This window comes from Mauremys mutica, chromosome 3 (assembly GCF_020497125.1).
Source record: "Mauremys mutica isolate MM-2020 ecotype Southern chromosome 3, ASM2049712v1, whole genome shotgun sequence".
Taxonomy (NCBI): domain Eukaryota; kingdom Metazoa; phylum Chordata; order Testudines; family Geoemydidae; genus Mauremys; species Mauremys mutica.
Genome location: NC_059074.1, coordinates 7,308,705 through 7,379,723, shown reverse-complemented (window position 1 = coordinate 7,379,723; position 71,019 = coordinate 7,308,705). Strand labels below are relative to the sequence as shown.

Genomic DNA, 71,019 nt, shown 5'->3' with positions numbered 1-71,019 from the left:
TGAGAAGTTATTAGCAGGCGATTAACTAACACAGGGCTACTGCTGGGATGAGTCTGGATTTGGATAACTAACATTTTCCGAGGGGTAGCCATGTTAGTCTGTATCAGCAAAAACAACAAGGAGTCCTCGTGGCACCTTAGAGACTAACACATTTATTTGGGCATAAGCTTTTGTGGGCTAAAACCTACTTTATCTCGGGTGACCAGACAGCAAGTGTGAAAAATCAGGACGGGGGTGGGTGGCAATAGGAGCTTATATAAGAAAAAGACCCAGCCACTCCCAGTCTTTATTCAGGCCTAATTTGATGGTGTTAAGTTTGCAAATTAATTCCAGTTCTGCAGTTTCTCATTGGAGTCTGTTTTTGAAGTTCTTTTGTTGAAGAATTGCCACTTTTAAGTCTGTTATTGAATGTCCAGGGAGATTGACGTGTGCTCCTACTGGTTTTTGAATGTTACAATTCTTGATGTCTGATTTGTGTCCATTTATTCTTTTGCGTAGAGACTGTCCGGTTTGGCCAATGTACATGGCAGAGGGGCATTGCTGGCACATGAAGGCATATATCACATTGGTAGATGTGCAGGTGAACGAGCCCCTGCTGATATGGCTGATGTGGTTGGGTCCTATGATGGTGTCTCTTGAATAGATATGTGGACAGAGTTGGCAATGAGGTTTGTTGCAGGGATTGGTTCCTGGGTTAGTGTTTCTGTGGTGTGGTGTGTAGTTGCTGGTGAGTATTTGCTTCAGGTTGGGGGCTGTCTGTAAGCAAGGACTGGCCTATCTCCCAAGGTCTGTGAGAGAGAGGGATCATGCTTCAGGATAAAGAACAGGAATACTTGTGGCTCCTTAGAGACTAACAAATTTATTTGAGCATAAGCTTTCGTGGACTACAGCCCACTTCATCGGATCATCCTTCAGGATAGATAGAGCTTTGATGATGTGCTGGAGAGGTTTTAGTTGGGGGCTGAAGGTGACGGCTAGTGACATTCTGTTACTTTCTTTGACTTAGTAGGTGACTTCTGGGTACCCTTCTGGTTCTGTCAGTCTGTTTCTTCACTTCCCCAGGTGGGTATTGTATTTTTAAGAACGCTTGATAGAGATCCTGTAGGTGTTTGTCTCTGTCTGAGGGATCGGAGCAAATGCTGTTGTATCTTAGAGCTTGGCTGTAGACAATGGATTGTGTGATGTGTCCTGAATGAAAGCTGGAGGCATGTATGTAAGTATAGCGGTCAGTAGGTTTCCGGTATAGGGTGGTGTTTGTGACCATCGCTTATTTGCACTGTAGAGTCCAGGAAGTGGCTCTCTTGTGTGGACTGGTCCAGGCTGAGGTTGATGGTGGGGCAGAAATTGTTGAAATCCTGATGAAATTCCTCAAGGGCCTCTTCCCATGGGTCCAGATGATGAAGATGTCATCAATGTAGCACAAGTAGAGTAGGGGCGCTAGGGGACGAGAGCTGAGGAATTGCTGTTGTAAGTCAGCCATAAAAATGTTGGCATACTGTGGGGCCTTGCGGGTACTCATAGCAGTTCCGCTGACTTGAAGGTATAAATCATCCCCAAATCTGAAATAGTTGTGGGTGAGGACAAAGTCACAAAGCTCAGCCACCAGGTTTGCTGTGACATTATCAGGGACACTATTCCTGACGGCTTGTAGTCCATCTTTGTGTGGAATGTTGTTGTGTGGCAACTCTGACACCACATTCTTCAGGCCATTACCCTCTATAGCACTTCAAGTGTAGACAAGACCTCAGAGGCAAGTCCTCTCCTCAGCATCCCAGCCAAGCACCTCCACAGGGTACCTTGGCCGGGGTAAGAGCAATATTGAAATCTCGTTGTGGCTGCTATTACAGGCTGGGAAAAAAGTCTCCGCATATGTCCTGGCCTTGCTCCCACCCTCGCCCTGGCTCATCCCTGCTGAGGAGAGCTCTGTGCCATGCAGGTAACCCCTCTTTCACACACACTCTGTGCAGTGGGACCACACCAGCGACAAGATTGCTCTCTGCACCTACAAATGCTCAGGAGTGAGAGTCGGAAACCGTGTGTTCAATTCCTGGTTCTGTCACAGACTTCCCATGTGACTTTGCCCAAGGTCACTTAGTTGCCCTGTGCCTCAGTTTCCCCCGCTGTAAAATGGGGATGACTATGTTGACCTACCTCCCCGGTGGCTGGGGCATGTAAATTTGCTTGTGTTTGTGAGGCACTCGCTTTCCATAGCAACAGGGGCCATGGGAGTGGATGAATGGCATTTTTTTTTATTTGTGGTATCACCCCCTTTCCAAGCCCGTAAGAAGGACAGTCCCTGCTTCAGGAAGCTCCCAATCACAGAATGAGTCCAAGTTCTGTTACAAATAAAAGGCTAAAAAAGTCGTAAAATGGGTTAAATTACTGCACTGAAAATCATGCAACTAAAATCCTTATTTCTGTTCTCATTTCCTTTTCCTTTCATCTTTATTTACCAGCTGATCTAGTTACAGATGGGAACGTGACATTTTGCACCTCTGTCCACTGGCCAAACACCACTGACCCCGCCTCCTCTTGCCCAAACTTGTTTCATCCTCTTAGTATTGAGTGTCTGGAAATCTCCCAGGATACAAGATCCTGAATACCAGAAATCTCATTGCAACCTATGATATTTGTATGTTAGGTAATGTGCATCAAGGAATCTGTCAGGGAGCTGGGAATTCACAAAGAATGTATATGCCTTTCGCAAAGAGAAACGAAGGGAAAGTGTGTGTGGTGGGGAACAAGTCATTGAACCTTGACGGGGGCCATAGTTCACAGATTTCACATTAAATCTGACTTGCGACGTAACACAGGCCTTCGAATTTCACCCAATAAATTGCCTGCAGTGAAGGGAACTTTGCTGCTACGTAAGTAAGCCCAATTGTGCCCACCTTACGTCTGTGCACGAGAGAGGGATTTGAGGGGTGTAATGAGAGGGAGTGTGACAGGAGAGTTACTACAGAAGTGAAGGGTCGGTGATTTCTTTGCGTATTGTATCACCTGGTGATAGTGCTTATGAACAGAGATTGCTGCGGAACTTTATGTAGCTGGTGATTTCCTTGACTGCATTGACAGGAGCTTGGTCAACACACACTCTCAGTTACCAGAGGTTTGTGTCTTTGTGGGCATAAATACCCAGACGGGCAGACTCTGAGCTCACACACTAGTCCGAGATCCACGAGCAGCCTTGCTCCTGCAGGTCTGAACGTAATTTCCAGTATTTCAATTTCCTTTTGCATAGTTTGGCTGCCATGGTAACATTTTCTACTGCTTTCCTTCTTTGCCAGAATTAGTTTCTTGTAGAGAGGACTTAAAAAAAAAAAGCCACACTAGAAAATAAAACATGTTTAGTATAAATCATTCTTTGCAATTGAAAATCAAGAATGCATTAAGCTTTGCAAATCCAGTGGTGGTTAAGGGACTTCCCCAAGTTCACACAAGAAGTCAGTGGCAGAGCTGGGATTAGACTGGAGCCCTGGCTGCTAGACCACACTTTATCAAGCCAGGAATAGGCACTGTGGCCCCACTCCTCCACTTTGACCCTAGTTTCCCCTGCCTTTTCCACAGCCTCTCTGTTCTCTTATTCCTGAGGTCTCCCTTGACAAATGCAGCAGCGTGGATGTGGCGGGAGCATTCGGCTTGTATAGATTTAAATAGGAAGCTGGTGTCCAGCATAACTACAGCCCACGCTATCACGTGACAGGGCAGGGAGATGGGCAGTGAAGGGAGAGGCTCAAGACGTACAGTGGCTGCTTCTCTTGATATAATGCAGAGTCTCTTCCACATGGGTGTGTGGAGGGGAGGCTGAGCGTCTGGGGCAGTGTGTATCAGCAACTGGGATGGAGGGACGTGGTGCAGTGTGGAGAGGATGAGGATGGTCCTGGGTGTCGTGGCTTCACTCTCAGCATCGGCCTGGTGATCAGAGGCTGCAGGTCAGGATTTAGGACCATGATCAGAGCTACATGGGAGCCTGTGATCGGAATCACAGGGAGGGCTGAAAATCAGAATCCAGAGGCTTTTGCAGAACCGTGGGGGAACCAGGACTGGCCCAGGATAGGCAATGCATTGGCCAGGACTGAGCTGTGTGGCAGGTCAGAACCGAGGTACATTGGAGAGCTCAGGGCTGATTTAGCAGAGGGGGCTGATTGCAGGGCAGTGGCAGAGCTGTGTGGGCACCACACCAGAATAGCAGGATGTGCTGCAGATCAGGAGTGAAACGCTTACATGCAGCCACATCCTCACTACACCTCATTCCAGCCATGACAATAGTCACTCATTTTCTCGAGCACTAAATCCACTCGGCACATTATTTCTTCCAAGTAAGGGAATGAAATCCTCCCCACCAGTGTATATTACGCCCTGGATCTCTTTTAAAGTTAGTTTATGACAAAAGAATCCAAACGGCTTGTGAAAAGCCTTGATTTCTCACCTCTTTTAAAATTGGGCAGGGGCTTGCTTCATTCCAATGCCCTTACCCATCAATCACAGTGCAACCAATTCGAGTGGCTCAGGCTTTACTCTTATTATGTGCATTAGTCTTTCCCCAATGATCCAGCTAAAGGAAATAAGCAGCAGGCTGCCTCCAGTAGCTAGTCAAATCGGTTTCGATTAGGCCCTGGGCTCTTAGCCTCAGAAATAATTGCTGATGATACCCAAGACGTTTTGTTGTTTTTCGCCGTGCACATTACTTTTGCTGGCTGCCTGCAAAGCCAGTTTGTTTGGACTCCAGAGGCAAGCAGCTACTGCTGTGACCTTTCTTAATTGCACCAGGGTTTCTTAGAGTTTCAGCTCTCTCTTCCAGGAAGCTAAAATACAAGCTCGTCGCTATCGCTGGTAGCAGCCGTTCATAGCCTGGGTCAATGGATCTGACAGCAAAAGTAGGCCACGGAGCTGAGCACAGGACTAATTAGAGCTGGGCGAGGAATGGATATTTTTTCCAGGGTGCCGAGTGAGCCAGCGGAACCACCGCGTATTAGAGAAATGCTTTAGGTTTCGGAGGGGCAGCCGTGTTAGTCTGTATCGGCAAAAACAACGAGGAGTCCTTGTGGCACCTTAGAGACTAACCCATTTATTTGGGCATAAGCTTTCGTGGGCTAAAACCCACTTAATCAGATGCATGGAGTGAAAAAACCAGTAAGCAGAATATATATTACAGCACATGAAAAGATGGGAGTTGCCTTACCAAGTGGGGGGTCGGTGCTAATGAGCCAATTCAATTAAGGTGGAAGTGGCTTATTCTCAACAGTTGACAAGAAGGGGTAAATACCACGGGAGGGAAAATTACTTTTTGTAGTGACCCATCCACGCCCAGTCTTTATTCAGGCCTCGATGTGATGGTGTCCAGTTTGCAAATGAATTCCAGTTCTACAGTGTCTCGTTGGAGTCTGGTTTTTGAAGTTTTTTGTTGCAGATGAAGCGATGTTTTTGGCCAAAAAACATTGGGTGAAAAACGTTGCCCAAAGCTAGGAATAACGGCCCATTTGACCCTTTATTATTCAGCCACTTGGCGATGCTCCTTCACATGCCTCCTGTTCACAAATTGTCATTGTCTGGACACTCGCTTGTGAGACTAAGGCTATGTCTACACTACTGCCTAGAGCTTCCCCCGCCAACACAACTTATGCCACTCGCGGGAGTGGGTTTTTTATGCTGACGGGCGCGCTCTCTCCTGTCGGCATCGAGCGTCTTCACCAGATGCCCTGCAGTGGCGCAGCTGTATCGGTACAGCTGCAGCCCTGTATGTGTAGACATGGACTTATCCGGGAAATACAGTGCCGGTTTCTCTTCTGAAAGAGGCGATAATTGTATGCAGTCAAGGGGGAAATATAATGCAAATGTTAGAACAAAGGGTTAAGAGCATGATCAGTGTAGCTGTGTGGCCTTGGGTGAGTCACTTTCCCCGCTCCGTGCCTCAGTTTCCCCATCTCTAATCGTAGCATATAATATTTACCTAGTGAGGCTTAATTAATGTCTGTAACAACACTTGGCACATATATTATCCAAGTGCTTTATTATTTCGGTCCATGTAAAATTAGCATGTGCTTGATCAAGTGCCTTTCTTCTCCAAAGAGCCCAACGTGCTATTTAGACTGTATGCAGATGAGTCTGAGGCCTGCCTGGCCCACACTTAAAAATTGGATCAACTGACCTATGTTGCTCTTAGTGTCATAGTTAGGCCAACCTAATCCCAAGGACACAAACCCCAAATTGGCTGTGAGTTCTCTATTGAGATTTCACCAACCAATTCTCCAGTGTAAATGCCTCTGGCACTATGGCAGCTTTAACACGGAGTCACAGACAGTCTCCTTGGCACTTTGATCCATCTCGCGACCCCGGTGAGCGTATCTGTGTGGTAGATGGATCACAGCAATAGTCAGGTTACTCCCAGTCCCAAAAGATCAGTCACTCGCCCCAGGTCAATTGCACCTTAGATCTCACGTCAAAGACAACACTTGTAGCCAATCCTACAAAAAATTATATAAAGACACATAAAATCGGAAAAGGACACAAGAGAGTTGTTTACAACAGTTTATATGTTACCTGCTTTGTACACAAATGAGTTACAATCTTAAGTTTCAAAATAAGCAAGTTCTATATGGGGTAAGCACTGGGGATCTCTGGCTTAGAGAATTCTTTCCTGGGTGCTGGCTGGTGAGTCTTGCCCACATGCTCAGGGTTTAGCTGATCGCCATATTTGGGGTCGGGAAGGAATTTTCCTCCAGGGCAGATTGGCAGAGGCCCTGGAGGTTTTTCGCCTTCCTCTGCAGCATGGGGCACGGGTCACTTGCTGGAAGATTCTCTGCAGCTTGAGGTCTTCAAACCACAATTTGAGGACTTCAGTAACTCAGACATAGGTTAGGGGTTTGATACAGGAGTGGATGGGTGGGATTCTGTGGCCTGCGTTGTGCAGGAGGTCAGACTAGATGATCATAATGGTCCCTTCTGACCTTAAAGTCCATGAGTCTTATGCCTACTAAACCTGGCCCCCCAGAGTCCAAGCATCTCAGAGATGTTCAGTTCCTTCTGTGTGGGGTTTTGGGCCCCCTCCTGCCATGTGCTCTGAGCGGCAAAACTCAGCTGATGGGAGGAATCCACTTGCATGACTTATCTTCCTGCGCGGGGTGCGGGGAGAGCGGAGCAAAGTGTTTTGTCCCTTTTAGTGGCTCATAATAGTCGGTGTGGGGTCGATGGCCCTTTCCTGTGGGGCAGGACTGAACACCTGCTGCTGCAGATCGGCACTTCACACGAGTTAGCGTCTCTCTCCTACCTGGTGATTTCCAGTCACAGAGGCTCACAGTACAACCGCTCCAATATTGCCGGACAATCTGGGGTGGAGATGCTGTAAGCGAGATTAAAGCAGGCAGCCACTGACATGCATTCAATCACGTCTAAGCACATTCTTACAATCCTAATACCTATCCTAGCACACAGGCAAGCCCGACTGATTCCTGCTAGGTACTTGCCAGAGTGCCACTGAGAGAGGGGCACCTTGGCGTGAGCTGGCACCTGGTGCCGGCATCACAGCGGCGACTAGATCCTCTGGTCTGTTTGAATGGCACCTTACACAAAAAAGCGCCCGGGATGGGGTTTTCAGACCCCTCGCTAGGCCTGGAGCAGCACTGGGCCTGGAAGGCCCGCTCGGGCCCGCTCTCAGCAGACCAATGCTCTTGGTGAGGGGAAAGACCAATATAAAGGGAGCTCCAGCAGCCCCGGTGGGGGGAGGGCAGTGGAGAAAAGAGAAAAGCCTTTTCCTGGAGAAGCAGCAGAAGAAGCAACTGCAGCCAAGGGGGTCTGGTTGTGATTCTCTCCCCCATGCCCTTGGCACTGCCCAGGAGGGAGGTAGAACCAGGGCAAAGCCACCAGAAGGTTGCAGGCAGCCCTACCCCACCACAGAACCCCAGCTTCGGGCCTCAGGAAGGCAGGGTGAGGAGTTACCAGCAGATGCCGGTCCAGCAGGGATCTTATCCAGAGAGCCTGGGCCATATTGAACTGAAAGCCAGACTGAGGTGGGAGGACCAGACCGCTAGGCCTGCTGGCCAACCAAACCACCCAGCACAGAGCCTGGCAGGTGTATCTGGGTGCTACCATACTACACAGAAGAATAGATCCCATCTCACCGCTGAATTGCAGCCACCTCTTAGGTGGAACTTGGCAGCTGTTTCTAGGCAGCTGGTTAGGACAGGAAGTGAAGAGTAACCTCTCCAAATGGAAATTGAAGGGTCAATAATTCCGGAAGCAGAATGTAACAAGGAAATATCGTATTGCTTCTAAGTCCAGCTAGGACACCGTCAACCTTTAGCCTGACCTCCTGCATAACATGGGCCACTGGCCTTCCCTGAATGAATTCCTGTTCGAATTAGAGCAGATCTTTTAGAGGAAGCTTTCCTGTGATGGTGAATCCTCGGTAAGCTGCTCCAAGGGTTAACTACCCTCGCTAGTTACAGTTTGCACCTTATTTCTCATGTGAATGTCCCTAGCTTCAGTGTGCAGCCATTGTATCTTCTTATACCTGTCTCTGCTAGATTGAAGCACTCTCTGTTCTTAAATTTCTTTTCCTTGTGTAGGTTTTTATAGACTGGGATCAAGTCACCCTGTGACGGGGCGGATTGGCCCCATGCTGGTACGGCAGGGGTTAATCCTTCCCTCCTAGCAGAAGAAGCCCCGCCCCTGAAGATCTGCTGGGCATGCTCCACCTGGAAGTCAGGTATAAAAGCCTGCGGAGCTGCTCAGTCAGGGCTGACTGCTGGGGAAGAAGGATGCTCAGTGGAGGCTCCAGCCCCTGACTGCAGAAACCAGAGAGTCTGAGGCCCAGACCAGAGACCGGTTGCCCACAGCGAGTTGACGTCCCAACAAGTACCTGCACCAAGGAGCTTGGAGAACCTGAGGATGAACAGACTCTGGCTTCAAGACACATGGTAGGAAGTGGCCCGAGGGTGGAGAGAGTGGCACCTTGCACCTGAAGAAGGTCAGTGTGTTGTGGAAGGATCCCTGCTGACTGGCTGGTGACCATGCTCACTGTCAGGGGTGGCTACAGGCCCCAGCACGGCAAGCGTGTGCTTGGGGCGGCAAGCCACTGGAGGTGCTTTGCCAGTCGCTGCGAGGGCGGCAGGCAGGCTGCTTTCGGCGGCTTGCCTGTGGAGGGTCTGCTGCCTGCGGGTGGTCCGCTGAAGCCGCGGGACCAGCGGACCCTCTGCAGGCAAGCCGCCGAAGGCAGCCTGCCTGCTGTGCTTGGGGTGGCAAAATGCCTAGAGCCGCTGCTGCTCACTGCTGACAGGGCCCTGGGCCGGGGCCGGTGGAGTGGGAGAGGTTGGGTCCCCTACCACCTCTGCCACCACCCAGCCCTAGGTGGTGGCCTACTTCTTTGACTCTGGTCACTAGGCCACATAGCTCTGACCCCTAGGGCAATTGTATGGACTCTGGCTGCTAGGCCGCATTACCCCACTAGGGAAGGGGAAGTAGGTGGACTCTGGCCATTGGGATGCACTGCCCTTGGGGCTCTTTGTATAGACTCTGGCTGCTAGGTCGCCTTACCCCACTAGGGAAGAGGAAGTAGATGGACTCTGCTAACCACAGAGGGGTTTAGAACACGGACTTGGGTGTAGAGAGGCTGAGTTACCTCCCGCCCCCTTGACTTAAGGGGCCGTTGAGGTACTAGCCCCGCCACACTCCCCTTAACCTTCTCTTTGATAAGCTCAGTAGATAGAGCTCCTTGACACGTTCACTGTGGGCGTGTCTGCACCACCACTGGCGAGCTCCGATAGCACGAGGGTGCTAAAGCTGGACGTGTAAGCCGTGGCAGCGTGACTAGCAGGATAAGCTAACACCCCGCGCACGATCCCATCTGAAACCCTAGCCAGGTACTCCAGGGAGCTCCCCCATCCCACCTCGGCACCTGAGCTACCCGTCTCTCTTTAGTGCATTGACCCGCACTCGCGTTGATCGAGCATGTCTACCCGAGCCGGAAGTTCTGCCTCCTGCTCCAGTGTTGAGGTACCCAATAATGTACTGCAGCATTTCAGATCCTTTAATCGTTGTTGTGACTTTTCGACCCTTCTCCAATGGTTCAACATCCTTTCTGAACTGCGGCCCCCAGAGCTGGGCACAGGATTCCAGCAGCGGCTGCATCAGTGCCAAATACAGAGGTCAAATAACCTCTCTCTGCTCCTACGTGAGATTGCCCTGTTTATACCATGATAGACCCAGGCCAGTTGGGAACAGCAGAGTAGTAGAAGGCAGATATACTGGCCACTGGATTAATAGTTTTCTGTTCCCTGAGTGACCAGAGCAGGGGCTGCTCCAGGCTAATGAGAACACCTGACTCCAATTAACCTGCTAAGAGTCAGGTGAGGCTGTTAAGCACCTGACTCTAATTAAGGCCCCTCTGATGCTATAAAAGGGCTCACTCCAGTCAGGCTAAAGGGAGCCAGGAGAGAGGAAGTGTGTGTGAGGAACTGGGAGCAAGAGGCGTGCAAGAAGCTGAGAGTGAGTAGGCACTGCTGGAGGACTGAGAAGTACAAGCATTATCATACATCAGGAGGAAGGTCTGGTGGAGAGGACAAAGAAGGTGTTGGGAGGAGGCCATGGGGAAGTAGCCCAGGGAGTTGTAGCTGTGGCGCAGCTGTACCAGGAGGCACTATAGACAGCTGCAGTCCACAGGGCCCTGGGCTGGAACCCGGAGTAGAGGGTGGGCCTGGGTTCCCCCCAAACCTCCCAACTCCTGATCAGACACAGGAGGAACTGACCTGGACTGTGGCTTCTACCAGCAGGGAAGTCTCTGGGCTGTTTCCCGACCCACAAGGTGAATCTCTGAGGAGAGCAAATCCTCCAATAAGCGCAGGACCCACCAAGGTAGAGGAGGAACTTTGTCACAATACATCCCAGGATCGCATGAGCCCTTTTGGCCACAGCGTGGCACTTGGGAGCTCCTGTTCAGCTGATTAGCCACCATGACCCCCCAGGGCTCTTTCAGTCACTGCTTCGCAGGACATAGCCCCCACCCTGCAAGCATGGCCTCCGTTCTTTGTCCTGGGATGTGCACGGTTACACTTGGTCGGATCGCAGGGCACGTTGGCAGCTTTAGCAGTTAGAGAAATCATCTTCTGGGCCCTGGCCCTACACAGGGGTGGCGGAAGCTTCCTAACGGGGGGTGGGGGAAAGGCACTGGCTTGTGAACTGTGGCCCCACCCCCTGCATTGCCCCTTCCGAGGCCCTGCCTTTGCACTGACCCGTCCCCCCTGAGGGTCCAACCCACCGTTCCCCCCCCCCAAGGCCCTGCTCCCACACTGCCTCTTCTCCCCAAGACCCCACCCCCTGTCCCTGTCGTAGTCATAGACTTTAAGGTCAGAAGGGGCTGTTATGCTTGTCAGTCATCCTTGGGGCTGATAAAAAGGGTAGGGGGGCCATGGCCCCCTGCTTCCGTTCCAGCCCCCCTGGTCCCACAGCTGGAGCCACATTACCACAGGAGGCTGAGATACTGTTCCCCTTTGCAGCACGGGGGCCTTGCTTTGCAGCCTGACCCGATTTGACCGAGGAGTCACTGAGAGCAGCTAAACAGGAAGCTGCCTGGTGCCACTTTTTTCCAGTCACTTTTTCTGAGGCCTCGTCTGCAGTAAACTGTTAGGTTGACCCAGCTGTGTCACGCTGGGGTGTGAAAAATCCCCCCGCCCCCGAGCGATGTAGTTCGGGTGACCTAGCCCCCGGGGTTGGCAGAACTAGCTAGAGGGAAGAACTCTTCAGTCCAGCTAGCTGCCACCTCTCGGGGAGGTAGCTGACCCAGCCCGGTGGGAGAACCCTCCCGTCAGCGTAAGAAGTGTCTACAGCGAAGCAGCCCTGCTGCAGCAGTGCCTCTGTAGTGTTTCAAGCATAGACAAGCTGTGTCTGTGTCTGCCTGTTGCTCTCGCTCTCTCAAACACACATGCAGCACCAAATCCCTGATTGCGTCATTATCTTCCTGCCTGTAGCACGTGCCCCTAGGAGGGTTTAATGTGGCTTAGAGGGGGAGGAAGGCCACAGTGGAGTTTAGGAGCCCAGCAAGGATTGCTTTGCTGCCAGTGGGAATTAGTTTTAGTTTTAAGTTGAGGGGGGAGGGATAGCTCAGTGGTTTGAGCATTGGCCTGCTAAACCCAGGGTTGGGAGTTCAATCCTTGAGGGGGGGCCTCTTAGGGATCTAGGGCAAAAATCAGTACTTGGTCCTGCTAGTGAAGGCAGGGGGCTGGACTTGATGACCTTTCAAGGTCCCTTCCAGTTCTAGGAGATGGGTATATCTCCTATTATTATAACATGTGTGAAGTGAAGAAAAGAGGCAACCCAAGACGCCCGCTGATCTGTTGCAGCCGTCAGAGATTCTGGCGGGGTACAGCTGAATGTTTCCTAAAGCAAGGAATGATACACATGGGTATGAAAAGGCAAACTCAAACCTGGCTTGCAGGGTCGCGCCGCTCGGCTCGGCTCAGAGGGGTAAAACAAAGCTGACCATCAGCAGGATTCCCTTGCTGAGCAAGCAGTACCTGGAAACATAATGGCACAAACAATTAAGCAAGCAGTTTGCAAACACCTAGAGGTTAATAAAGTGGCAAGTAATAGTCCACATGGATTTGTCAAAAACAAATTGTGTCAAACCTACCTGATAGCTTTCTTTGACAGGGGAACAAGCCATGTGGATGGGGAGGGGGAAGCGGTAGACGTGGTGTATCTTAACTTTAGTGAGGCTTTTGATACTGTCTCGCATGATCTTCTCATTAACAAACTAGGGAAATGCAACCTAGATGGAGCTACTATAAGGTGGGTGCATAACTGATTGGAAAATCATTCCCAGAGAGTAGTTATCAGTGCTTCACAGTCATGCTGGAAGGGCATAACGAGTGGGATCCCACAGGAATTGGTTCTTGGTCTAGTTCTGTTGAATATCTTCATCAGTGATTAGATAATGGCATAATGATTAGATAATGGCATAGAGAGTGCACTTATAAAGTTTGTGGACAATGCCAAGCCAGGAGGGGTTGCGAGTGCTTTGGAGGATAGGATTAAAATTCAAAATGATCTGGACAAACTGGAGAAATGGTCTGAAGTAAATAGGATGAAATTCAATAAGGACAAATGCAAAGTACTCCACTTAGGAAGGAACAATCAGCTGCACACCTACAGAATGGGAAATGACTGCCTAGAAAGTAGTACCGCGGAAAGGGATCTGGGGGTCATAGTGAATCACAAGCTAAATATGAGAGAACAGCGTAACACTGTTGCAGAAAAAGCAAACATCATTCTGGGATGTATTAGCAGGAGTGTTGTAAGTAAGACACAAGAAGTAATTTGTCTGCTCTGCTCCACGCTGATTAGGCCTCAACTGGAGTATTGTGTCCAGTTCTGGGTGCCACATTTCAGGAAAGATGTGGACAAATTGGAGAGAGTCCAGAGGAGAGCACCATGACCTATAAGGCAAGATTGAAGAAATTGGGTTTGTTTAGTCTGGAGAAGAGAAGACTGAGAGGCAATATAACAGTTTTCAAGTACATAAAAGGTTGTTACAAGAAGGAGGGAGAAAAATTGTTCGTCTTAACCCCTTAGGATCGGACAAGAAGCAATGGGCTTAAATTGCAGCAAGGGCAGTTTAGGCTGGATGTTAGGAAAAACTTCCTAACTGTCAGGGTGGCTAGGCAGTGGAATGAATTGCCCAGGGAGGTTGTGGAATCTCTGACATTGGGCTTTGGCAGGCTGCCATTGGGGCCTGAGGATTTGGTGCTTCCTTGAGTGCAAGCACCGGGTTTAGCCCTGCACCAGGCATGTGGAGCGTGCTGGGTGTTTATATGCAAGGAGATGTGCTGTGCATGCAGGGGAGAGCGAGGGGATCTGATCCTGTAATTAATAGGCGTGCTGCCGCACAGACACCAAGTTATACCTGGCTTGTAGCAGGAATGAGGCCTGAGAGGGGAGCGCCCAGAGTGATGCGACTGGGTGGAAACCATTCTCCGCCCCATGTTAACTGCACACTCATGAGTTGAGATTCACTCACACTCAGGGCAAAGGACAGTGCCTGTCACTTCCTCTTACTCTCCCCCGCGTGCTTGTTCACCACAGCTGCTGGAGTGCAAGCACCATGCATCCCCGGCTGCCCACCCGACCAGGGCTTGCAGACTCGCTGCCTTGAGAGAGCATCGGGAAGCCAAGTGCCATGCAGACTGACAGAGGGGGAGGAGATGGCTTCTGGACCAGCGGTGACTTACAGACTGAGGGGAGATTTCCCAGCACAATTGGCAGTGTGCGCTCCAGGTCCTTGCACCAGATTCTCTCGTGGCAGCAGAATCTCGCACGGGCATTTGCTTCAGGTGACTGTCTGCTTGGCACACCGGCAAGCCCGGGCATTACACTAACCTAATGGGGAGGAAGGCTAAAAGGCTGAGCGAGGGTGAGTGTGCACCAGGGCTGGCAGCATTTCAACAGATGAGAGCAAGAAGTGTCGGCTCCTAGGAAACAGAAATGGGCCAGATTTGCCAGCTCAATGAGTTCCAGAGAGGGTGCGGGGGAATGTGTGTTGGGGCCAAGTTTGCAGTCTCCAGAGGCCTAGCAAGACAACAGGCATGGGACAAAATTCTCACTCGGGTGCCTCTAGTGAAGCACCTATATCCGATTTGCAGAGGTGTTGAGCACCTGCAGCTCCCCTTGAAGCCAGGGGGAGTTCAGGGCACTGATTTGCTCCATGTTCAAACTCTAATAGGCCACACGTTCGAGTGCGCAGCACTCAGCAGGTCCCAGTGTGACACTTACGGCCAGATTTTCCAGAGAGCTCAGCCCGTGGGACTCTGAGCCCGTGTTCCCTCTAAGGTGAGCGGCTGCACAAGACCCCATCGAGGGCCGTGCACCTGATTAGGAGAGCCGTGCAGCCAGAGGTGGGCCTGGACACGAGAGATGTATAGGGTGAGGTGGGTGGGGGTAGTGGGGTAAGGTGGGGGGGCAGGGAGGTTGGGGCGTGCAGGGCTGCGGCGGAGAGATGTCTCTCCCCAGGGAAACTGAATGGGTGAGCACAGCCCAGAGGCTGACTCCACTGAAAAAGAACTGGCAGCAGGACAGGATGGGCTTTCCAGCCACGGAGCGTATTTTCCTCATTGGAACATAGCTCCCCCTGGCCCCAGTGAATAAAGGGAAAGAAGAGACTCCCACCCCACTGACTTCCTCATACCATCTCCTTCTCACACACATGGCTGATTTGTTGGGGGGTTTACGTTCCTCTTTAGGAAGCCCGGGTCACATTTCCCCCTGTGGCTGCCTCCAAGGAGCTACTGGTGCCTGGGGCTGACTAACCTTTGCAGGCTATGCCCAGGAAGGGTGAAATAGATTTTCAGAGGGCTACCCGGGAGCGAGCACCTCCTTTCCCGTGAGTGTGACTGTCTGCCCTGTTCCTGCAGGGCCGGTAAGGAGCTGCTCTTCCTTTCCTGCTTCCACATGGAGCCTAACTCGCTTCAGAATTGTTGAGGCTAATGTGGAGCTGATTTGGACTTTAGGGTGAAACTCCTGAACCCTGTATAAAGCCTGAATGAGCTGACTGTGTGTGGGATGTGGGGGATACAATGTAACCCTGGCCTGTATATTAGCTGTCAGGCTGCAGAGCAGCCACTCCACAGATGGACCAGCTGTAGCCCGCCCATCACATGCGTTAACGTTAAATGGCCCTACTCCAAGTTTGCCCTGAGTCTATCTCAGCTACCTGCACCTCCTAGGCACCTTTGGTGATATTGTGGGTGCCCCATAGCAGCGTATGATTTTTTTTTTCCATCATAGAGAGATTTGCACAGTTCCCACCCCCAATGCATTTCACACCCTTAAGGGGTAATTATCAGGCTATGCGTGTGGATGTGTAGAGAGGTGGTTACCCGCTCCTGCCCTGCGGGGCTTGAAACAGCCCAGGAGAGGGCTGGGGCTGGGAGCAAAGCCCCAGCTGATTGGGGGAAGTGGCTGCAGCTGGGGCCACCCCCCAAACAGACTAACTGGGCCTTACAAGAAGGCCAGGGCAGCCAGAAGCTCAGGAGTCTCTGCTTGTAGAGAGAAGGGCCTGGCTGCTAGGGAGCCGAGCCAGGTACTGGGAGTGGAGCAGGGCTGGGGGAAGGCTAGAGGAGCTGGGGAGCTCTGGCCTAGGAAAGCCCCAGGCTGTGGGCCTAGCTGAGGCCTAAGACCAGTACCGGGGCTGCAGAGGGGCAGCCCAGCTATAGAGAGAGGCAGCAGGTCCAACCCAGCCTTGCCTGTGGTGCGTGGCGTATACTGCCGTCTGCCCCAGGGAGTGGGGCTAGATGGTGACTGGCAGTAGCCTTACACTGAGGAGAGGTGGGGTTAGTGGGTGGGGGCTCCCCTGGGTGGGGAGACACAGGGTTCGTCTGTGTGGGGGTACTGCCAGGGGGGCAGCAACCCAGAGAAAGGGGCACTGGGGTCCTGGGAGGGACACAGGGGCCAGTGGTAAGGCAGATCACCAGCCTGCAGGGGGCGCTCCAGGACACGGGAAGAGCTAATTCTCATGGACAACCAGCAGGAGGCACTGCAGGGGTGAGTCCACTCCCTTACAGGATGGTCCATGGATCTTAGAGGAGGGGACAAAATCCTGCCCCCCCAGGACGCAGAGTGACTTTGTTGCACCACCACCAAGTAGTCACTCTTCCACATGGAGACAACCACAAAATCTGCAGTGCATGCATCTGTTGTCCCCTTTTGACCTGAGCAACTTGTCAAAGTTTAGGGTTCTGGGGATGTTCCAGTTGGAAGTAGAAATTGTTGGAGCCTCTCCCTAGCCCCGGGGCTGCAGTGGGGAGAGACGCCTCTCCTCCAGCCCCAGGGTTTTTTGTTTCTGCAGGTGGCACACATCCGCACATTACCTTAATATTGGTGCCGCACATAACCAAATTCATTCCGCCCATGGATAGAGAAAATTAGAGGGAACATTGGGCTGAGCTGTGAGCCATGTGCATATTGGAATGACTCACCTGCCTGAGAAATTCAGGTGTGTGTGTGTGGGTGGGGGGGTTTCATCAAGGAGAAACAAACAGAACTTTCACACCGTAGCCTGGTCAGTCATGAAACTGGTTTTCAAAGCTTCTCTGATGCACACCGTGCCCTCCTGTACTCTGCTGACTGCCCTGGTGTCTGGCTGCGCGTAATCAGCGACCAGGCGATTTGCCTCAACCTCCCACCCTGCCATAAACATCTCCCCCTTACTCTCACAGATATTGTGGAGCACACAGCAAGCAGTAATAGCAATGGGAATATTGGTTTCACTGAGGTCTATCCAAGTCAGTAAACTGCCCCGGTGCACTTTTAAACGTCCAAATGCACATTCTACCACCGTTCTGCACTTGCTCAGCCTATGGTTGAACAGCTCCTGACCACTGTCCAGGCTGCCTGTGTATGGCTTCATGAGCCATGGCATCAAGGGGTAGGCTGGGTCCCCAAGGATAACGACAGGCATTTCAACATCCCCAACAGTTATTTTCTGGTCTGGGAGGAAAGTCCTGTGCTGCAGCTTTTGAAACAGACCAGAGTTCCTGAAGATGCGCGCGTCATGTACCTTTCCTGGCCATCCCACATTGATGTTGGTGAAACATCCCTTGTGAGCCGCCAGTGCTTGCAGCACCATTGAAAAGTACCCCTTCCGGTTTACGTACAGGCTGCCCTGGTGCTTCGGTGCCAAGATAGGGATATGGGTTCCGTCTATTGCCCCACCACAGTTAGGGAATCCCATTGCAGCAAAGCCATCCACTATGACCTGCACATTTCCCAGAGCCACTACCCTTGATATCAGCAGCTCTTTGATTGCATTGGATACTTGGATCACAGCAGTCCCCACAGTAGATTTGCCCACTCCAAACTGATGCCCGACTGATTGGTAGCTGTCTGGCGTTGCAAGCTTCCAGAGGGCTATTGCCACTCGCTTGTGAACTGTGAGGGCTGCTCTCATCTTAGTATTCTTGTGCTTCAGGGCAGGGGAAAGCAAGTCACAAAGTTCCATGAAAGTGCCCTTACGCATGCGAAAGTTTCACAGCCACTGGGAATCATCCCAGACCTGCAACACTACATGGTCCTACCAGTCTGTGCTTGTTTCCCGGGCCCGAATTGGCATTCCACGGCATGAACCTGCCCCATTAACACCATGATGTCCACATTGCTGGGGCCCATGCTTTGAGAGAAGTCTGTGTCCATGTCCTCATCACTCTCGTCCCTGCGCTGCTGTCGCCCCCTTGCCTGGTTTCGCTTTTGCAGGTTCTGGTTCCGCTTTTGCAGGTTCTGGTTCTGCATATACTGCAGGATAATGCGCGTGGTGTTTACAGTGCTCATAATTGCAGCGTGATCTGAGCGGGCTCCATCCTTGCCATGCTATGGCATCTGTGCTGGAAAAAGGCATGAAATGATTGTCTGCTGTTGCTCTGATGGAGGGAGGGGTGACTGATGACATGGCTTACAGGGTTGTCACACAGAATGGCCCCCTCAAGGATTAAACTCACAACCCTGGGTTTAGCAGGCCAATGCTCAAACCACTAAGCTATCCCTCCCCCCACTATTCAGGGAGGTGGGGAGCAAATGAATACAAAACAAATCCGGTCTCTTTATCCACTCCATCTCTCTTATACGTCTTAGGCTGGCAGCAGACGGTGCAGTACGACTGCTAGCCATCGTCATCTCTTGGATGCTCACCAGAAGACTGCTGGCCATCGTCATCTCCCATTATGTCCAGGCGCCCCTGACCAACCTCATCGAGGCCGACCAGGAGCACACATGTCTGCCCAGGTGCCCCCGACCGACCTCACTGAGTTCGGCTAAAAGAGCACCAAAGAGATGATGACGACGATGGCTACCAGTCGTAATGCACCATCTGCTGCCAAAAGGCAATGAGCTGCTGCTGTGTAGCAATGCAGTACCACATCTGCCAGCACCCAGGAGACATATGGTGACAGTGCGCTGAGCGGGCTCCATGCTTGCCGTGGTATGTCATCTGCACAGGTAACCCAGGAAAAAAGGTGAGAAACGATTTATTGCTGTTGCTTTCACGGGGAGGGGGCTGATGACATTTACCCAGAACCACCCGCAACAATGTTTTTGCCCCATCAGGCATTGGGAGCTCAACCCAGAATTCCAATGGGCGGCAGAGACTGCAGGAACTGTGGGATAGCTACTCACAGTACAATGCTCCAAAAGTCGACGCTAGCCTCGGTACTGTGGACGCACTCCGCCGAGTTAATGGTCTTAAGTGGGGACACACACAATCGACTGTATAAAATCAATTTCTAAAAAATTGACTTCTATAAATTCAACCTAATTTCGTAGTGTAGACATACCCATAGTGTGCTGTGAGACTTTTGTGGTTTTATGTCTGATTTTGTAAGCAAGAAGTTTTTAAGTGTGGTGAAACTTGGGGTACGCAAAACAAATCAGACCCTTGAAACGGGGACAGTGGTCTGGAAAGACTGAGAGCTACCGGTCTATAAGTATCTACCTGGGGAACAAATATTTAATAATGGGCTCTTCAGTCTCGCAGAGAAAGGGCTAACAGGATCCAGTGGCTGGAAGTTGAAACTAGACAAATTCAGACTGGAAACAAGGCACAACATTTTAATGGGTGAGAGTCATTAACCATTGGAACAATTTACAAAGGGTCTTGGATTCTCCAGCACTGGCAATTTTTAAATCAAGACTGGATGTTTTCCTAAAATATCTGCTCTCGGAATGATTTTGGGGAGGTTCTCTGGCCTGTGTTATACAGGGAGTTAGACTAGATGATCACAATGATCACTTCTGGCCTTGGAATCCATGATACACCTGAGCTTTAGAGCGGTTTAAGTGCATCTACACTGGGGTTAGCACCCGATTAACTAGATCTATTGTAAATTGATTTAGGGTTTAGCCACATGGGAAAGTTGTGCTGGTATAAGGTGTGGGCTTGGCTGCATTACAGTGGCACAGCTATGGGGCTGTAGTGCTGTAGCATAGATGGAAGGGGTTTTTCCATTGCTCTAGGTAATCCACCTCCCCGAACAGCAGTAGCTAGGTCGATAGAAGAATTCTTCAGGTGACCTACCTGTATCTATACCTGGGGTTAGGCTGGCATAGTTATGGTGCTCGGCGGTGTGAAATTTTCATTTCCCTGAGCAATGTAGCTATGTCAGTCTAAATGTTAAGTGCACACCAGATCTATGGTGTGAATTATACCAGTATAACCCTGCCATGAGGGCCTTCTTCATCCAGTAGAAGAGTGTAGCTTATGTTGCCTGGGAAGAGGTTTAAGCAAAACTGGAAAAAGCTACTCTTGAGTGTCTACATAGTTCTTATGCCTGTGTATCTAAAGTGGTGTAGCTGGTAAAGCTTTCTCATGTAGACAAGGCCGTACTTACACCGGTGAAACTTTTCTAATGTAGACCAGCCCTTAGATTGAAATGTTTTATTAAAGCTAATGATACAGTACACAGGTTAAGAAAAAAGTGTCTGTACATCTGGGTAAAAGTGCTTTGATTATCCACATATACAAAGTTTGTTTTAAGTCATAAGATACATGCATCCGATGAAGTGGGTATTCACCCACGAAAGCTCATGCTCCAAAACGTCTGTTAGTCTATAAGGTGCCACAAGAGCCTTTGCTGCTTTTACAGATCCAGACTAACACGGCTACCCCTCTGACACAAGATACATATAGTGCATAGTCAGCACTAACCCAAATTTAGGTGAATAAATTTAACAATACAGTTTAGATATTAGCATCCAAGTATTTGGGTACATCACTCATGAAAAGTTGTGCAGAGAGTTGGTTGTGGAAAGCAAAATATATCGATGAGTGAAGATTGTCCCTCAGTAGTTGAGAATTTAGGGTAGGGTGTTGTCATGGGTGGGGGGACTCACCAGTGTGGCGCCTCCTGCTGGTCATCCAGAGAATTAGTGTTTCCAGCTCCGGAGCTCCCTCTGCAGGCTGGTGTCCTGCTTGCCGCTGGGCCCGAGTCTCTCCTGGACCCTGGTGCCCCTTTCAGGATGGGGTGCTGCCCCCTGGCAGTACCCCATCACAGATCTGGGTCTCCCCTCCCCAGGGAACCCCAACCCTCTATCCCCACCTCGCCTCAGTCTGTGGCCACTGCCAGTCATCACCAAGCCCCCGCTCCCTGAGGCAGACTGCAGTGTGAGTGCCACTCCTCACGGGCAAGGGGGGTTTGGACCTGCTGCCTCTGTAACCCCAGTACCTTTCTTTGGCCTTTAACAAGGCCTGCAGCCTGGGGAGTTTCTAGGCCAGAGCTCCCCAGCTCCTCTGGCCTTCCCCCAGCCCTGCTCCAGTCTCCGTACCCTGCTTAGCTCCTAGAAGCCAGGCCCGTCCCTCTCCACATCTAGAGAGAGAGTGTCTCTGTGTGCTCCTGGCCCACTGCCCTCTTGTAAGGGCCAGCTGGGCCCTGATTGGGGTGTGGCTGCATCTGTGGCTGGGTCCCCAATCAGCTGAGGCTTGCTGCTTTTTCACAGCCTCAGCCCTCTCCCAATCCATCAGGGAAGTATTTCAGTTATTTTCTGATTTTGCTTCTCCTCGGCACTCCAGCTCATCTCTCCTGGTGTTGACGATGTCTGGTGATGTGTTCTAGGTAGATGTCCCTCGACCAATTGATGGCATCCGACACCCCGAGTTGCTGCATCAGCCAAGTGTAACATTGACCAATTCCAGATTCCCCCAACACTCGCTTGTTCTACAGTGATCAAAGCCCCTGACATAGATAAGATCTTGTTCTCCAGAATTGCAGCTCTCGTTAAAATAAGTCTTCAGCTGTTGTGATCGAGAATAAAAACCTTGAAGATGTGAACTGAGTGTAACCAATGCTGAGACATTTACACGAGTTTACACAGAGAGCTGGAACAGCGGCTCTGAGAGGTGTGAACTGCCCCTTTCCTCTCAGTGAGATGTTAATGCAGGTGCCCAGTCTCATTCTGGTGCCATTTGAGCTGCCTCTCCTTGGAATCCAGCTGGAACAGGTGCAGAGAAGGGCTGCTAGGATGATCAGGGGACTGGAGAACCTATATTACGCAGGATAAGACTACCTTTGAGACGGGAGGTGTGAGTCTCTCCGTACCCATGCTAGCTTTGCCTGAACTCCTGCCTAGGGAATAGCAGTATGTTCACAGTGGGGTGGTGGGGTGGGCTAGCTACCAGCGTACGTTGCCAGAGGTCAGGTGGGATTGTACCTGGGGTGGCTATCCAGAGCGGCTGCCCATGCTGCCATGGACAATGCTGGTCTTTTTAGGCTCAAGCCTGAGGGGAGCTAGCATGGATATATCTACACCCATTGGGAATCATGCCTCCCAGCTCAAATGCAGACGTCCCCTCAAATAGCTTGGCTTGTTTAGCCTAGAAAGATGAAGGCTGAGGAGGGATCTGCTGGCTCTCTCTCAATATGTTACAGGGGTAAATACCAGGGAGGGTGACGAACAAGTAAAGCAAAAGGACAGTGGTGGCACAGGAACGAATGGGGATCAATTGGCTATGAACAAAGTCAGGCTGGAAATGAGAAGCTGGTTTCCAGCCATGAGAGGGGGGAGGTTCTGGAAAAGCCTCCCAATAGCGGTCACGGGGGCAAGCAACCTAACCGGGTTTAAGATGGAGCTTCATGAGGGGGTGTATCAGCAGGGGGGCCTGGGAGAGTAGGGGGCTGGACTCACTGACCCAGAGGGTCCCTTCCAGTCGTATGTTTCTTTTTTCTCCCCCACACAAGAAGGGTGGAAGGCCAAGCAGCCCAACAGAGCCCATGGACATAGTCACACCCCACTCAAGGAGCCCCCCGTGGACCCCAGAGAGCTGCCCGGTTCCATTTGGCATCTCATGGTGGCAGCTCACATGGGCGGTGTTTTATTTTGTGGATGGAGTTTATCCAAGCACCACCACCTTCCTTGCATTCCCCTCCTCTGCTGAAGCTCTGTCCCTATTGTTAGCCAATACAGATAAGTTAGGCATAGTATTAATACAAGTGTCGGGCAGTTATGTTAACTAAGTGTGTTATACTCGCCCCACAATTCTATCCACCCACGTCAAGCATCCCATAACAACTTGCACTTGCTGAAGTAAGCTTTGGCTCCAGTAGATAGGAAGAGTGCCGGGATCAGGACATCTGAGTGCTTTACCATAGCAACCAGCAGGGAGTTACTCTCACAAGCTAACACTGGAATGTCCCAAAGGAAAAGGCCAAGAGCTATGTATTTTCTATCCTAGTACAAAACTAGGAGGTGCCTTCGTGCCCTTTGGTACCTGGAATGCAGGTGTTCAGAACAAGGTGTGATAGACCCAGGCCAGTTGGGAACAGCAGAGTAGTAGAAGGCAGATATACTGACCACTGGATAGGCAGTTTTCTGTTCCCTGAATGACCAGAGCAGGGGCTGCTCCAGGCTAATGAGAACACCTGACTCCAATGAACCTGCTAAGGGTCAGGTGAGGCCATTAAGCACCTGACTCTAATTAAGGCCCCTCTGATGCTATAAAAGGGCTCACTCCAGTCAGGGCAGAGGGGGTCTGGGGGCCAGAGGAGAGGAAGTGTGTGCGTGCAAGGAACTGGGAGCAAGAGGCGTGCAAGAAGCTGAGAGTGAGTAGGCACTGCTGGAGGACTGAGGAGTACAAGCATTACCAGACACCAGGAGAAAGGTCCTGTGGTGAGGACAAAGAAGGTGTTGGGAGGAGGCCAGGGGGAAGTAGCCCAGGGAGTTGTAGCTGTCGCGCAACTGTACCAGGAGGCACTCTAGACAGCTGCAATCCACAGGGCCCTGGGCTGGAACCCGGAGTAGAGGGCGGGCCTGGGTTCCCCCCAAACCTCCCAACTCCTGATCAGACACAGGAGGAGTTGACCTGGACTGTGGCTTCTACCAGCGGGGAAGGTCTCTGGGCTGTTTCCTGACCCACAGGGTGAATCTGTGAGGCGAGCAAATCCTCCAATAAGCACAGGACCCACCAAGGTAGAGGAGGAACTTTGTCACAAAGGAAAGAAGAGGTACACCATGGCACCAGGAAAAACAAGGTAGGAAGCTGATTGGTTGAATTGAGTTCGAACTGATGTACACAGGACCTTTTGCTTGTAAACAGGTAACGTATAAAAAGAATGACAGAAGTGAGAGCTCTTAGGTCCTCTCGTCCATTTTGCCAGAGGGTAACTGTAGGATCATCCCCTACAGGAGATATTTCAGTGCTTTGTTCAGCCTATTTGAGAAATCCAAGGGGTGGAGTTGCAGAGAAATGGAAATGCTTCATATTTTTCAATAGCACCATCCATCCGACGTTCTCATAAATGAAATAAATGCTCTCCTGTGTCTTACTGAAGTGCTGACAGTGTGCTTGGGGTGGGACAAGATGGAAATAAAGACAGTCCCTCTCCAAGGAGTCAGAGTGTAGAAGGCAGACTTGGAGAAGACAGTCTGCCCGCTAGAGATCTGGATCCAAATCCAAACTTCACCAAGTCTAATCACCTCCAGACTTTGGGAAAGTTCAGAGTTGGACCTGAATTCTGATCCAAATTTCATATCTAAGCTATCTATGTGACTCCCATCATCTGCATATTTTAGCTGCAAGAAGTGATTCTTCACTTTCTTTCTCCATATTGAAAAGTGCAGAGGAAATTTTAGCTCAAGTTGGGCCCAGACACTAGGGATAATGCCTGTACTCCTATGAAAAGTGCTGTGGGATCTTTAGCTATCATCCATGGATACAACTTCAGTTTTGTAAATCATCTAGATGGCATCTCCATCAGCACAGAGTGCCACTCACCATGTTCCAGCACTGTGAGTTCCTTTCCAGCCTGCTGGGTCATTCGCTCATCCCTGTCTCCGAGAGCACTTCTTACTGACCTGCTAACAACGGTTCTTGAAGCATGGAGCTTCCTTAGAGATCCCCTATTTAAGTACCGAACACGTCCAACCCTGCTTAGTTTAGGAGAGCTGAAGAGATCCCAGCCCGAGGCCAGCAGAGGCTTTTGTTTTGTAATTTTCCTTCCTCCTTTCCCTTCCTCTCGTCTCTCGCTCTGGGGGTGTTAGTGACAAAGATTGTCAGGGGGTGGATGTGAACTGTCGGTGTTCCTGTTCAAAAGAGCAGCGATGACAGAGCAAGTGAAGGGAACCTATGCAAACTAGAGGAAATTAATATGGGGAAATCAAAAATGAAAAGGTCGCCAGCTGACGAGCTTTTTGGTTATTACCCCAGCAAGAACTGGATGCAACGGAGCACAAAACAAACATGAATGAGGCCAGCACTGGGAGCCACATGGGGCCTTGCCCGCTCTAGAAGCATGTGGACAGAGGAAAGCATAGAAGCAGAGCTAGCATTTGGTATGTGAGATGGATATTGTGCCACTAACATCTGGACAGTCCTAAGAGTGATAGCATGCGATAGGTGCATAGCAGTCTCTCCAGATGTGCCGGCCATGCCATCACTTAAGTTATTTAGAAGCAGAGCAATCAAAGATTTCTTCCTTTCTTTCTGTGAATATAATTGACATCAGCAATGCCTGCAGGCTATTTACCATGGTAGAAGTGAGTACAGAGGAGAGATTTGAAGGAGAACAAGGTGCCGGCTTTATGGTCTAATTGAGGGAGAGGCTTCCATGAATAAGAGTCAGTACAGGAGAAAGCACAGAGGCACTTTGGGGGGGATGGGATGGCATCACTGGCAGAGCAGGGGATATTGGTGGAGCGACATGATAGCAGCTAAGTGGAGAGGGGGGAAGTTGTGCAGGGTGCCGGAAGAGAGCACCGCAAAGCTGGATTTTGATGCAGTGGGAACAGGATAATGAGAGCTGAGCTCTGAGTACAGCGTTAGGTGGATGCACATACTGGTTTGGTATCGCAGGCTGACCTGTGCGCACTGATTTATTCTTGTCGGGTTGTCCTGCACATGCTGGTCGGTTATCTCCAGAGGGTTGCTCCTGCGTGCTGGTCTGGTGGCATGATGCATGTGGGCAACCTCCTCCCATTGCCTCCCCCCCCACAGTAAAATAAGATAATGTAAAAACAATGTGACCGTTGCAAACACAAGACCTTTTTGAGCAGGGCAGCTAGGCAAATGTCAATTTCACCCTGACCAGGCCCCTTGTGCAGCAACATTTTATAACTCTTCTCTGGAAACTATTTCCGCTGCAATCTGCTGCTCATTCTCTCATTACTTTGATTCTGCCCCCGCCCCCGCCCTTCCCCCTTCTCTGCTAAATGCTCCCAAAACAACTTAGGGAGTAATTGATGGAAGAAGAAATATTGGTTCTTTGTTTCATTCAAGAGGCTTTGACTCAAGTGGGCAGTTGCCCATCAAGGAGCCCGCCGAGCGGGGGCCATATTCATTTAGCCGTCACAAAAAGCAACCTTGAGTGAAACGCCACTTCATGCTCGTTGAATGCAGTGGCCGGGGCTGGGAGCACGGCTTTTCCATGTGGCAATCGCTCCCATTCATTCAGGGCACACTAATGATAGTGACGAGCTTTCGGGAGCATAATGGGGAGAGAAATGAAAGAGAAAGGAGTAGGAGGGAGGAGAGGTCAAATCCATTTAGGAGCCAATCTATAAATATAAATATATTGCTGGAATGTCTCCTAAATGGTTTCACGAAGAGTTTGCTGCATAGGACCACAATGGCCTGAAAAGGTGAACTCAATGTCTAGGGTTTGAGTGAAAGGTGATGAGAATGGATTTTGTTAGAGGGCAAATAGATTAGATGTGTATCCATTCATACACACTAAAGAGGCTGGTCTTCAACCATGCCAGAGGAATTAGGCAGCTATTAGCGTCACTTAGCCAGGAGTTGCTGGAAAGATGAGCTCTGTTCCGATGAAAGCCCCTGTAACTTTAGGTCCCAAATTGATGGGAAAATGAGCCCCCCTCTATTAATCTAGCCCAGGGGTCAGCAACCTTTCAGAATTGGGGTGCCAAGTCTTCATTTATTCACTCTAATTTAAGGTTTGGCGTGCCAGTGATACATTGTAACGTTTTTAGAAGGTCTCTTTCTATAAGTCTATGATATATAACTAAATTATTGTTGTATGTAAAGTAAATAAGGTTTCTGAAATGTTAAAGAAGCTTCATTTAAAATTAAATTAAAATGCAGAGCCCCCCGAGCCGGTGGCCAGGACCTGGGCAGTGTGAGTGCCACTGAAAATCAGCTCACGTGCCACGTGTGCCATAGGTTGCCTACCCCTGATCTAGCCTGTTCCCTTGAGTGTTCTGCTATCACCTTTGTAACCCACAGATTTATGGATTTGCTGCTGGGTTTGGGTTTACAGAGCTGGATCTGTTAGCTTGGAGTGCAAGCTCTTAGAACCAGTGATCAAGAGTCCAATCCCCACAGATAATGACTCATCCAGGGACATTGTGTTATACCATGACATGGAAGGCACTGTCACACGGAGCCCCTTATTGTGTTTCACAAAGTGTGCCCATTGGAGTGTGCCCATTTCTCGTGCTGCGTCTCAGATTCGAGGTCTAAATTTCTTTGGGAGAAAGTCTGGTACAATCCCATTCGATCGTTTCTGAGCACTCTGTCCATGGGGCAAGAAACCATGTGTGAAGGCAGATTTTCAGATTAATCGATTTTTTTTTGCTCTCAGGTGACTGAGAAGTGGCTCTAGCCACTAACGCAGAGTCAAGCAGTGAGACAAAATTTCACAGATTCCAAGGCCAGAAGGGACCATTGTGATCATCTAGTCCAGGGGCAGGCAATCTATGGCACGCATGCCAAAGGCGGTACACAAGCTGATTTTTCAGTGGCCCTCACACTGCCTGGGTCCTGGCCACCAGTCCAGGGGGCTCTGCATTTTAATTTAATTTTAAATGAAGCTTCTTAAATATTTTTAAAACCTTATTTACTTTACATACAACAATGGTTTAGTTCTATATTACAGACTTATAGAAAGAGACCTTCTAAAAACGTTAAAATGTATGACCGGCACACGATACCTTAAATCAGAGTGAATAAATGAAGATTCAGCACAGCACTTCTGAAAGATTGCCAACCCCTCGTCTAGTCTGACCTCCGGTACGATACAGGCCACAGGACTTTCTTGACTTAATTCTGGTTGAAATAGAGCAGAGCTTTTAGAAAAACATCCAGTCTTGATTTAAAATCCTAATCTACAACAACCCTTGGTAAGTGGCTCCAGTGGTGAATTACCATTGTTAAAAATATGCCGCGTATTTCCAGTCTTAGTTAGCCTAGCTTCAACTTCCAGCCATTGGATCAAGTTATACCTTTCTCTGCTAGACTGATGGGGCCCATTATCTAGGAGATTCGCTGTTAATCCTCCCAGCTCTGCTGTCAGTTTGCTGTGTGACTATGGGCAATTCCCTTAGGCCAAAGGTTTCAGACATGGATGCTTAAAGTTGGGCACCTAGCGAGAAAGGGGGTTCCAAAGAGGATGGATCTAGACTGTTCTCAGTGGTGGTAGAACAAGGAGCAATGGTCTCAAGTTGCAGTGGGGGAGGTCAGGGTTGGATATTAGGAAACACTATTTCACTAGTAGGGTGGTGAAGCACTGGAATGGGTTACCTAGGGAGGTGGCGGAATCTCCTTCCTTAGAGGTTTTTAAGGTCAGGCTTGACAAAGCCCTGGCTGGGATGATTTAGTTGGGGATTGGTCCTGCTTTGAGCAGGGGGTTGGACTAGATACCTCCTGAGGTCTCTTCCAACCCTGATATTCTATGAGAAGTAGCCTGATTTTCAGAGGTGCTGAGCCCCCATGGCTCCCACTGAGCTGTTATTCGGGTCCTGGAATGAAAGGCGCTGTGTAGACACATGGGATCATTATTGAATCAAGCCCTGGGCTCAGTCCTCAACCGTGATGAGCATAATTGAAATGCTGGAGTTGGAAATCCATTCTGAACTGCAGCGTGCCTGCTTACTGTTGTAAACCGTGCTCTAGCTGTCCGGCACTACTGGGATGTCTTGCATGATACCACAAGATCATTAATGTGCTGTGCTGGATTTATTTGGGGCCAGATTCTGCCACTCTTACTCCAGGTTAGTATCTTGCTCCACGCTAGAGCAGGCTGAAAATTTTCCGATGGAACATCTTTGCCGTTGGAAAATGCTGATTCAACGAAACTGAAAAACGTGAAGCGATAAAGTCAAGATGAAAGCTTTTCACCTTCTAGAAATGAGGCACTTCAACCTTGTAGAAACAAAGTGCTTTGTTAAAGTCATTTGAACATGAGCTCCCAGTGTGTAGCTGTGGCCGAAAGAGCTAATGTGATCCTGGGATCGTAAACAGGGGGATCTCAAGTAGGAGGAGAGAGGTTATTTGACCTCTGTATTTGGCACTGTTGCGACTGCTGTTGGAATCCTGTGTCCAGCTCTGGTGTCCACAGATCAGGAAGAATGTTGATAAACTGGAGAGCATTCAGAGAAGAGCCATGAGAATGATTAGAGAAAATGCCTTAAAGAGAGCGACTCAAAGAGCTCAATCTATTGAGCTTGATAAAGAGAAGGTTAAAGGGGTGACTTGATCCCACTCTACAAGTACCTAAATGGGGAACAAATATTTAATAATGGGCTCGTCAATCTAGCAGAGACAGTTATGTTTCAATGGTTGGAAATTCAAACCAGATTAGAAATAAAGCACAAAGTTTTAGCAGCAAGAGTAATTCCCCCACCCCCCGATCCTCCCTTTCCCAGTTCCTCTTCAGGGATCTTTCTCACGAGTCTGTACTAAGACACGATGTGCCGACCCTGTGTTCTTTGGGACCTGTAGAAGAAGTGTCTCCTCTTCATTGGGGCAGGGGGGTTTATTCCGGATACTTCCTAATCCCAAAGCCAGAAGAGGTTTCAGACCCATTCCAGATCTCGATATGCTTGTTCAGCTTCTGAAGAAGATAAAGGTCCATATGGTGATCCTTGATGTGATTATCCTTTTCCTAGATCTGGGGGACTGATATGCTGCCCTTGATATACAGGATGTCTGCTTCCATGTGGCACTCCATCTTGGTCACAGGAGGGTCCTGAGGTCGGTTGCAGGAGAAGATCATTACCAATGCACCATTCTACCCTGTGGCCTTTTTTTTTTTCGTGTGTGTGGAGAAGCAAGGGGACACCAGGTCAGACAGCCTCTGCCAGAAGACAGTGAAGCTGCGGAATTTATGCATATGGAGCTCGGTCACTCCCAGAACATCTCACTTGCTATATGTTCATACTGGCCTGGTGGATCACCTGAGCAGATTTGTCAACTTAGACCACGAATGGTCTCCCAGCACAGCCATTTTAGTTGCAGTGTTTTGCACAGGGGGCTTTCCAAGGGTGGATCTGTTTGCAACTCGGCAAAACAGGAAGTGTCCCCAGTCCTGTTCCAGGTTGGGTTATACCCTGAGCCAACCTGAGATGCTTTCCTGTTTCCATGGGACAAGGACCCATCATATGCATGTCCACCAGTCCCTCTGACTCCCTGCATCATTCTCAAGCTGCAGCAAGACTGAGGCAGAATGATCCTTATGCCTTCAGCCTGGCTGAGGCAGCCATGGTATTCCAACCTACGCAAACCGTCTACTCGAGAGACCTTGCCATACCCCTGTGACGTTATTGATATAAATTGGGACCATATAGAACATGAGTTGCAACCAAGGTCCTGCAGTGGCACCAAATTTTAGATAAAGGGGGTCATCTAAGGTGTCTAAGACCAGGTTATGGGTTGCTGGTTATAATTATGCTGTCTGTATGTCTGTATCATTTTTAGTTGAAGTTATGAATGTTGGCTCTATGCGGTCTGTATTTCAAGTTTGTGCTGTGCTTCTGGGGGAAGCCTCCCAGACAAGCTGGTGTTAGCTCTGCTTAGCCTGTTTGATGGCCCATTAAGGACCATCAGCTACACAATTGACCCATGGAGAGAAGGCAGATACGCCTTGTAACTCAGCAAAGTATGCAGAGACTTGTCCATGTGACTCCAGACTCCATTTTGCTGTAATTTTCCACAGTGAGAACAAAGAGATTCTTACACCTGGAAAAGTCTATATAAGGCTGATGCATCATCTCCATCTTGTCTTCAATCCTGCTTCTGACCTCTGGAGGGACTTTGCTACAAACTGAAGCTCTACACAAGGGACTGAACGACCCATCCCAGCGGGGGATGTTCCAGAGACTTAATCTGAACCTGCAGTTTACTCCATCACTGCTGCAAGCCTGGACTAAGAACTTTGCCCTTACTGTATGTAATTGATTCCATTTAACCAATTCTACCTCTCATCACTACCTTTTTCCCTTTGTAAATAAACCTTTAGATTTTAGATTCTAAAGGATTGGCAACAGCGTGATTTGTGGGTAAGATCTGATGTGTATATTGACCTGGGTCTGGGGCTTGGTCCTTTGGGATCGAGAGAACCTTTTTCTTTTATTGGGGTGTTGGTTTTCATAACCATTCATCCCCAGGACGAGTGCACTGGTGGTGATGCTGGGAGACTGGAGTGTCTAAGGAAATTGCTTGTATGACTTGTGGTTAGCCAGTGGGGTGAGACCAAAGTCTTTGTCTGGCTGGTTTGGTTTGCCTTAGAGGTGGAAAAACCCCAGCCTAGGGCTGTGACTGCCCAGTTTAAGCAATTGGTCCTGATTTGGCACCTCAGTTGGGTCCCGCCAGAATCGCTCCGTCACAACCCCTAACCAGAGACCTCATCCCTCCGATGCAGGGGTGGGTGTTGCCCCCAAATCCTCATGTGCTGTACCTCATAGCATCAGTGGTTTAGAGTAGAGGAGGCTCATTGCTCCGTGACAGTGCAGAATATCCTCCTTAAGGGCAGAAAACCTACCCAAGAGCTCTACCTGAGTTAATGGAAGAACTGCTCCATCTCGGCAGCCTCCTGTAATGCGTCCCCCACTCAGGCCATGATTCACACAATTGTGGCCTACCTCTCGCATCTTCAGAAGTCAGGCTTAGCCCTCAGCTCCTTTCGGGTGCATCTTGTGGCTATCTCAGCAGTTCACCTTGGAACTGATGGTAGGACTGTTTTCACTAACCCAGTCATGACCAGGTTCTGGAAAGGTCTAGGTTGGTTGGTCCCACCTGTCTGGGATCCGGCACCTGTTCCTATGGAACCTCCTTCTGAACCTTCAGCTTCCTGCTTGCTTCTACACCCTCTTGGTGAAGGTAGCTTTCTTAATGGCCATCATCTTGGCTAGGAGAATGGGAGAGCTAAATGCACTTGTCATGGGTCTGTCTTACTCCACACCCTAAATTCCTCTCAAAGATAGTATCTGATTTCCACCAGAATCAGTCCATATATGTCCCAGTTTTCTTTCCAAAGCCGCGTGCTTCCAAAGATGAACAAAGGCTGTGCACTCTGGATGTGCATTGTGCTTTGGCTTTTTACCTGGAGAGGACAAAGCCCATTTGGGTTTCTTTCCAGCTGTTTGTTTCATACGTGCCGCACATGCAAGGTCAGCTTACTTCAGCGCAGTGACTCGCCAAGTGGAGCGCTAGCTGCATTGCTAGGTGTTAAAGGGATAGTGCCCCCTGGGAAGCGGATGGGACACTCCGCCTCAGTGTTTGCAGCACAGGTCTCAATTGTGGACATCTGCAGGGCAGCAACGTGGTCTTCCATACATGCATTCACCAGACATCCATCACTGGCTGCTGTATCAAGGGAAGAGGCAAATGTAGGAAAAGTGGTTCTCTTCCAGTGAGACACCGAGCCCCACCACCTTGGATAACTGCTTACATATGTCATTGAGCTGTTGGTGACTCCCAAGCGATCAAAGAGGGAACAAAGAGTTACTCACCTTCTTGTTACTGTAGTTCGCCAAGAGGAGTTGCATATGTCCATTACACAACCCACCTTCCTTCCTCGATGCTTCATAACCTACCCTTGGCTTTCTGGCTCCATGCTTTATACCCTGTGCTCAGAGCACAAGAAGCTGGGTTGTGGGCAAAGGTGCCCCATAGGCACCGCTAGGGAAAACTCTCCAGTACAGGTGCATGGGACATGCACACGCCTTACAGTGTAATGGACATACGCAACACATCTTGATGCTTGCCACTTTCCACTTCTGCCCCAGCCACGTCTTGACAGCCTAGAGGAGCAAAACAATGGAGAAAAAATCCAGGTAACTCACTTTTTCAAACCACCAAAGAAAAAAAATCGATTTGAGTTTGGATTCAGGGTCCAGGTTGGTTTTTACTTGATTTGAATTCTCTGTCATCAAAACCCTTACTTCAGCTTTTGTACATCCCCGTGGGAAACTCCCCCACTACCGTTCAGTGGTGCAGATGCTTACCAGAGAGGAGTGGGTGTTGCTCAGCTTGGAGACAAGGTTTTACATTTGTGTGTGACGGTGTGGAGTACCGCCTGGGTATTGTTACTGGGCAGGACTTGTAGAGCAGTGGAGTCTGTCTGTGCAAGTAATGAATGTGATGTGTGGGAGTTAAGGTATGTTAATGGAGGACTCCTTGACTGGGCGTTTTCCTTGCTTTTAAGTGTTTGGGTGGGTTGAGCTAGCGGAGCTGGTCTTTAACAAAGTTTTTTTCTTTGGGAATTATTCCATGGGGAACATTTGAAGTCAAGAAACCTGTTTCCAATAACTACAAAGCCCTTTTTTGTCCAGCACAGAAACCCAAGGTTCCGGATCAGGTTCCTACCTCGAAACGATTAGCATATTTAATTGAGCAAATCTGTTGACATTTACAGTCAGACAGATAATTACTATGGTATTCTCCCAAGAAACGGACAGCGTGAGGCGGAGAAAGGTCAGATCTGTCAATAACCATGCCAGAGAAATAAAACAAGTTTGCATGGACGGACAGAAAGACCCTCTTGGCTTCAGAAATGCAATAGGGGACAGAGCAGGGGATTAGTGAGAGTACGTCATGAAGGCAGAGAAGGATGAAACGTGCCCTGTCCATCGAAGTGTCCCTGTTGGTACAGAAGACAGAGTACCGGGCTGTAATGACTATAAAGGGGCAGGGCCGGCGAGAGGGCGGGGAAGCTGGTACAAATTACCGGGGCCCAGTGGTCTGGAAGGGGGCCCGGGGCCCAGCTTCCCCGGCTTCGTTGGCCCTGTTTAGCTGGTCCGCCCTTGCTGGGGGGGCCTGAAACATTTTTTTCACTGGGGCCCGAACCCGCTCTCAGCGGCCCTGTAACGGGGATGCTTAATTGAGGCTGCAGGGTACACAGCGACCTGGTGGTGTTCCTGGACAGCGCCACATGGCTCGTATTTGCTAGCGTCATCATTCAGGGCCTCTCAGAGTCCTGGTGTGTGGTGTGTCAAATTCTCCACTTGGCTTTTGGCTTCATAGCCTGGGGAAATGAAAGCTGCTCTTGCTGGGCAGAATCTCCTAGGGCGAGTGGGCATCGGGACCTCTGCGCCAATGCAGCAGGACGGGCTAGGACAGGGATGTAATGTACATCTCCCTGCAGCAGCTGCAGTGCATGTGGCCCAGTGTGTTAAATGAGCCTCTCCTCCAAAGCATAGTCTGGAGACACGGTAACTTCAGGGCTCCTCCCAGAAGAGGAAGAATAACTCATCTCTGCCAAGACTCCGGTTTAATCCCCCTCACGCTGGTCACCTCCTGAAGGTCATGCTGGGTCTTGGACTCCTCCCTCTCGTGAATTGTCTAAGACCGTAGGGTTTTTTTATCTATTTCTATTTATAGTGCAATGATCGGATCAGGGGGAATAAGCAATTAGCGTCCCCTGAAACGCACCCTGCGTCCCATGTCCCAAGCGTGTTTACCTCTCTCCGGCAAAGCGAGAACAGCTGTGACGTGCTCCAGGCAGCCTGGGGGGCTGCATCTGGCCTTTTGCAGGTAAGTTTGGGTCTCTTCGTCTTATCACTGCGGGGTGGCTCTGATGGAAAATGAACTATTCCCTTTTCACCCCCTAGCTCTGTCTGTGTTTCCTAGAGGGAAGTTCTGGGTGGGGTAGTCAGTACAGAGCAGAATCCGAGTCCATTTCTGACTTCCTGGGGCGGTGGTGGGGTGGTTTTCGTTGCAAGCTGACCCTGCTTGCCTGCCACATGCCGCGTGCACTGGCTGGGCAAAACCCCACCTGGGCGCGGGGGGCAGTTTTTAGGACCGTGCCAGAAAGGAAGATGAGCCCTTTAGCGAGGCACCAAGCCGTGAAAGGGGGATTCTTGGGGCTGGCAGCTGCACGCTTTGGAGCTCCTGTGGTAAGGTTTGGGGGTGAGGCTCCGGGGTGGTGCTGCTGGATTTCCGATTCTGGCTCTTTTATTCAGTCGTGCTGCTGCAGCTGCTGCTCCCCCACTGAAACGCGGCTCCGGGCCGGATTTTCATTCTCCCCTGTTGAAAGCTCACCCCCCAAAGGTTAAAGACTTCAGCTGTGATGAAGTGCAAATGCTGCCCTCCTGACTTGACAATATCTTACACCCGCTCTGCACAGCTAACACAAGGCCCTAGAGACTCGGGCCCCGTCCCTCTGGGGCTGTTGGTTTCTCCCTGAACCCTCTGTAGAGTGAAGCAGTTTTGCGAACCAGCCAAGCTACACTCCAGGCAGAGTCCCGCACGGGGCGCGGCTTGTGGTGGGCCAGAGCTTTGCAACACTTCAGAGCTTTCGTTCTAATTCACTGGCCCTGGAATTTCTCTGGCTTCAGGTGAAGTGGATTAAACGTCATCCCTCCCTGCTGTTGTGTAAAGGGGTAGAAGCATGACTGGGTGTCAGGAGAATTGGCTTCTCTCCCTTGCTCTGCCACAGACTTGCCCGGTGACCTTGGGCATGTTGCCTCCTGGGGCTTCAGTTCACGAGTGTTGTGAGCCTGATACATTTGCCAAGTGCCCTGAGCATCGTGGCTGGAAGGTGCTATGGAAGGGCAAAGGACTGACGCCATATACAGGGGTCTGATTGGGAACCCCCTGCTCCCATGATGGTGTGAGTAACTGCTGCCTAATGGAAGAAAGGGGCGCCCAACCTGGCCCCTAGCGAGAGAGTTTAAAACGGGAGTCCATTGAAGTGTCCCTCATGGTACAGAAGACAGAGCACCGGGCTGTAATGAATATAAAGGGGATGCTTTAGTGAGGCTGCTGGACCCACAGCAACCCGTGGTTCTCTCTGGTTCCCAGACAGAGCCATACTGGACTGTTTGGTCTGGATTCCATTTAGACCAGAACCTCTGCAAGGCTGATATTTTGGCGAGGGGAAAAATGTCCAGGTTGTGTAGCTGTAGCTCCAAATCCGGACGTCTCCTCAATTTGTATTCAGTCCTTACTAATGCAGGCTCCCATGCACATCAGATGGAGTTCTGCCCGAGCAAGAACTACGTTAACTCTAAGTAAGTGCTTCCTACTTGGGCTCCTAGCTGATCTAAATGGTTGCTCTTTATGGCGTTCATCTTCGCTCAGACAGAGCCGGAATAGCTTTTTTTTTTCACATCTCATGCCACTTGTGAATCCCTCTCTTTCACCTGGCGTCACTTGTGGTCCTGGGGCGGGGTGGCGGGAGGGAGGTGGTGGTAGAGGAATCAGCCACGGAGTTCAGAAGACATTTAACTTTCCTTTCGGAGAAGGACGGGGCTGAGGGGAGGGCGCTGATGAAAGCAAGAAGGGGGGAGGTTAAAATGGAGCTGAGATGGGAAAACTTATGGGGCCAGATTGGCCTTGTGTTTTGTGCTCTGACTGCCTCCTGGCTTCAGCTGCCCCCGTGGGAGATGCAGCACGTGCAGTTTTCTGTGAGCGACTAACTGGGCAAGTAGGTTAAGATTTCGGCTTTCTTGGGCACGGATTAAGCCTAGGCATGAAGCGCGTTTTCCTTTGTTCTTTGTTGTCAGGTTAACCAGTCACACGGGAGCTATTGAGGAGGACTGACCCTGCATTAATGAAGGAGCTCGGTTGCTGATGGCGAAAGCCGGCTGATGGGTGTCTTCCCCTAGGTGTTTCTAGGGGAGCCCGCTGTCTCCTGGAAGCGGCTTGTGACTGGCAGATGGAAAGGGCTGTCCGGGGTCCTGGAAACCGAGACAGGAGTTCCCTGCTCAGCCAGCACATTTTTAAGGTGACTCAGCTGCCAGCAGATCCACGCAGAGGAACCGTCTTAGTGCTGAGAGCTGGTAGGGGCACCTGGGGATTGTCGCCTGTTGGTAGCTGGTGTAATGAGGAGCAGTAAAGGTTTACGTGCTCAGGCCAGTGCCTTCTCCTCAATAACCCACTTCACACACACACACACTGTGTTCCCCATTTGCGGGTGGCTGCTACCCAGTTATCCCCCCAGTGAGCTACATGCCAGCAAGTCCCTTCCTCTTTGGCCTCTTGCACAGTAGCCATTGGCTGTCCTGGCGGTAGCCGGTGCTATGCACGTGGGTTTCCCCAAGTGGCCATCTCGATCCTGGGCTCTGAATGAATGACTGTGTTACCCAGGTGGCTCCTTGTTTGCATCCTTCACCTTCCTCATGAAGTTCGCCCTCTCCCTCGGCCCTGCCAGGATGGCCCTGCGGTCTCTCATCGTCATGGGCATCCTGAACGGCCCCTCACTGCAGAAGCCCCTGGCTGCTGAGGACGACAGCGGGGGGCACCACGGGAACACGGGCCTGATCCAATGCGGGGAGTACAGCAACCAGGTCCTGCCCGACGGCCGGTGTAAGATCGTCGCCACCTTGCCGCAGATGGATGAGCAGAGGTGCCCGGATATGTTCCGCTGCACGGACGAGGTCTCCTACTGGCTCCACGAGAATGAGGAGCGCAAGCAGCAGATCCTGGAGCTGCGGGAGCTGATCGCCGAGCTGCAGGAGGAGCTGAGGAACCACCGGCATCGCATCAAAGTCCTAGAGCTGCAGGTAAAACCCAGGGGCATTTCCCTGGCTGCCTGACCGCCTTTCATAGACCTCCGATCTTTGCCAGGGGTGGGCATGCGGAGGGCACTGTAGGATACACACAGGTTTATTGTGATCCTTCCACTTCCCTCCGCGCCCAAGGCAGTGAAACCAGAGCTGGTAGGGAGAGAACCTTGGGCGAGGTAGCTGCACAATAGATGGCATCATTTTTATCACCGTGACATGGGCAGAGACACCCCACTGTCCAAGTGCTGTAAATGCTGCCCAGTCCAAGTAATGTCCCAGAGGTTTCCCGGATCAGGTCTCCTAACCTTGGACAAGGAAGCACAGCCACACAACGCTCTCAGGCCCAGCACCACCTACAGGTGCTCAGGGGCAGGTAGAAATGGGGACTTGGACACACTGCAGAGTCGTTCTGCCCCCTTCCACACACGGCCCTGGTCTCCAGCCGCCTTGTATCCTTCCTTCCAATCCCCTTCCAAACCGGTGAGATCACTTCTCATCTGTCCCCTGTCTCCACCAATGCAAGGAATCTCCAGCCTTATTATTAAGTTCCAGCCAGCTCCCTTTCTCAGCTGTCGAGTTCTAGGGTTACCCTCTGCTATAATTTCCCCATCACCTCCCTGCTCACTGGAACACGGATGGAAGTACAGAGCTGGGTATTTGGCACCTGTTTTTTCCCACTTCTTTGCCCCCTGTGTGGTCATCTGCACCTGGTCAAAGTGGATCTGAAGCCCTATTATGAGAATCCCGATCTGCTAGTATTTGACATCCACATAGCGTTCTCCTCATTCAAACACTTACGCAAGGTGCGAGGAGAAGCCAGGCCCGGGTGTGAAAAATGATGCACTCTCTAGAACCTCAGCTGTCGTGTCTCCTGCTGCTTACAAGCAAAGCAAGCGATGCAGGAGCCCTGGCACGGTAATAGGGCAACCCGAGTGCAGCTCATGCCAAATGTAGCTTTAACCAGGGCTGGATTAATTTCCCGCACATGCTTTAATTGCTCCTGGTTTTAGGCAGCCTGGATCTGCATTCAGAGGCTGGTCCATTGGGGAGGAACTAGGAGGAATGGAGGGAAAACGAAGCTATCGGGAAACCTTTCCAGGCAGTGAGATCTTATTAGGCTTCCAGAGGAAGTGATGGAAGCTGTTTGCTTGAGTCATTACAACCGGATTGGACAAAGCCCTAGAGAATAGTCACAGTCTTGCACTATCCCCAGGCTGGACGAGATGAGTCCGAATAGGGTCTGGCCTCTCAAATTGCTGGGATTCATTTGCTGTTTGGCTTTGTTTCCTTCTCCTTCGCCCTCCTCCCCCGGCTCCTTTGTTGTCTCTCCTTCCCGGTAGATTTCCAGGTCGTTGTTGTTTTGTCCCCGGGCCTGATTCACAGAGACCTTTCCATCTGCCCCGTGCTCGTGTCCTGATTCAGCCATGCTCAGTCTGGCAGCCAACCTCATTCAGATTGACCCTCTCTTGCCTGTCTGAGCTCAGTCCAGGTGGGACCCTTTCGGAGCCCTGAACTTCACCTCTCTCTCGCCACATATGCGGTGAGTGCATTGGCACCGATACCTGTCCTTTTCTATAGGCTGCAGGGTGTTCAGGAATTGGGCCCCAGCTTGTTGTCCGCAATAATCTGCGAGTGACTTGAAGAGACTGGAGTTGGTCCCTGTCAGCACAGACACAGCTGAGGTTCCTTTAGGATCAGGGCATATTAAGGCAGCTGTGTCCATCTCTTCTCTTGCCCCAGCAACCTCCCCTGGGAATTCCAGGTGCACTATGACATACCCTTGGGAGGGGTAGTCACCCATGCTGAGGCCACACAGACCAAGGCCGGTCAGTGGCTGTATAGGCAGGTGCCTAAGCATCCGTTGGTAGAATGAGTGAAAGAATAGTCACTTGAGATCCAGTGTCAAGCACGGCGTTACACTCCGCCCCTTCAATCCTCACCGTGACCTCTGCTCCAGGCCCTATCAGTCCCGGGGGGATCCCAGCTGGACAGTCTTTTCCAGGGGAGCCTTCAAATCCTGTGGGTCTGGGTGCCCCTGTCCCCAGGCCCTTCAGCAGTTCCCTGATGCCTCCCAACTGGTCCTCGGTTTTCCATACACTAAGGAGCGATTGTTCTTCATTGCGGCACTTGGCTGCACTGTGCCCATCCTGACCACAGCGGTAGCAGAAGAATTGTCCTTTCCCTCTTCGCCTGGGTGGGATGGTGGCTCTAAATGCTGACTTCTCCATCGCCACAGCCAGAGGCTCCTCGCGCCTGGAAGTCTTACTCCAGTCAATGGTGCTTAGCAGCTCAGCTATTTGTTCTGTCAGGACCTGCACTTGGTGAGCACCCGAGAGGAACGTGCCCAACGTCAATGCAGGGGTGCTGTGCTGGCTGGCTCAGAGGGCTGGGCTTCCTAAAACTCACTGGCAGCTGCCTTTCTTCCTCCTCTCTGACCTCTTATCAGCTGGGAGTAACTTGGGGGACGTTCCTGTCGTTCTCTTCACTGGGGATGAAGTAGAATCAGGTGCTGATATTGAGTTCCTCTTACAATTTGAGCCAGGCTGGTCTGGTCCATCTGCTCAGCAGTCACTGCTCATGACAGCTCTCTGAAGCAGCCTCTCCAGCCTCTGTATATAGGCTGAAATCTTCTTGCCCCTTTGCTGTCGGGAATTAAGGAACTTACAATAACTATCCTCAGAGCCCTCTACTCTCCCAAAGATCTGAGCGAGGGCCTCTCGGCAGTTCTTCCCGCCGACCCTGGGGTTAGTGAGCATCACATCTAATACGGCTCTTTACTAGACATCTTCACTTTTCTGCATGTGGTACAGCCCACTCCTGCAGCATTTCAGTGATATGTTCTAACCAGGCTTCAAACTCCTCCTCCCCAGGTGTTGGGATGGGACCCCCAGCAAATAACCTTAACGTGCGATGGGAGCTTGACGTAGGATGGGACAACACAACCTTTTCCAATGTTTGCCCCAGTGATTTTGCCCAATCATTGGCCGAGGCTGCAGCCCCCGAGCTAGGGGCTGCTGAGTCAGGGCCCAACCAACCGGACATATTCGCCGTGATACAAACAGTGATTTCCTCAAAAATATAAACACAATTGTTTCCCCAACTTTGTGACTCACTCAAGACAGGCTTGTGAGGGGGACTGACCCAGCATTCCGGACGAGCCCCCCAAAATGTTACCCTGCAGAGCCGGCAGCAACAGGGCCAGGTTCAATATCTAGGGGTTCCTTTCTATTGATGCAACACAGAACCGGCTCAAGCCCCCTCCCAGTAACCTGGGAAAATTATGCATCACCCCCACCCCAGGTGCCTCTAAGGGGCAATACTTCCCCACTCGCTAACACAGAGTCTGATTGTAGCAAAGAAGCTTTTAATATAAGGAGGGAAGTAACTCGGTGTTAATTTGGGAAAACACCACAACTAGGGTTCATAAACATAAACCATGAGCAAAAGACCCACCCCCAAGTAAGTTGGGCAGCGTCCTTTTCCCCTCAGGCTCTTAAGTCCAGCAACCCAAAAGTCCCTTTAACTGCTCATCCTTTGTCTGCACCCCACTCACAGTTGCTGTCCTTGGTCAGTGCAGACCCAGAGGTGCATCTGCAGAGTTCACCTCCCACCCTGGGTGGAGGTAAGGAGGCACCTTACTCACGCCACTGCTGGCCGCTCGCTGCGCCTCTCCAGCCACTCATTCGGCAGCTGACTGTCAGTCACCATCGGCTGCCACCTGCCTCTCTGCTGTGACCTCTGCGCATCCGTCTCTTAGTGAATTTCAGCTCTTTGGTGGCTGGGCACAAACGCTGCCCCATCTTAACTGATTTCAGCTCTTATGGAGCATTTAAAATAAGAAAAGCAGCTCCTGATGAAGCCTATTTAGCTTTCTTTGAACAGTGGGGAGGAACAGGTTAAACCAGACCAGGGGGACCCCTTGGGGAGGGTTTGCAATCCTCCTGGATGGGACACCTGTCCTCACCCCTCTTACCGTCACAGGGCTCTGGCATTCGAGCCCCTGGTTTAACGAGGTCATTTCAGCTGAGGGTGGCCCCCTCATTTGGGACAGATTAAGCACAGTCCTGCTTCCCTGTATTCCTATAATAATTACAACGTTGGTAACAGCATTTCACTACTGCTGCATTCAGAACTAATCTGTAACCCAACACCAGCCAAATTTGGTTACTTAGAGCAAACACCATTCTATGGCTGGATATCTCAGCAGAGCAGGAGCAAACGGTGTTTACATAAACACATCTGAAGTCTCTCCCCATCCCAGCTAGCTGTCAGGGAAGCATTCATTAGGTTCATTTAGACCCTTACATGTGATTAAAACAAACTTCCCCGAACGTCCTTCCCACTCGATCCCTGCCTCTTCATCCTCCCCATTCATGCTGGTCCCCTCTGTCTCTCATCTAGCAGCTGTCCTGGCACCTGTGAGGAGTAGCTTCCCCCATTCAACACCACCCTCTGCTTTCCTCTCTCTCTTACCCTGTCCCCTTCTGTCGTTCGCTCTGCTGCTCCTCTTTCACCCTGTTCGTCCGAGCAGCATTTCCCATTTTCCGTCCTCACCCGTCACCACAGACCTGGTCACAAGCGGATGTGCCCCCAGGTTCCTCCAGTCATCTGTCGGGCCTTTGCCAGCTACCGGCTGGATCCCGAAACCCTTGGGAAGGTTTCACGAGTCCTTACCCAGGCACAGTCTCCTTCTGTTTGGGCCCTAAATGATTTATTTGTCTCCCAGCCCTGCTGCTAGGCCTGGGCAGTCTTTGCCCCAGGCCCAGAGGCTGCAGGAAGTGTTAGTTATGCTAAGGAAGCTCTGCCCGGGGCTGCCGCTTTCCCCCGTCTTCCTCGTTTTAGGTCACTACCCTCCATTGGCGGCCCGGGCGTAACGAGCGCGCCCGTCCATTCCCGCCTGCAGCGGGTTGGCATCGGTGCTGATGCCAGTTTCTAGGAGGACTGTGCCCGACTCGCTCTTGTGGCAGGCTCCTCCCCGCCCCCTGTGTACAGAGAGAGGCAGTGGTAGCCAATAGAGCAGGGGGCACGTGTGTCTAGCTCTGAACAGCCAGGACGCGGCCAGTTGTGCCCAACCAGAGCAGCCCCAGCTGCACACATCTGGCACCTAGTGGGTTAAGCGTCTAACTGCTGGCTAGTCAGCTCATAAGCAGATGGGGCAAAGGACGCGGTGGGGGGTGTGAGCGTCCCATTAATGTGACAAGACAGGAAACCGCTGGGCACTGGCACTGTTAATATTGTTCCTCGGGAGAGGCGTGATGACCCTGAGCCTCTGCCGCTCACTGCAGCCTCTCACACCCTGGAGCTAATGGTATTGTAAAGGCGTGAGAGGGAGGAGGAAAGTGCCGGCCGCCCGCGCCTGGTGGGGAATTGTCAGCTGCCACTGAGAACCTGTCTCCCTCCCGCACCAGCCATCCCAGGCCTGCTGTGGCCCATGCAGCCACCAGCCACCGAATGGTTTTCTCTCCCCTTCCCCCCGCTTCATGCTTCGCCGGCCCTACGGGAGTTCCCCTTGCAGGCCTTGGTCTAATAAACCCAGTCTGATCCTGGATTGAGTCCTGCCCCTAGGCGGACATGCTGAGGAACCAGAGTATTCCTACACTGCAATTAGACACCCATGGCTGGTCCGGGCCAGTGGACTCAGACTCCCAGGGCTTGGTGTAAGGGGTTGTTTCATTTTGGTGTAGACATTCAGGCTCAGGCTGCAGCCTGGGCTCTGGTGACCTCCCACCTCATAGGGTCTTAGATCCCAGGCTCCAGCCTGAGCTCAAATGTCTACACTACAGTGTAGCTCTTTAGCCCGAGTCAGCTGGCACGGGCCAGCCATGGGTGTCTCAATGCTGTGTAGACGTACCCAAAGCGCTCAGGAAGCAGGGACGCCTGGAATTCCAGTCTCTGTGTTCCCAGCTGTTGGAGACTGGAAGAGACCCAACAAGCCCTGTCTCCACCCCCTGTCAATGCAGGGTAGCTCCCTACAGACTGTGCTCCAGGACTGTCTCTGGCCCAGCTGTAAATGTCTCAAGCAATGGGGCTTCCCGCGTGGCCCTTGGGAGACCTTTCACAGTCGACAAGATCCCACCTCTAGTTTTCCTGCCATCCAGACTCTTTCCCGTTGTTCATTTCCCTCTCCTTTCTCCCAGCCGCTGCCCCTTGTCCCTCCAAACTGTCCCCCGCCGTCGTTTGGTCAAGTTCCACCTGCTGCGGGGTGGTCGCATTTCCGCCTAAATTGCTGCTCTTTCCCTCAAAGCTTCACCAGGCCTGGGCCCGATTCTGCTGGCTGTGATGGTGTAAATCTGGAGTGACTCCGCTGTGTAACCGACAGCCCCCGGGGGCAGCGGGAAAGTCCCGGTAACCCCCGGAGGAGCTGTGACGTGACTGTTTACAAATGAGCCGGGTCGGCCCCCAGGGCTTTCTTTACCCCAACGGCGGCACTTCTCAAAGGAAGGCGCCCTGCAGTTATTTCACCCGCTCTGCTGCCTGCGAGTCCCGTAGCAGCAACGGACTCGCTCAGATCCCTTCTCTGGAAGGATTAGTGTCAGACGGCCCTGCATGCTGTTTAGTTTAATGAGATCTCCGGCTCCTCCGGCCATCTGTCCTGTGTCAGGCTCAGAGCCCATCTAGGTCTCTCAGTGGAGGATGGTGATTCATGCGTGTGTTTATTTTTGCACTGCGATATGTCAGGGCCCAGACCCTTAGCTGGTGTCAATGGAGCGCCTCCTGCTGAGGATCGGGCGCCAGGGAGGTCTTTACCAGACCTGGGGCAGGCTTGTCTAGAAGTTGGCGAAGGGGACATCCACTCCCGAGGAGGAAAGGGATCTCTAGGGGAACCCAAGGGGCTGCAGCGAGGCAGAGTGCAACGAGCTGAAGTTTCCTTTCTTAATGCTGCCTCGGAAATCGGTTCCCGCAGCCTCTCGTGCGCCTTTGTTACTCTCTTCTCCTCCCCATGGCTAGCGGGTAGGATTCCCAGTTTTCACCCGGGGAGCATGGCTTTGACTCCTGGTGTGGGAAGGGAGCAGAGCTTGTCTTCAGGGCAGTTCTCTGGCCTGTGCCATACAGGGGGTCAGACTAGACGATCCCACTGGTCCCGTCTGGCCTGGGAAGCCAGGAAGCGCTCCGACTTGACACTGTTTTTCGGGTAATGCAGTGCCCACAGTAGAACGCAATATTCCACCTGTGCTGGCACCAGAGTCCCAGAGAGAGGCGCTGCCTTCTCCCCGGTGCATGATGTCATCCTTTGGCCTATGCAGCCCCAAACTGCACTGATGGTTTTTGCTGCTGTATTGTACTGCAAACTCATGTCCCATTTGCTGTCCTAGGTGTCCCCCGTGTGACCGTGTCACAGTTTCCTAGGGTCTCCTTGGAAACATTAACTTCCCTTCCCTTCCCTTTAGAAGCAATCCTCTTTTCTGAGTTATGTATGTGGGGGACGAAACAGGGCTCCGTCCCTCCCTCCTCAAAGATGTGGTAGGTGTAGCTACTGACCTGCTACAATTTTTGTTTTCTGTGCCCTTTACATGTCTACAAGCCCGCAAGAGGCAGCTCCATTTTGTGTTCAGTTTAAAGGCAGCTTGTTACAAAGGAGATACATACACTGTGCTCTCTCTCTGGGAGATGTTACTTTGGTTCTTTCTTGTTTTCTGTTCATTGGAAATAAGTCATTCAGGCTGACAGCATAGGGTTGCTTTTCGTGTATGGAAAGCACAGCAAAAGAGGAATGTTGGTCCAGAACAAGAGACTGATCCAGTGGATAGGATGATAACTTGGGACTTGGAAGATCCTGATTCAATTCCTTGCTCTGGCACAGCTTTTCTGTGTGACCTTGGCCAAGTCATTTAGCATCCTGGTGCCTCAGTTCTCCATCTACACAATAAGAACATAAGAATACCATATTGTGTCAGACCAATGGTCCATCTAGCTCAATATCCTGTCTTCTAAGAGTGGCCAATGCCAGGTGCCCCAGAGGGAATGAACAGAACAGGCAGTCATCGAGTTATGCATCTCCTTTAATCCATTCCCAGCTTCTGGCAGTCAGACATTGAGGGACACCCAGACGATGGGGTTGCATCTCTGAGCATCTAATAACCATTGATGGACCTATCCTTCATGAACTTATCTAATTCATTTTTGAATCCAGTTATAGTTTTGGCCTTCACAACATCCCCTAGCAATGAGTTCTGCAGGCTGACTGTGCGTTGTGTGAAGAAATACTGCCTTTGGTTTGTTTTAAACCTGCTGCCTATTAATTGCATTGGGTGACCCCCTGGTTCTTGTGTTATGAGAAGGAGTAAATAACACTCCTTTATTCACTTTCTCCACGTGTCATGATTTCATAGACCTCTATCATATCCCCCCTTAGTCGCTTCTTTTCCAAGCTGAACAGTTCCAATCTTTTTAATCTCTCCTCGTATGGAAGCTGTTCCATGCCCCTAATCATTTTTGTAGCCCTTTTCTGTACCTTTTCCAGTTCTGGTATATCTCTTTTGAGATGGGGCAACCAGATCTGCACACACTATTGAAGGTGTGGGCGTACCATGGATTTATACAGGGGCATTATCATATTTTTGTCTGATTATTTATCCGTTTTCTAATGGTTCCCAACATTCTGTTAGTTTTCTTGACTGCTGCTGCACATGGGGAGGATGTTTCCAGAGAACTATCCACAAGGGACTCCGTGATCTCCTTCTTGACGGGTAACAGCTAATTTAGACCCATCATTGTGTATGGACAGTTGTGATTATGCTTTCCAATGTGCATTGCTTCACATTTATCAACCCTGGGGGGTACCAGTCCCCTGGGAGGCAGGGCAGTTGTGAGGATAAGCACATTAAAGATGGTGAGGTGCTCAGATACCCTCAGGCAGGCAGGCAGAGAGGGAGAGTCAGGTGAAGGAGGCAGTCTCTCATTATTAAGAGTTCATCTGTTCTTCCTGTTTATTCTCCAAAGTAAAAATGCCAGAGTGTGATGGCCCAAGCATTGCGTGTTAACTAGTTGTGATGTGACAAGGAGTCTGAGGGCGGTTGGAAATCAAGGGGCAGGATCAGATGAACTGCAGTATTCCTGCAGATGCAGTTTATTGATGCAGCCACAACCAAATACAATATAAAACAATAACCAAAATGTCATGACAAATGGGGTTGGATCATCTTGTCTTTGTGATTTATTACACGGCCAGAGAGAGCTCAGGCCAGGTGAGAAAAGGTTTCACGTTGTTATTGAACCTCGTAAATCTTTGCTGTCAAATAGCACTCCAGATTGGCTGACTGCACTGAATTATGGAGCTTGTTGGGTAGCACACAGCATAAACAAATACCTACTTGGGAACAGTATTACAAGGATTCCAGTGAAAAATGCACAAATACCTTAGGCAAAGAGAATTACAGGAAATATCTGCTCCAGATTGTTTTCCAGAGTTTTTCTGTGAACCTTGAAGCCAGCAGAAGCAGTTGTAACAGAATGGCAGTTGCACCATCCTGTGGCAGAAATGCGGAATGACTTTCCTTGGCGAGAAAGGATGGGGGAAGCTGGGTCTAGTATCAGCTAAAGGGACCAAACTGCGGACACTTGAAAAACAGCTTCAGCTTAAAGATTAAAGCATCTCTGCAGTGTCATCACAGATCTGGAGCGGATTGTAAGTGGAGGTGCATAGTCTGTATACCCTGGAGGGCAAATTTAACCAGCAGCAATCTTGCCCTGCTATTTGAGGGTTCACACTAGCATCTGCAGAAGGGAGGCAGCCCCACTAGAGGATCAGGGGTCAGAATAAAGAGGCATTGATCTCAGAGGTGGAAAGGTTGGGGGTCCTGTTAATTTCAGGCACGAGGTTGCACCCTGGTGCCCCATTTCTATGTCCATATAACTAGTGGGAATAACACCAGTCAAACTGGCTCTTTGGTGCCCGAGAGGACAAAGTCGTGGGCACGGAAAGGGAGGCCGAGAGTGGGAGATCTGGTTCCTCCTGCTGGGGGGTAGTGCAGTGTTGTTAGCACTGCGGAGCGTTGTTAATGCTGCTGAGTTGTTACGGCGGCTGAGTGCTGCTGTTCCTGGAGCCCCGTGCCAGCGGCACTAGCAGGGGATGCAGCGTGCTGACATTGCAGGCCTCGGTGTTATTTGTAATGAAAGATGGCAGGCTCGGTGCGGTGGCGAAGGTGCTTGGCAGGTTTACTGTCAGTAAAGCACAGCGTTAGTGCCCTGGCCAACGGGTCACAGGGACACCACCACGTGTACGCCCGTGACAAGGCAAAGCCTCAGTCAGGACACCAGGGTCCAGTCCCCTGGGCTGATACAAAGGTGCCCCTCCTATAACTTGATACAAACAAGTTCCGTATGCCACTCCAGATGTTGCGCATTACCCTTCTACCTTGTACCTCCTAGTTCAAACAAAATATTCTTTTCCATTCTCTGCCATCCGAGCCTGATCTTATGAGGGGCCGGTGTGTTCCTGGAAAGAGCAGGGGATGAAATACTCCATAGCTACCATTGCATTGGGGGGAATGGAAACCTAGGGCCAGATCCACAGTTGGTGCAAAATGATGTAGCTCTACTGACGTCAATAGGGATACCCTGATTTACACCTGCTGAGGATCTGGCCCCTGGACAAGGTCTATCACTCAGTTGTATTTTTACTTTATCCCTTGGCCAAGGCTCAGATACAACAGGGATGGGCGCCATGACTAAGAACCTAGATGAAGAATGACAAAGCCGGAGGAAGTTCAGTTCTGCTAAGAACAGGTGTTCCATGGTCATTAAACCTCAAATATTTGGCTCTGATGGAGTTCCCGTGACTCAGTGTGGGTGCTGAAGATCACCCAGCTCTCCTGAGTGACGGAGAATAGAACAGCACACAGCACAACCAAGTAACAATACAGATCCAGTAGTCCAGGGAGTCCAGTAGAAACACCTCTAGTAATATACTGGAAGCTATTTTTAATGGACTCTGGTGATTGTAGTAGGAAGACAACCTGAGATATAAGCACTTGTGTCAGAGGCCTGATGTGAGGCAGGATTTGCTCACAGAATCTGGCAACAACAGGGCTAATATTGCCAAAATATAAATTTCTAAGACGTGCTAGTCACAAAGTACTTACGTAAACACATCCCAGCAGCACCAAAACATTCCAGTATCAAAAATGGTACAAAAACAGTTCCCAAGAATAACAGGAACTCACTGCCCCCTCCTAAAAGATAAGGTCAGGATGACAGTATGTAATGAAAATCAAACCACCATGTACAAGGTAATGAGTGCTAACTAGCCACATCAGGGAGCAGTAACTACAGTAACTATGTCAGAGGGGCAGTACTAACCTGTCTGTATGAGGATATAAAGATGTATCTCAGAGGGAGTATCTTTGGGATGGGCAGGAATGGTGTCCCTAGCCTCTGTTTGCCAGAAACTGGGAATGAGCGACAGGGAATGGATCACTTGATGATTCCCTGTTCTGTTCATTCCATCTGGGGCACCTGGCATTGGCCACTGTCAGAAGACAGGATACTGGGCTAGATGGACCTTTGGTCTGACCCAGTTTGGCTATTCTTATGTCTGGCCTAGGGAGGAACAGAAAGTCCCGCCTTCACTGAGCTGGTCCATTGTTACGGGCATATATGTATTGGTGGTCCAGTAAAGTCTGTGGAATACTAATACCATGCTTTGTTGACAATAAACCCAGCTGGGTGCCTTCGTCCCTTAACGGATCTTGTGGTCATTGGGCGGTTTGCTCAAGGTCTGCTGTGCCAGCTGTCTGCGCAGGGCTGGGGGTGGCACACAAAAAACCCACACACACGCAGCCAAACATCTATCAAGATCTAACCACAGTGATAACAAAAGCAGAGGACTGGAGTCAGGGGAGATAGATTCTTCATAAAAGTGAGGGGGTCATGAGGCCTTGCCCCCTCCATGGCCCTGCCCTGCCTCTTCCCCCGAGACCCCACTCCCCGGCCAAGCCAGAAGCCAGAGCCAGGCTGGGGAGCTGCGGACCCTCCACTGGCTCGGGATTGGGGGGCCTGAGAGCAGTCCCCGGCCTGTGTCCCCGTCCCCTGGGCCCCCCACTCAGGGCAGGTGGAGGGTCTGTGGCTCCCCCCAGCTGCCCGCGCGACTCTTACCCCAACTCAGCTCCAGTTTTCGGCCTGGCCTGGGGGCGGGGCTTTGGGGGCCAAACAGCTGCAGCCGTGCCATGGTAAGAGCTACCCTGGACGGGGAACCCAGCGGGTGGGGACACAGGCTGGGGGTTGCTTTTGGCTCCCACCCTCACCCCGAGCATGAAGAAGGTCCCCACAGCTCCCCGGGCCACTCTTACCCAGGCCGGGCTCCAGCTTCCGGCCCCGGTGGCGGATGGGACCTCGGGGGGGAAGAAGGCCCATGGTGAAAAGTGGACAGGCCATGGCCCCTTGGCGCTGAGGGTGGATGTATTTTTAATGACAGCAGTGCCATCTGGTGGACAAAGGGTGTAGGTGTAGCCCAAGTGAATAAGGGTTTCCTTCCACTGCGAAGGATGAGATAAGTCAGAAGTGACAAAAAGTCCTGTGGCACCTCCTAGAAGTATTGGAGCATGAGCTTTCGTGGGTGAATCCCCACTTCGTCAGACACACGCGTCTTCATGCGTATTCACCCACGAAAGCTCATGCTCCAATACGTCTGTTAGTCTACAAGGTGCCACAGGACTCTCTGTCGCTTTTTACAGATCCAGACTAACAGGGCCACCCCTCTGATATAAGAGAAGTCAGATTCATGCAGGAGCTGCAGCTATATAGGCTTTTTATTAGACCAGCTTCTGTGGGTGAGCGAGACCAGCTTTCGAGCTACACAGAGCTCTTCTTCAGCTGAGCGTGTCACAGCTAAATCCAGGACCAAACAGATAGAATATGTGCTAACTACTTGGGCTAAACTAAGGGGCCATTTGAGGTGCCGTGGCCTGTTAACTCCCTTATAGTCATAGGACGAAAGAGGGGTCAGTGAGTTACAGATTGTTGTAATAAGCCATAAACCCAGCGTCTTTATTATGCCCATGCTGTCACGGAGTGTGGGGGAGTCAGGGCCCTGCACCCCCACTTCCTGTGATTTGCCATGACTCTCAGCCAGCCAGTAAAATGGAAGGTTTATTGGATGACAGGAACACAGTCCCAAACAGAGCTTGTAGGTACAACCAGGACCCCTCAGTCAAGTCCTTCTGGGGGGCAGGGAGCTTAGACCCCAGTCCTGGAGGCCCCTCCATTTCCCCAGCCAGCTCCAAACTGAAACCCGCTCCAGCCATCTCACACCCCGTCCCCCTGGTTCCTCCTCCAGCCTTTGTCCAGTTTCCCGGGCAGAAGGTGTCACCTGGCCCCAACCCGCCTCCTGGGCTCTCAAGTTACATGCTCAAGTAACTTCCCTCAAGGAAAGTCTCCCACCCCACACACAGTCCCAGTAAAACTCCCCTGCAACATTCCCAGGTCAGTACTCCCCACTCCCTGCTGCGTCACACATGCTTTTTAGTGTCTAGGAAAGTTATGAATTTCAGCTCCCAGGCTGGTCTTTTGAATGTGTTGTGCAGGTTTCTTTTGAGGTTGAGGACTGAGAGGTCAGATATAGAGTGATCGTGTTGTGAAAAGTGTTCACCCATGGGCAATAGTGCAGGGATTGTCTCGTTTCACCCACCTAGTTGCTATTGCAGCATTTAGTGCACTGAGTGAGATATACTGCATCTTGTGATAGGCATGTGTCAGACCCATGGATCTTGACAGGTGTTTTGTGGAGGGTGTTGATCATTGCAGCAGTGGAGGTATGTCTGCAGATCCGGCATCTGTTGTTCTGACAGGGTCTGGTGCCGGTTTGAGTTGGTGTTTCCTGGTCTGTGGGGAGCTTGCTTCTAATGATGAGCTTGGAGAGACTGAGGGGTTGCTTGAAGGCCAAAAGGGGGAGTTCAGGATAAGGTCCCTATCGAATATGAGCTGTAGCTGTTTGATGATACCCCATATGGGGTCCAGTGTGGGGTGGTAGGTGACAACTAGGGGTGTGCAGTCAGAGGGGGTTTTATTTCTATATTGAAGTAGGTTCTCTCGGGGTATTTGAATGGCCCATTCCATGATGTGATCTACTTCTCTGGTGGAGTGTCCTTGTTAGGTAAAGGTGGTTCAGCATGTGTTCAGATGTGTATCTCGGACTTTCTCCTTGGAGCATATACTGTGGTATCTGAGGGCCTGGCTTTAGATAACAGACTGCTTGGTGTGGTTACTGGATCTATGAACATAGGTGTGGTGATCTATGGGTTTCTTGTACATAGTTCCCTGTAGGGTTCCAGGATCCTTTCAAGATCCATGGTTCCTGCACATGCCAATCACCGCATGTGGTGTACCTCAGCCAGTGCACTAAATGCCCCAGTAACAACTATGTGGGTGAAACCAGACAATCCCTACGCTCTCAAACGAACTCACTCAGGAAAATGATAAAAGAACATTTGATGAACAACTCCAGGTGATCAAGTGCTGCTTTCCATGCATCCCTGATGGGTGTGTTTCTTGGTCAAATCAAAGTCTTTGTAACAGGTTTGCATATTAAGAAGTCCCATTCGCAGACTTCAGGCATGGGTAACTGTTGATATAAGTCACAAGAATCACAGGAGTCGGGGTGGGGTTGTGTGTGGGTGTGTGGTCGTGGGGACTAGAGAACACAGGCAGGCCTAGTACTTGCTGTTACTCATTGGTAAGGCAACACATAAGAACGGCCACACTGGGTCAGACCAATGGTCCATCTAGCCTAGTGTCCTGTCTACCGACAGTGGCCAATGCCAGGTGCCCCAGAGGGAATGAACAGAACAGGTAATGATCAAGTGATCCATCCCCTGTCGCCCATTCCCAGCTTCCGGCAAACAGAGACTAGGGACACCATCCCTGCCCATCCTGGCTAGTAGCCATTGATGGACCTATCTTCCATAAACTTATCTAGTTCCTCTTTGAACCCTGTTATAGGCCTGGTCTACACTGGGGGGGGGGGCGTTCGAACTAAGGTACGCAAGTTCAGCTACGTGAATAGTGTAGCTGAACTCGAAGTACCTTAGTTCAAAGTACTTACCTGTCCTCACGGAGCGGGATCGAAGTCCGCGGCTCCCCTGTCGACTCCGCCACCGCCGTTCGCGGTGGTGGAGTTCCGGGGTCGACGGGAGCTCGTTCGGAGTTCGATATATCGCGTCTAGATGAGACGCGATATATCGAACTCCGAGAAGTCGATCGCTACCCGCCGACCCGGGCGAGTAGTATGGACGTACCCCAAGTCTTAGCCTTCATAATATCCTCAGGCAAGGAGTTCCACAGGATGACACTGCGTTGTGTGAAGAAATACTTCCTTTTGTTTGTTTTAAACCTGCTGTCTATTCATTTCATTTGGTGACCCCTAGTTCTTCTGTTATGAGAAGGAGTAAATAACACTTCCTTATTTACTTTCTCCACACCAGTCATGATTTTATAGACCTCCATCTTATCCAGCATTAGTCGTCTCTTTTCCAAGCTGAAATGTCCCAGTCTTATTAATCTCTCCTCATATGGAAACTGTTCCAGACCCTCCATCATTTTAGCTGTCCTTTTCGGAACCTTTTCCAATTCCAATATGTTGGTGTCATTAGGCATAACCCTAGGTAACTCAGGAGGGTGGAAAGCCATAAGTGTCAATAAAGCCTTCCTGTACTAGGCCTGAATGAACTAAAGTCACTCCATGTCTGACCAAAGCGCTTCCATGTTTATGTTTGAATTTTAATCAACCTAACAGGCCAGCAACAGAGAATTGTTATCAGTTGCAACACCTGCACCAGAAGGTAATAATGAGGCCTACTATAATGATTGTTCCTGGCTAAGAGGCAAAATAACATATCAAAGAAGTAAAACAAGATAACTGTTCACAGAAAAGTTACTAACGAGCTAAAGTGGTTTTTGCCAAGTATGATTTAACCTGCTTAGTGTATTTGCTACATGGGAATAGACGGGAGGGGCAAGGGGGGGGGTAAAGGGGGATGAGTAGTGTGGGGGGGGTAATGGGAATGCTTAGCTGAAATCATGTATAAGAAGAGAAAAACGGCTTGTATCTGTGTGTGCAGGATCTGAGAATGCTTTTTCTCCCTGGCACCTTTTTGAGCTCAAATAAACTTGGTGTTGCTTCTCCACCCTGGTGTGTTAATTAGTGCGGCGCACACCGGGCAACGAACCCCTGGTGCTGTCCTCGGGCCTCTGTGCCGGCAACAAATAGATCTTTTTTGAGATGGGACAACTGCATCTGCACGTGGTATTGAAGATGCGAGCTCGCTGAAGCTCACATGGGGGTGATGGAGGTAAATTGGGAAAACAACTGGACACGATGCCAGAGGTTATATTGGCTCCCTTGACTGGGGTGGTATATCTGCCCGTCATTACCCAAGTTCATAACGAGGGGTCTGGCTACAGCTTTGTGCAGTGTAGCCTACTGGATTGAGCACGGGCCTAAGTCTCAGGCGACCTTAGTTCTAGTCTCAGCTCTGCTGGGTGATCTGGGGCAAGTTAATTTCACCGCTCTGTGCCTCAGTTTCCCCATTTGTAAAATGGGGATGGTGATACTGACCTCCTTCATAAAGTGCTTTGAGAGCTCGGGATGAAATATATAAGAGCTTGGTATTATTATTGTTATGAGCTGAGTGAAACCTGGTCAGGGGTTGAGCTAAAATCCCATTGAGATAGACAGGTGTGAACTCACCCTTCAATTAACATAGCGGTCAGTATGAGCCACCAACTGAGACAAAAGGTGTGCGCGAACCCGCCCAGGAGCTTTTGGCTTAGTGTTGTTTTGGGCAGGTGGGGGGAGGGGAGGGAAAGAGTGAATACACGGAAACTGAGAACAGACCAGAACAGAGAGGCGGAAGCAAAAGGCAAGAAAGCCCAGCAGTAGCCTGTGAGCACAGTGGGACCCCGGAAAAAGCCAGTGAGAACATCTGGCTAGCGGCTCAGGCCGAAAGCAATAACATTATCGAGTCAAAGAATCATAGGACCAGAGGGTTAGAAAGGGACCGCAAGGGTCATCTAGTCTAACCCCTGCCAAGACAGAGGATTTGTTCTGTCTAAACCATTCAAGGCAGATGGCTCCAGCCTCCTTTTGAAAACATCCAGTGGAGGAGCTTCCACAGCCTCCCCAGGTGTCTGGTCCATTGTCCTGCTGTTCTTACAGTGAGGACGTTTTTTCCTGAGATTTAATCTAAATCTGCTATGCTGGAGTTTGATCCCATTGCCTCTTGCCCTGCCCTCCGTGGCAAGAGAGAACAGCTTTTCTCCAGCTTTTCTATGGGAGCTTTTAAAATATTTGAAGACTGCTATCATCTCCTCTTCTCCAAACTAAACATACTCAGATCCGTCAGCCTTTGCTTGTATGGCTTGCCTTCCATCCCTCTGATCATCCTTGTCGCTCGCCTCTGGATCCTTTCCAGTGTCTCTCCACCCTTTCTATACATTGGTGACCAAAACTGGACCCAGTACTTCAGCTGAGGCCTAACCAGAGCTGAGTAGAGTGGTACTATCACCACCTGTGACTTGTATGTTATGCCTCTGTTAATGCAACTTAAAATTGTGTTTCCTTTTTTGGCAACAGCATCGCACTGCTGACTCATTTTGAGGTTGTGATCCACCACAACTCCCAGATCCTTCTCAGCAGTGCTGCTGACAAGCCAGTTATCCCCCATTCTGTATTTGTGCATTTGGTTTTTCTTCCTAACGTGTAGCACCCTACCATAGGCACCAACTTTCTCCGGCGCCAGTGGGTGCCCATGCCCCCCCGCCCCTGGCCCCGCCCCCATTCCAACCCCATCCCCAAAGTCCCTGCCCTAACTCTGTCCCCCCCCTGCCCCTATTGGATCACTTCCCCAAATCCCCGCCCCGGCCCCGCCTCTTCCCCCAGCACACCGTGTTCCCCCTCCTCCCCCCACCCTCACTGCTCCGCAAATCAGCTGTTTCACGGCGCAAGCACTGGGAGGGAGGGGGGAAGCAGGACACGGTGGCGCGCTTGCGGAGGAAAGCTGGAGTGGGGGGGCGGGGCGGGGAGCTGCTGGTGGGTGCTGAGCACCCACTAATTTTTTTCCGTGGGTGCTCCAGCCCCAGAGCACCCACAGAGTCAGCACCTATGCACCCTACATTTTACTTTGTTGAATTTCATTTTGTTGTCTGTAGCCCAGTTCTCCAATTTATCAAGATCCTTCTGAATCTTAGCTCTACCCTCCCAAGTACTGGCAACCCCCCTATAGCTTTGTGTCATCTGCCAACGTGACCAGTCTGCTCTCTAGTCCTACATCCAGGGCATTAATAAAGATGTTGAACAACACTGGACCCAGAACAGATCCCTGTGGAACCCCACTTGAGACCTCCCTCCAATCTGACATCGGTCCATGAATAGTTACTGTCTATGGTTGCTTAACCAATTATGTGTCCACTTAATGGTAGTTCCACCCCTGCATTTCTCCAGCTTACAGATCAGATTATTATTAGTATTCCTGACAGCTGCTTTCTGAAGACCCAGTAGCAGCTGTGGCCGGGATGGCTGTTTCCATCGCTGTCTGGCCAGGGGTGAACAGGATGTATTGTCACTTGGAGAACAGGCTGCTACTTGGGGCTGCCCCTGAGCTCTGTTTAGAAGGCTGGTGCAGAACGCACCTGCCACTGACCAGGATCATATTCCCTGGTGTTCTGACCTCCGCACTGGCTCTCAGCTGGTTTCCAGTCCACTGGCCCACGTTGTCCTTTGCACTGTTATCTCCTATGACATCCCCCACTAAGCTGAACCCTGCACACTGCCTGCAGCTAATGCTCCTTTGGTTTCTTGGCTCCCCTGAAGCATGAGGAGAAGAACAGCCGGAACTCCACGGTGGAGCAGCGGGTCCAGGAGCTGGAGCAGCATTACAATGAGGCCAGCACGCTGCAGCACATCCAAGCCACGCTGCTCTACGACATGCAGGCCCAGATCCACAACATCTCCCTGCTGACCGAGTGGGTCCGGCGCAACCCCGGCTGCCTCGTTCCTGCCGAGATGAGGTCGCAGCAGGAGATGCACCATCCAGGTGATGGGGAATACCTGGGATGGACTGGGGGTGAGGGGCTGGAATCCAGACTAGACACCTGATCTAGCTAAGAATAGCAGTGAAATAACAATAGCAGTGAAAGCTGGGGCAGAATGCGCAGCAGCATGAGCTGTACAACCCCGTCCTGGGTATGTACTTGAGCGGCTGGCCCGAGCTGTCGAGCTGCTGCAGCTTCACTGCTACTGGTGCCAGAGCTAGTTAGCACAATGAAAGCTAGCTCAGATATGGCTACATGTGTTGTAGTCACACCTCCAGTTGCAGTGCAGAGATGAGAGGGAACCTTCCCCTGTATGATGAAGAGAGGTGAAAGTCCCAAATAATTTCGATTGGGAGGAAGCAAGGCCATCTTTTTGTTATGTAGCTGTACCGTGCTCAGCACAATCAGAGATCGGGCCTGTTGCCTTAAATGCCAATAGTAAAAAATAAGACTAGACTATGTCGCTGCATTTCATGGCCTTTCACTCCATTTTTAGGCCAAACGTTTCACAATTAGATTTTGGGTGTCCAATTTGAGGCCCCCCTGGGCTGTGATTGTCAGAATTACTGAGCACCTGCGGAACCGACAGGCTGCACCTGAAGCTTCATGTTCTCAGAGCCTCTGAAAAGACGACCCTGAAGTCTTCTTGATGCTGGCGATATGCCCGCACCGTGTGGCAGGAGGCAGGTGTCCCGAGCCCCTCGTGCCCAATGTGCCACAATTAGAGCTGGCCCAAAAACGTCAATTAATTTTCATGGAAAATTTTTCTCTTCTTGAAATTTTCCCATTTTTTTTCATTGAAAAAATGAAGTTTTTGGTTAAAAAAAATCATTTTAGGTACAATTTTTGAAAACCCAAATCGATTTTTTTTAAGCAAAACCTGAGGTGTGTGTTTGTTTTTTTTAAAACCAAGAACTGAAATTTTTTTACCAAAAGGTTTTCGGTTTGTTTTTGTTTTTTTAGAAAAAGAGGAAAATTTCAACCAAAAATTAAAAATGCTCAGTTTGGTCGAAACCCCATTTTTCACTGAAAAGCTGTTGGGATTAAAACATTTCTGCCAGCTCCTCGCCACTGCCCCGACCTGGAGCACTCAGCTCTAGAAGCCAGATGGGCACGCTGATCTGGTTTCTTGGCCGTTCAGTTCTTGGCCTCTGTCGTAAGACTGAAAAGGATGCAGGACGGTGGTTTCTGAGATGTGGCTACTTATCCAGTAAGAAGCAGGCTGAGCGCAACAACACCTTCTACACACGCTGATCAACAGGCCTGATTTGTTAATGCCTTTCACCTACCAACCTGAATCCGATTTGAGCCAGTGACGTCGGGAGGAAAGGCGCATTAGTTGGTTACTGACCGTATGAGTCAACCACCATCCTTGTTTTAAATGAAGCCAGCTCTCTCAGCCTTAGATACCATGATAGCTTGGCTCCATTTCCTCTACCCATCAGCTACACATAAATAATTTCTTTGGAAGAGTAAATGGCCTGCTGGAAAAAGGAGAACTGGTGCTAATGCCCTCACTAGGCAGCAGAAACTAGACCCAGAGTGTCTCCCCTGTGAGATTTCCTTACATGCTATTCTCACACGGTTCCCTTTAGCAGTGTTGCCGGATCAGCTGGCCAGAGATAGTCCAATGGAACTCAGAGACCAGTCCCCAAACAGTGGCCTTGATTGGGTGCTTCTCCATTCTGTCCCCACTTCCCACAGCCAATGGGAGACCTCAAAGCAAATGGCCACTCTAATTGGTGGCTTGGAGTGTTGAAACACCCATTCCTCCTTTCCCAATGTACTTTCATTGGTTGCCAGAGTTGTGACCTCATGGGGAAAAAACGGCAATTCACTCTTTATAACCCGTTCAATCCCACAAACTGGGCAATGCTTCTGGTTTGGTGTTAGGGTCAGCTGGGGTTTGGGCTGGTGCAGCGTGGATAAGAGGAAGTTTCTCTCTGGTTTATCTCTCTCGTTAGTCCCCTGTTTCCGCCGCCTTTCTCTGCAAAGCTCTTTAGGGAATTTGTGTGGGTGGGAATTGTTCTCACTGATGATCTTCCTCAGCTTTCACTCAGCCTTTCCTCAGGCAAACCCTCTTTGGGTATGTCAACGCTGGAGTGTAGACACGGGCTCTGACACACCTTGTGTCCCAAGCCCCTAGCAGGAGGCGGGGCACTGGAATAGGGGAGGCTAGGGGGCCATGGCCCTCCTGCTTTTTACCGGCCATAAGGACAAGTGACAGATGGGAGGGGACAGGGTCTTGGGGGGGGAAGGGGCGGCGTGAGGGTGGGGGGCTCAGAGGAAGGGGCAGTGTGAGGGTGGGGTCTTGGGGGACGGGGCAGCGGCTCAGGGAAAAGGGGTGGTATGGGGGAGGGGCCTCTGGGGAAGGGGTGGTGCAAGGTTGAAGCCTCAGGGGGAAGGGGCGGCACAGGGGGTGGGGCCATGGTTTGGGTGCTGGTGGTCCCACCGCTGTTAGGAAGCTTCCATGGCCCCTGAGGCGTGACTAAGGATGCTAGGGTTTGGCCACTTGTCCATACACCTTTAAGCTAAGAGTATCAAAGCCTAGCAATGTAAGGTGCATTATGGGAGGTTTGACACATTTCTCTGAAGCATCCAGCACTGGCCACCTTTGGAGAATGGAAACAGGGACTAGATCATTCGGTCCCAGTGTCGGAAGGGAAGAGCCCAGCAGAACTTTGGGCTCAGCAAAACTCTTACCATTTCCACCTTAACTTAAACGGCAAAGAAGCTTTAATTTAAAAACAAAGGATGTGTCATTCTAACAACTGCATGGAGGCCTGTGCTAGTCGAGATGGGCCTGAGCTGTGAATTTTATATCCAGAATCAGCTGTGAATCCAATCTGCCCAAGCTGAGTGGTTTCCACTTCCAGCTCAGAGACAGTTCCTAGCCACACAGTTCTGCTTAGCATCCAGATTTGATTCCAAATGTCCTGAAATTGTGGTTGAGTGTGGATCCAGGGTTCTGGTTCAAACTCTCTTCCCTTGTGCTCTGTGCAACGGATAGAGGTTGGTCTGTGAAAATCAGTCTTGCCCCAATTTTAGGATTCCCTGAGGGATAAAATAAAATGAAATAAATGCCAAGGAACTACCCCTCAGTCCATGAGGAATCCCAGAACTTAGATTTTGCCGGAACAAAACAGAGCTCATACCTCAAAAATGTTAAGCTCTGATCTACATCTGGAACTCAAAATTTTTGGTTGAGTTCTAAACTCAGCCGAACAAGTCCTCCCTGCAGGGCCGGCTCCAGGCACCAGCCGAGCAAGCTCATGCTTGGGGTGGCAGATTCCAAGGGGCAGCATTCCGGCCGCCCTTTTCTTTTTCTTTTTCTTTATAGTTCGCCGCTCTGGCCGCCCTGAAGAGGGCGGCGGCGCGGAGGAGGGGGAGTGCCCTGCAGCAAACTCGGCAGGGCAGCCCACATCCTTCCCTCCCAGCCGACTGGAGCAGCGCAGAGCCCTCCTGGCAGGCGGCGTGGCGGGAGGGGCCGTGTGGCGAGCCCCCCGCTGAAGCCCTGGCCGCCCCCCTTCTCTCGCTCCCCCCCACTCCCTTCCCCTCCCCCTCCCCCCGCTAGACTGGGCGTGCACTCCGCTGTACGTCTGCAGCACAGGGAGTCCCCCTGTACCCTGGCTCCGGCAGCCTGGCAGTTGTTTTTCTTTTCTCCTTTGCTGCTCCGGCCGCCCCACAGGCATTTGTGTGTGTGTGTGGCTGTGTGCGCACATGCACTTTGCCGCTCTGGCCGCCCCATGGGTTGTTTTTGTTTGGTTGGTTGGTTTTTTTGGTTCGCCGCTCAGGCCTCCCTCCCCACCCCGATTTTTTTTTTTTGCTTGGGGCGGCAAAAAAGCCAGAGCCGGCCCTGCCTCCCTTCTATGAGCTACATATTAAACCGTGTCTCTCTGTTTCCTGTCTTAGACGTGAAGCACGCAAAGAACTGCCCAATAGACTGTGCTTCCATTTACTACAACGGGATCCGGCGGTCTGGGGTCTACAGCATTATGCCCTCTGTTGGTGGGATGCCGATAGAAGTGCTGTGTGAGATGGACACGGAAGGTATAGTAAGAAGCGATCGCAGGCCTGAACGCCTTTTCTCCCAAGGCTCAGGCAGGGCCCAAGGCCCAGCTTCAGACTTCGATGTATTCTGGTTATGTACCTAGAGCACACAACACCATGGTACTTAGGCACAAGCTTCCTCGTAGAGATAAAAGCAGCAAAGAATCCTGTGGCACCTTATAGACTAACAGACGTTTTGGAGCATGAGCTTGCATGCATCCGACGAAGTGGGTATTCACCCACGAAAGCTCATGCTGCAAAACGTCTGTTAGTCTATAAGGTGCCACAGGATTCTTTGCAGCTTTTACAGATCCAGACTAACACGGCTACCCCTCTGATACTCGTAGAGATAGTCTCACCTACTGGAGTTCTGGAAGACCAGCTATAGGAACCCCAGTTGAAGTGTCTCACTGAGCTGCAGTGGTGGAGCCAGTGCTTCCAGCCCCCAGGACCTATTCAAGCAAGGACGCATTCTCCATCTTGGTGCAGCCCGTGCTGGAAGAGCTCATGTGTTTGTGCTCTTGGAGTCTAGTGCCTGGGTTAAACGGGGGAAGGACAGTGTCACTCTTTCAGGGTAACTGCACCTGTATTTCCTCTCTGGTTTCAGGCTTCCAGGTGTCATCTTTCTTGGGCAGAAACCTGCATCTCTCTTCCCCCTGACCAGGGTTTTTAAGGCTGCACAGCTGTTTGCCTTTTAAGAACAGGTTAGACAAACACCTGTCAAGAATGATCTAGTTATTACTTCACCCTGCTTGAGTGCAGGGGACTGGACTAGATGACCTATCAAGGTCCCTTCCAGTCCTACGCTTCTATGATTCTATTATTCTATACCCTGGCATATCCCCAGCAAGCCAGACTGCCTCAGGATCAGCCCCTGGGCATTGCTTTCTCTCGGCAGACAATGGCAGTGTTTTTACCAATGGGAACACAGTTCTTCCCTGCAGGGTACATTTATTTTAAGGACAGAAAAGAATACTGAAAAAACCATATAAAACAATAAAAGTCCCTGCACACGTACTAAAGACTCATGCACCAGGACTCACCCATCAGTCTTATAGGGCCCTAGTAGGCCAAAGACTTTCCAATCTTTCAGCAAGGGTTGGGGTTCCCCTAAAGCCCAAGATCTGTCTGGTTGTCGAATCAAAAGGAAGACCCCAAATCCCCCCAAACTCAGCCTTTATATCTCAAGTTCTTTCTTTGCCCTGACCTCTCCGCTGGGATTGTCCTAAATCAGTATATGCAAACCACCCCAGGAGAATATGTCTCTGGAGCTGCGTACAATCTCTGAGACCGTAGTAACCGCTCCCCACTGTTTTCAGTCCCTTCGCCTGTGGAGTTGCATGCAGTCCTGGGCCCACAGTGATCCATTCATAAACTGAGAATCCTAGAAATGTAGGGCTGGAAGGGACCTTGAGAGGTCATCAAATCCAGTCCCCTGTGCAGGGCAGAGGTACCAAGTGAACCTAGACCATCCCCGACAGGGATTTGTCCAACCTGTTTTTAAAGCAACTTCAGTGATGGGGATCTTACAACCTCTCTGGGAAGCCTGTTCCAGAGCTTAATTACCCCTATAGTTAGAAAGTTTTTCCTAATATCGAACCTAAATCTCCCTTGCTGCAGATTCAGCCCAGATTCTTTTCCTACCTTCAGTGGGCATGGAGAACAACTGATCACCTCCACTTCACAACAAACATTCCCGTATTTGAAGACGGTTACCAGGTCTGCCCCCCCAGTCTTCTTTTTTCAAGACTAAACAGGCCCAGTTTTTTCAACCTTTCCTCATGGGTCGGATTCTCTAAACCATTGATCATTTTAGTTGCACTTCTCTGGACTCTCTCCAATTTGTCCACCCCTTTCTTTAAGATGGGCGTGCAGAACTGGACACAGTACGGCAGCTGAGTAGAGCCGGCACCGTTGCCTCCTGTGTCTTACATACAGGGCTGGATTAACACAGGGGCTTTAGGGGCTGCAGCCCAGGGCCCCGGGCTAAGGAGGGCCCCGGCACAGCAGGGCTCAGGCAGGCTGCCTGCATGCTATGGCCACACGCCACTCCTGGAAGCGGCCAGCTGCTGGCACGTCTCTGTGGCCCCCATTGGGGAGGGGCAGGTGGCTCCATGTGCTGCCCCCACCCCCAGCACCGTCCCCATAGCTCCCATTGGCCGGTTCCTGGCCAATGGGAGCTGTGGGGGTGGTGCTTGTGGGGGCAGGCAGCGCACGGAGACACTCTGTCCCCCTCCCCCCAGGAGCACTCAAAGATGTTTCAGCAGCCAGCTGCTTCCGGGAGTGGCGTGGGGCCACGGCATGCAGGCAGCCTGCCTGAGCCCTGCTGTGCCGCCGGCTGGGAGCTGCCTGTGGTAAGTGCCTCCTGGCCGGAGCCTACACCTCACACCCCATCCTGTACCCCAACCCTCTGCCCCAGGTCAGAATCCCCTCCTGCACCAAACTCCCTCCCAGAGCCTGCACCCCTCACCCACCCCTGCACCCCAACCCCCTGCCCCAGGTCAGAATCCCCTCCTGCACCAAACTCCCTCCCAGAGCCCGCATCCCTCACCCACCCCTGCACCCCAACCCCCTGCCCCAGGTCAGAATCCCCTCCTGCACCAAACTCCCTCCCAGAGCCTGCAACCCTCACCCTCTCCTACACCCCAACCCCCTTTCCCAGCCTGGAGCCCTGTCCTGCTCCCAAACTCCCTCTCAGAGAGAAACTAATAGAACAGCTGTTCTAAGGTAAGACGTAGGCTATTCTGAATTAATTTAACTATATTCTACGTGTTTTAAGACTGAAATGTGACCACAGAACGGCTTATGTTAATTAGGCAAGTTTAATACAGGGTTAATAGCCTCAATGCCAGAATTGTGATCATTTTGTTTTAAATTAGGAAAAAGATCTGTATACAGGGGCCCCACAAAATCGAATCGCCCCGGGCCCCCAGGAGAGTCAGTCGGCCTTCTTACATGTGCCACTCCTGTTAATACACCCCAGGATGATATTAGCCTTTCTCACAACTGCATCCTAGTGTTACTCATATTCAGTTTGCGACCCATTCCAAGCAAACCTGCATGCGGTCGCTGTATCTGTCCTAGACAGCACAGTCTCACGCATTAGCGACTCAGAGGTAAGCAGAAAGGACGCCATTGGTAGCCACTGGAGACCCCTCCTTTAAGCTGCAGTGATTGGACTGCTGCCACACTGAGATTCTCTAGAAGAGACACATGCTTCATGCAGTGTGGTTTCTGCTACATGCATATCTGCAGGGCTGTGGAACCAATACGTGATAATACCAACACGCTGGAATCTCCAGTTGATTTCATTCCTAAAAGGCGTCTTTCTTTAAATTTATCAGCTTGATTCTGCCCTCAGTCATGCCAACATACATGAGGAGTAATTCTGTTGCCATCAGAACTGGTGCAGGAGAGATCAGACTCAGTCTCTGTGATCTATAAACCTCTCCACTGATACACATCGCAAAGTTATCTCGGCTGCAGAACCAGCAGAATAGCTTTCCTCTGGGGGCTGGGGATGCAAGGGATGAAGATGGGAAAAGTTAGTTGAAGACGTCTCTGCAAGCAGGCCAGTCGGCCAATGTCAGTATAAGGTGGAGCTGAGTCAAGGTTCTGGCTCAGGATGATGTTGGGTTCCTCACTAATGACGATACTCGGAGACTCAAATCAGCGTTACCTCTCTCCCCTTGGCAGGTGGAGGTTGGACCGTCATCCAGCGGCGGCAGGACGGCTCGGTCAACTTCACCCGGACATGGAACGAGTACAAAGACGGCTTTGGGGATTTAAACAGCGAGTTCTGGCTGGGTAACGAGAACATTCACAAGGTGACGAACCAAGGGGACTACTCGCTTCGCATTGATTTGGAAGACTGGAACAACAAGCACAAGCACGCCTTCTACCAGATCTTCAGGTAGGAGGGCATGGTGCCCTTCCCTGGGTTCCTGCTGCAGGCAGAGGGCCATCTTCTACAAGGCCTTAGCGCATGGAAATCCCACTGGAATCGGTGGAAGTTTGGGGCCCAGAAGGCTTGTGGGATTGGCCCCAAGTTATGGTTAGTTCCTGGTCTATTTGCTTGACTCCCATAACAAGTGCCATGGAGGATAAGGCCTCACTTCCTGTTCAGGTGTGTGTCGTTTTGGCTTAGGAACATATTGTAGAAACACAGCAATTACCATAGTGCATCAGACCGGGGCCATCCATGCTGATGTCCTGTTTCCAATAGTGACCGGCCCCAGAGGCATCCCAGGAAGGGGCAAGAATCTGCCTAGTAGACAAATATGGAATAACTGGCCCAGAGGGGAAGTTTCTACCTGACCCTCGCCAGGGGCGCCTCCATTGCAGTGGGAGATGTGATTTGCAGACATACATGGCTAGTCTGCTTGGGCTAGCACCTGAAAATAGCAGGGTGGCTGCAGGAGGGCCAGCTGCCTGACTGCATGTCTAGGATGGCCGATAGGCTTGTATTCAGGTAGCTAGCCCCACTCGCCACGGCTGCACTGTGATAGATACCAGCTCAAGCAGAGGTAGTGCGTGCATGCCTGCCGAAGCTGGAAATCACACCTGCTGAGTGCCGTGCAGACATTACCCTGGGGGTTAATTTATGCCCTGAAGCTGAGGCAGCTCATGCTTCTGGTCAGCAGGTCCACCAATCCCTGGGGCATGGAGCTGATCCCAAGTCCGTTGGAGTCATTGGAAAGACTCCATTTGACCTTAGTGGGTAGGGCTGCCTACTTCCTAATTCCAGAAAACCGAACACCCTTGCCCCGCCCGCTGCCCTGCCCACTGCCCCCCTTCCCTGAGGCCCCGCTCCTGCCCCTTCCCAAGGCCCTGCCCCCAGCTCACTCCATCCCCCCTCCCTCTGTCACTTGCTCTCTCCCACCCTCTCTCACCTGCTCATTTTCACTGCAAGGCCCAAACAGGCCTAGTTCTTGTTTTGACAGATGTATTATGCTAAGTTCAGGTTTTATTTGTTACAGGACGCTAGAGCTGGCAGCAAACTAGTCAAAAAGGGTAATTTTTAAAAAAAATGAAATTTCACAAAGGTTTTCATGATTCTTTCCCTCCCCCTGCCCATTTTTCGTAACCAGCTCCATGTTTTTTGTTCACTAAAGTTACTGTAATTTTATGTGTGGCATTAGGACCGTACGTTATCACAGCCGCAAGGAGTCCATTAAAGACCCACTTCTGAAGCCCAAATACAAATCCGTAGAGCACAACCACAGAAATGCACCTCTCCAGATACCTATATCAATAAATCTGTAGAAACTGACTCCCACATCTAGCATGCAGATACACACGTGTATCCCCGTGTACACATCTAGCATGCACTAACACATGTACTGCCACATGATTTAAAATTACAATTGTTGTTTAGTGCCTAGAGACCCCAACTAAGATCAGGGTGGTAGGTGCTGGACATACACATAAAAACAGAGAATCTGCAATGAAGAGTTTGTAATGGCGCTAGACAAAGGTGCGGAGAAATGTCCGATACGTCGGCTCTTCTGCAATTACTAGTCAAGAACACTTTTTCAGAAAGAATACGTTGCTTTTAGAGTTCACTTCTCTTTTAAAAACTCATTGTGAAATGAATACACACACGTTTTATGTCATCCATTTTATCTGTGCGCAAGCCAGCAAAAGGAATAAAAGGTATACACACATGCGGGGATACACGCACCTCCCTACACAAAGACACACAGACTCTTAGACACATACAATGCCTGCATGCACACACTTGCCTACACAGAGACACTTTTTCATACACGTTTCCAGGGGCTGCCTAAATCACCCAGCCGGGAAGGGAGGAAGGTGGGCTGGAGGGGAAAAGAGGTGGGGGAGGGTGGAGGAGAGAGGATGGGGAGGGAAAGAGGCCAAGGATGAGAGCAGGGTGGGGGCGAGAGGGGGCAGTGAAGAAGAGAGGATGGGGGGTGGGAGAGGCAGAAGGCTACAGGTGCATGAGGATGTGGGGGGCACAGGGGTGGATAGGGACATAATGGGAGTGCAGCAGTGTGTGGAGGTGAATGGGGTGCAGGGCTGTGGGGGGTGGGGAACATGGAGGGGTGGCTCTGGGAGGTGGAGAGGATGGGTGGGTGTGGGGGGCAGGACAGGATGGGATGGGGGAGGGATGCAGTGAGGGGGGATAGGGGTGTGTGGGGTGGGACGGGGAGGGATGCAGTGACGGGGGATGGGGATGCAGCCCCATTCCCAGCACTCGGAGATGGGGATACACATACCTGGAACTCCTGGGTGCCAGCAATGGGGTGACAGACAGACCGCGGTTGGCCGCAGCTCAAGCCCAGCCACACGAGGAGCGCAAGGAGAAGAGGCCGGGCAGCAGCGGGAGAGGCATGTGCCACGCGACCCCTCAACAGCTGCCCGCTGAGCGCTCGCGAGTCATGCTAGTTCCTCCCCTGCCCTGATCCAGCCAATAGGAGCTGCGCCTGCGGGCGGGGGGCGGGGCAGCACGCAAACCCCCCTGGCTGCCCCTAAGGCCAGGAGCCAGACATGCTGGCTGCTTCCCAACCCCAGAATCACCAGGATCCCTTTTTGACCGGCTGTTCTGGTCCAAAACTGGACACCTGGTCACCCTATAGGGGTGTCAGGCCAGATCCACAGCCCTTAGAAACTTCCATCCTCAGTGATGTAACTGTGGGCGTTCCCATTAGTTCCATCTAGTTTAGGGCATGTTAGTCCACACAATAATTCTATGATTCTACACAAAGCGGGTTTTTCCTAGTTAACGTACACTGTTCTCTGCTTAAGCATGTCAGAGCTCCCAGGCAGGGTCTTCTAGACAAACCCAGAGGCTGAGATATTTCAGATGAACTGGTGGCAAACTGGAGAAACAAAACCCTTAGAAAAAGACCGATGAGTCTGCTGAGCAGCTGATTCTCCACTCTATCCCCTCGGTCCCAAGCGGATAATCCAAGAGATTCCAACTCAGTCCAAGAGAAGAACAGGGCGTCAACTCTACTAAGAAGCAGAACCACGTTATTAGAGGGACTGCCTAAAGAACAGCAAAACCAGCCCTGGGCATTAGTCCTTGATCTGCCTTAGGTTCTCAGGCCACCCACCCCAAGCCTCTGAGACGCAGACTTGAATTAAGCCAGGGCTGACTCACATCTTCCCCAAGGGAGAGAGGGGGTTGGGCCCTGAACTGGCAAGATGCGGTTACACTGAGCATGCCCAGCCTAGATAACTGGGTGCAGACGGATGCGCCTGCAATGCTCAGCTTGGAAAGGAGACACAGAAACCCCCAGGAGACAATCCAGCCTGTTTCCTCTTGTTTGCAGCATTGAGGATGAGGCAAATGATTACCGCCTGCATGTGGATGGCTTCAGTGGGACAGTGGAGGATTCGTTTGCCTGGTACCACAACAAGAGGAGTTTCAGCACGCCCGACACGGGGAACATCTGTGCCGAGATCTCCCACGGAGGCTGGTGGTATCATCAGTGCTTCTTCTCCAACCTCAATGGAGTGTACTACAAGGTACGGTGGCCATGTACAGACATAGGCATTGCTACATCATGTGTGAGGCTGCATGGACCCTGTTGTGTAACATATAATAGCAGCTCCTCTTTGCCTGCCCAACCACAGCACTACTGGACGCTACCTCATTGCTTTGAGATACCTTGATTTCCTTGAAAGACATTACTGGAATTATTAATAATATTTGAAGTTATTAATATTAATATGACAAACCACCAAACACAAATTAACCATACATTCCTTTATTAAATCCCAAGGCCAAATGGTACAATTGTATCATGTACAATTGCTCTAAACATGCCTAACTAATAAGGAAGGCTAAGATTTTGTCACGCATATTTTTAGTAAAAGTCAAGGACGGGTCATGGGCAATAAAGAAAAATTCATGGAAGCCCAGGAGCTGTCCATGACTGTTACTAAAAATATGTGTGACAAAATGGAGAGCTGCCGTTTCTACCCCCCACCCACCATTAGGGGGGAGGGATAGCTCAGTGGTTTGAGCATTAGCCTGCTAAACCCAGGGTTGTGAGTTCAATCCTTGAAGAGGCCACTTAGGGATCTGGGGCAAAAATTGGTCCTGCTAGTGAAGGCAGGGGGCTGGACTTGATGACCTTTCAAGGTCCCTTCCAGTTCTAGGAGATTGGTATATCTCCAATTATTTCACTACCTGCGGCAGCTGGGAGCTGCCGGGCAACTGGGCTCCCTGAGTTCTGAGCCATGACAGGCAGCAGGAGGGCCCTGCAGCTCTTAGCCACCAAGGGCTGAAGTCATGGAGATCTCTGGAAGTCACTGATTCCGTGACAAAATCATAGCCTTACTAATAAGCAATTTACTACGTCCAAAAAGTAACAAAACATTTATAAGCATTTGATCAAGATACTTAGAAACGGGCTAAACCTAGCGGTGCTTAGACCCATGTTGGTCGGCTCCAACATGGTCAGGCAGGAATTAGCAAAGAACCCTTGAAGAGTTTACTTTTTATACCCTTTGACAAAAACGTGATGTCATTGCCAATTACTGACTTCAGCTAAAAACAGTCCGAGACAGTTCATCTAAATCCAGATAATATTTACAACCTTCTTTCTCCCAAGTATTTTCTCCTTATTGCTGCCCCTCTTTCCGGCTGAGCAGCATCTCTTTCATTACACCTTGGTTCACATAGGAAATACCACTGGTATGTAGGGTGGGAAGGTCTATGTTGACTCCTTTGAAGAGACATTCTCTTTGTCTTATTGAAAACCGTCTACAGTCACCCCATCCATCAGAGGTCTTCCTTTTAGACATTTCTCCTTATTTCACCAGCTAGTCTTTGAACAATTCATCCTCCCTACATCATTTCTTTTGGCCTTATAATTCATTTTTTTTAAGGCCTTCCTTCTACTTGCTAGTCAGGGCCTCTTGATACAACACAAATACATATTTCTTTAACCCAACTCAAGCTAACTCTAATTTTTTTTATCCTACAGACATAGTAGAAAATGGAACTTTCTTCTGCATCCAGGCAACCTCATCCTTTCTCTTGGGTAAATGGGCCAATGCCGGCTGAAAGGAAGGGAAATCCCGGCTGAATTCTGTTCATGCGGGATTTCGTGCCTGAGTGTTTTCATTGCTGATCCTGTCAATAAATTATCATCCAGTGAAAACAATCCAGGTTGTACAACCTTGAATGCCAATTTCCAGCCCGTCAACGTCTGGTGGGAGATGATTCCAGATGCCAGGGAGTGTTTGTATAGTGCTGGATGCACTCCCGGCACTAGTAAAGAGCAGCAACTCTCTTATGGCTGAAGCAGCAGGGGTCCCTAAGATATTGGAGGTTCTGGTTTCAAATGACTAGTCTGCCACTTCTCAGTGTCTCCTATGCCTCACATTCTCCTTCTCTCTGTCACAGGGGGGCAGATACTCCACAAAAAACCGCAAGATCCTGGGGCCAGACGGCATTGTGTGGTACACGTGGAAAGACACTGATTACTACTCCCTGAAGAAAGTCACCATGATGATCCGTCCACGCACCTTCCGACCCCATCTCTCCCCATGAAGGGACCAAGGACGTTTCTCCTCTCAGCTGATCCCCAGCTCCAGAAAGGGAGGGATGGGAGTGGCTTGTTATAGCGGGAGATGGACTGACTCCGGAGACCACAGAGGCCCCAAAATATCATCCTGCTTCTGCCTTTGGGGAAGGGTGGAGAGAATGAAGACAATCCAGAAAGAAAGAAAGAAAGGCCTTCAATTTGTGATTAAATGATGAAGCCCTGTGTTACCAAGGCCAGTTTGAGTGAAATCTTACTGCTCAACGCTCTCCTAGACTGGACCTGCCAAAGGCTGAGAACAGGCCAAAGATGGAAGATCATGGTCCAAGAGCATCACATTTTTTAGGGGAACTATTTAAATGTTTTTAAACTTTTCATGAGATACTGCCATGTAGTGACTTCAGGGACTGCAGCGCTGCCCTCTGCTGGAAGCATGCTGGATTTGCTTGCATGCCACGACAGTGCCCTTGGCTGGCTTCGGCTTCTCAGATGTGTCGGCCCAAATGTGGATGCCACCCTTTGATGGCTCTGGATGGATACAGGCATGGATTGTTGGCTGGAGACCCCAGATGCTCTTGGTGTGAGCTCAAGAACGAACGATGACCTGAGGGAAGCTCTAGGGGGACTCACACTATCTACTGGCTTGGGTGTATGTTTGTCACTGCCCCCTAGTGGGACACAATGGCCCTACTCTGGTATAAAGACAGACCTCTCTGCTTGACAG

At 50.7% G+C, this 71,019-nt stretch overlaps 1 protein-coding gene across 1 annotated transcript; it reads left to right on the top strand.

The window, feature by feature from the left end:
- The first annotated feature begins 37,003 nt into the window (after positions 1-37,003).
- Positions 37,004-70,408, top strand: LOC123365663 (angiopoietin-related protein 7-like). Its single transcript, XM_045008443.1, has 6 exons — positions 37,004-37,698; positions 56,504-56,726; positions 60,637-60,774; positions 64,471-64,687; positions 68,073-68,268; positions 70,157-70,408. Exons 1-6 carry the CDS (start codon positions 37,315-37,317, stop codon positions 70,301-70,303), a joined length of 1,305 nt encoding a protein of 434 aa, XP_044864378.1. The 5' UTR covers positions 37,004-37,314; the 3' UTR covers positions 70,304-70,408.
- Positions 70,409-71,019: the final 611 nt, after the last annotated feature.

What these genes read in the sequence shown, in the direction of transcription:
- LOC123365663 (XM_045008443.1), top strand. Translation starts at nt 37,315, where the DNA reads ATGAAGTTCGCCCTCTCCCTCGGCCCTGCCAGGATGGCCCTGCGGTCT. An exon ending in GTGTGAGATGGACACGGAAG is followed by an intron (nt 60,775 to 64,470) that starts GTATAGTAAGAA and finishes TCCCCTTGGCAG; the next exon opens with GTGGAGGTTGGACCGTCATC. An exon ending in TCAATGGAGTGTACTACAAG is followed by an intron (nt 68,269 to 70,156) that starts GTACGGTGGCCA and finishes TCTCTGTCACAG; the next exon opens with GGGGGCAGATACTCCACAAA.